General features: G+C 37.4%; 2 protein-coding genes and 3 long non-coding RNA genes across 5 annotated transcripts; all 5 read left to right on the top strand.

Annotated features, from left to right (window-relative positions):
* The first annotated feature begins 14,840 nt into the window (after nucleotides 1-14,840).
* LOC145105842 (uncharacterized) lies at nucleotides 14,841-17,363 on the top strand. Its single transcript, XR_013707425.1, has 2 exons — nucleotides 14,841-16,253; nucleotides 16,327-17,363. It is a non-coding gene; the product is annotated as an uncharacterized LOC145105842 (long non-coding RNA).
* A 2,155-nt stretch (nucleotides 17,364-19,518) lies between these two features.
* Nucleotides 19,519-23,824, top strand: LOC145105838 (uncharacterized). Its single transcript, XR_013707424.1, has 4 exons — nucleotides 19,519-20,714; nucleotides 21,924-21,962; nucleotides 22,066-22,155; nucleotides 23,480-23,824. It is a non-coding gene; the product is annotated as an uncharacterized LOC145105838 (long non-coding RNA).
* Nucleotides 23,825-25,048: 1,224 nt separating this feature from the next.
* On the top strand, nucleotides 25,049-28,545 carry LOC145105835 (uncharacterized). The gene is made up of 2 exons (XM_079042924.1): nucleotides 25,049-27,868; nucleotides 28,073-28,545. Exons 1-2 carry the CDS (start codon nucleotides 25,096-25,098, stop codon nucleotides 28,369-28,371), a joined length of 3,072 nt encoding a protein of 1,023 aa, XP_078899050.1. The 5' UTR covers nucleotides 25,049-25,095; the 3' UTR covers nucleotides 28,372-28,545.
* A 6,144-nt stretch (nucleotides 28,546-34,689) lies between these two features.
* LOC145105836 (uncharacterized) lies at nucleotides 34,690-36,812 on the top strand. Its single transcript, XR_013707423.1, has 2 exons — nucleotides 34,690-35,965; nucleotides 36,310-36,812. It is a non-coding gene; the product is annotated as an uncharacterized LOC145105836 (long non-coding RNA).
* A 558-nt stretch (nucleotides 36,813-37,370) lies between these two features.
* Nucleotides 37,371-40,725, top strand: LOC145105834 (uncharacterized). The gene is made up of 2 exons (XM_079042923.1): nucleotides 37,371-40,152; nucleotides 40,324-40,725. Exons 1-2 carry the CDS (start codon nucleotides 37,371-37,373, stop codon nucleotides 40,614-40,616), a joined length of 3,075 nt encoding a protein of 1,024 aa, XP_078899049.1. The 3' UTR covers nucleotides 40,617-40,725.
* Nucleotides 40,726-61,002: the final 20,277 nt, after the last annotated feature.

The following is a 61,002-nucleotide window of genomic DNA, read 5'->3' as shown; positions in this document are numbered from 1 at the left end:
TTAGCTCATAATTAAGGTTACAACATACATAGAAAACATATTGAGAATGTTAAACATGTCGATAAAACAAACCCGATGTAGTCCCTAATGCCACTGCAATCTTCAATTCCTTAGCTTTTTGACTCTTGAATCCCCAATTGTGGTTCAAAGGTTGGATGGAATTTGGTATAGTGGTGATATGGTAAGAAATTGTATGGAGAAATTTGTGTATCAAAGTGTATGATGGATCTTTTGTGGTGAAAAATGGTGGTATTTATAGTAAAAATTTGGAAAATTAAATACCAAAAAGAAATAAATTGAGATTGGATCTAATGAAAAAGAATTCAAAAGAAATAAAAAGATGGGAATAAATGGTTGGAAAGTTTAAAGGTGGTGAATTATTGAGTATTGGTTGGAAAGAAATGGGTTTAAAATAGGAAAAAGTGGGAAAAATTGGTTAAAAAACGTAAAGGAAATGAATTGGCAAATCTGGTAACCAAAACGACGTCGTTTAGAAGGATGAACAGTGCGAATCGGATTTTGGGTCGAAACCGGGTCAAGGCGCGGACCTTGATGTGAGACGAAACGGATCGGAGTTCGGGTCGGATCGGGCACGGATCTGGGCGTGGATCGGATCAGGTGACGTCACGGATGACGTCACATGCTAAAAAAAACGCGGATCTAAACCGGTTCGGATCTCTGGGTCGGGTCGGTAACATCGGATCTTTCTGTGAGGGAAAATAGAAGCGGGGCGGAGCGGTTCGCGGGTCGGATCGGGTACCGGATTGAGGTGGACGGATCAGGCCTTGTTTTTGTTGGGCTCCGGGTTTTAGGCTAAATCCTGATTTTTGGGCTCTTTTTCTTTTCCTTTTTATTTTTCTATTTTTTTACAAATTAAATTAAATTAAATTAATTTAATTAATATAAATTATTTAGAAATTAAATAATTAATTCCCAATAATTTATTTTAATTAAACCTCATTAATTAATTTAAATTCTTTTTATATTTATATTTTTATTTTTTACAAATTAAATTAAATTAAATTAATTTAATTAATATAAATTATTTAGAAATTAAATAAATAATTCCCAATAATTTATTTTAATTAAACCTCATTAATTAATTTAAATTTCTTTTTATATTTTTATTTTGTTTTCTCGTCTTTCCAACGCGGCTATCTTTGAATTCTTTGACTTTTTGATCTCGATTTTCTTCGTGTAATTTCTTTCACTTCTTTTTGCGGATTTTTGCACGTTTTCTTCTCCTTTTTCCTCAGAAATGCTTTTTAGCTGTAAAATGGAAATTCAAACTTTATAAGTACCTTTTATCTTAAATCATACCAAAATATAGCTAAAAATACATAAATATCGCTCGAAATATATGTATAATTATTGCGATATCAAAATACCCCACACTTGAACTTTGCTTGTCCTCAAGCAAAACTAACTTTAGCATGTCATCATATCAAAACCTTCATCGCCAACATTGTTTAAGACAATCCAACTTGAACCCAGCCATTACATCGAAACCTCAATGCATACATTTGTGTCTAATGATTCTTAAAACTTCCCCAATCCTAAATACTCACAATCTTCATAAACACTTGCCCACTTCTTTTGAACAACATTCATTTTATGCATCCCTCCGAATATATCCTCAGAAATCTTTCTTAACCTCAAAGTATTTTTACTAAGTCCCCAAGCATACATATGGAAAAATAACCTAGAAATAAAAATTACAATAACTAATAACTTGGCAAATTGCCTTTATTCTAGAGTCTTCATTGATTTTTGGAATTTTTCTTCATGATATTTCTTGATCTTCATAGCTTTGTAGACTTTTTTTTTTTTTTTTTTTTCTTTCTTTTTTTTTTTTTTTTTTTTTAACTAAAAATCCTAAAAAAAAAACATATGCTTAAGCAAGGGAACTTAACTTCAACCATTATTGGTTAGAGATATTAGTCTATAGTGCAATGACTACATAAGCTTTCCTGGATATATTTATGGTACACGATGCTAAACATATTATGGACCTCAAACTAAGCAAGGTTGTGTTTTTGTTCCATGATTTCACTAGGATAGGGAAAACACAAATGTACTATAACATACTATTGGTTCAATTAAACATTTGAGTTCGCATTGGATCATCCCACACAACGTTAGTAAATTGGTTTCCTTATTCGACCCCCTACCCCACACTTAAATCATACAATGTCCCCATTGTATGCAAAAGTAAAGAACATAAAGGTAAAAAAGGGAGAAAAAGGAACAGACTCCCCTGGGGTATTGTAGTGGCGAGGTCGAAATTCTGATCTGCGTGGGACAAGTGTTTGGTACACTTTTCTGTTTGTGTTGTTGAAGTGCATGTAACTCATTTCTTTTTGAACCAGCTGGATATTTAGGAAAAAGTGGCATCTGAGTCTTTTTTCGCACAATTTCTCTGAACAGGTGCATTTACGTGTCGCGTATAATATTTGAACACGTCGCGTAATGCAATTATTGGGATCCTCTACGCGTTTCTTGAATTTAACGTTGTGTATACTGGCCAAGTACACATTGCGTTATTAGAACAATTACTTCTTTTCGCTGAGTGAATTTGATTTGACTTGTGTCGGCCGAACACTTGCTTTATCCTTCGAATAAAACTCTCCCGTTGGTCAGTATCAGCTTCAATTCTTCATCCTGTTCTTTGTGGGGAATCACCCCACACTTATGTGATGCCACTTCTCCTATTGTAATTTGCATTTCAGAAATTTACTTTACACCATTCTGACCATCACCTGTTTCTAAGCTGAAAAGTAACTTTCACAGAAAAATAAAACCATTAAAAAGCACTTTTATTGAAAACACAAACTAAAAAGAAAATTCACACCAAACATACAGAAAATAAACACACCAAATTTAAAAATCAAAACAAACATCAGGTTGCCTCCCGCAAGCGCTTCTTTTTAACTGAGTCATGAGCCAGACTCTACCCCTCACTTAATTGTTTTCAGTGAGTTGGAGGGGTATATCCTCTTTCTCTTCTTCTTCTAACATTCCTTCCTGGTAATGCTTCACTCGATGTCCATTTACCTTAAAGCTTTCTCCATCTTTTCCAAATAAAACCGTTTCCCCGGCAACGGCGCCAAAAACTTGATGTGTTAAATTCACTCTAGTCTTAAATTTATAAGGTTGAAATTACTGATACTAGAATTTACTATCGACTTAGGCAAGTGTACCTAATTGAATTTGTAATATAGCAATGGTAAGAACGGATGTCGAACACTTGGGGAAACGAGTATGATTTAATATTAGACTATTTGTCGCTAATTAACTTAAAAGATAAGTAACTTGGGGGAATTTCTAGTAACAAGACAATAATGAGAATTTTAACAATTAAAGTGTAGAATAAATATAGAACAAGAATTGGTTTTTAAGAATCAAGAATGATAAGGATGCTTTCACTTAGATTTAATTCCACCTTTTAGTAATGAATGATTTATATTAAGTGCAATGGATATTATTAGTTATTTACCGATTTCTAAAATTGGTTAAAAATCATGATCTAAATTTTTTACCGTTTTGATAATAAAATTAATTAAAAACAATTGTCATGCAATTAACAATTTTATTAACAATAATTAATTCGTATCATGCAAACATTTGATCAAACTATTCATTTTAGTGGTAGTAAAACAAATAGGAATCGTAAGTTGGTCGTACGATATAAAATATACATGTTAAATTTTTAGTATTTTATTTTGCCCAATTCCTAGAATATTGTCCTTTACTAGTCATAAATATCAATGGTTATGAAAAATTTATGATTCAAGATAATATAATTAAAGTGATCTTTTAAAAATATTAACTTAGTTATGGGAAAATTAATTACAAAAACTTAACATATACAAATAAATGATCAAATATGCATGATAAAATAAATAACAATTAATATCCGAATAATATAAATCAAATCATATTTTCAAGGTTTCATTATCCAAGTGAAAGCAAAGAGAATTTAGCTCATAATTAAGGTTACAACATACATAGAAAACATATTGAGAATGTTAAACATGTCGATAAAACAAACCCGATGTAGTCCCTAATGCCACTGCAATCTTCAATTCCTTAGCTTTTTGACTCTTGAATCCCCAATTGTGGTTCAAAGGTTGGATGGAATTTGGTATAGTGGTGATATGGTAAGAAATTGTATGGAGAAATTTGTGTATCAAAGTGTATGATGGATCTTTTGTGGTGAAAAATGGTGGTATTTATAGTAAAAATTTGGAAAATTAAATACCAAAAAGAAATAAATTGAGATTGGATCTAATGAAAAAGAATTCAAAAGAAATAAAAAGATGGGAATAAATGGTTGGAAAGTTTAAAGGTGGTGAATTATTGAGTATTGGTTGGAAAGAAATGGGTTTAAAATAGGAAAAAGTGGGAAAAATTGGTTAAAAAACGTAAAGGAAATGAATTGGCAAATCTGGTAACCAAAACGACGTCGTTTAGAAGGATGAACAGTGCGAATCGGATTTTGGGTCGAAACCGGGTCAAGGCGCGGACCTTGATGTGAGACGAAACGGATCGGAGTTCGGGTCGGATCGGGCACGGATCTGGGCGTGGATCGGATCAGGTGACGTCACGGATGACGTCACATGCTAAAAAAAACGCGGATCTAAACCGGTTCGGATCTCTGGGTCGGGTCGGTAACATCGGATCTTTCTGTGAGGGAAAATGGAAGCGGGGCGGAGCGGTTCGCGGGTCGGATCGGGTACCGGATTGAGGTGGACGGATCAGGCCTTGTTTTTGTTGGGCTCCGGGTTTTGGGCTAAATCCTGATTTTTGGGCTCTTTTTCTTTTCCTTTTTATTTTTCTATTTTTTTACAAATTAAATTAAATTAAATTAATTTAATTAATATAAATTATTTAGAAATTAAATAATTAATTCCCAATAATTTATTTTAATTAAACCTCATTAATTAATTTAAATTCTTTTTATATTTATATTTTTATTTTTTACAAATTAAATTAAATTAAATTAATTTAATTAATATAAATTATTTAGAAATTAAATAAATAATTCCCAATAATTTATTTTAATTAAACCTCATTAATTAATTTAAATTTCTTTTTATATTTTTATTTTGTTTTCTCGTCTTTCCAACGCGGCTATCTTTGAATTCTTTGACTTTTTGATCTCGATTTTCTTCGTGTAATTTCTTTCACTTCTTTTTGCGGATTTTTGCACGTTTTCTTCTCCTTTTTCCTCAGAAATGCTTTTTAGCTGTAAAATGGAAATTCAAACTTTATAAGTACCTTTTATCTTAAATCATACCAAAATATAGCTAAAAATACATAAATATCGCTCGAAATATATGTATAATTATTGCGATATCAACTTCCATGGGCTTAGATATTATTGCGGCCCAATCGTTGTGCGAGGGATTCCAGTTCGATGAGGATTCTTCGGGCTTCTTTGTTTTGGATTCGAACATCTTCCTTTTGGTCAGACCAATGGTTGTCTCTTGTTGATTTTCCAAAGCAGACTTGAGCTTTACACTATATGATTGCTTGTAAATTTCGCATTGCTTTGATTGCTTCTTTTGCTGCTGATAATTCGATATCTTGGGCGACTGATCTCCATGCATCAGATTTATCCATTCTGATTGGGGTTTGATTGGCTCTAAGCTGGTATTGTCTGTACATTGCTCCTGGTTCTTCCAGTGTGAAGATTGTTTTAGTAAAGATTCTTGGGAGTGGTTGAAAGTCTTCATGATTTCTTCGCAAGTAATCTTCATATTCTTCTGAGAGGCAGAAGGGGATTGTAGAACTTCCTCCACTGAGTAAAGGGCTGCTGCTGCTAACCGTTTCATTTCTCCTGTGCATTCTGCAAAACAAAGGTTAACAAGTCTTGAGAGAGAATCAGCTAGTGTATTATGTTTCCCTTCTATATGCTCTATGTTAATCTTGACGCCTGTTCCTGTGACTGCATCTGCAAACTTTATCCACCTGACCCTTGAGGATTTGTTGCTATTAGCTTTGTTGTAAAAGCTAATAATGGCTTGGCAATCTGTCCTTAAAGTGATTTCTTGTTTATCAAGGTAGTAGATTTTTAGTTTCTCCAAAGTGTTAATGCAGGCATTGATTCCAGCATCAATTGTGGATTGGGTTGTTGAGAACTTGCCACTTGCATATGCACAAATCTTTTCTGAGCTTCTTGGTCCTTCCTTTTTGTTCTTCCATTTGACTATACCTCCCCATCCTTCCATACATCCGTCTGTTTCTAGGATGATATAAGCATCTTCAGGTGGTATCTCAAGGTCTGGGAGATTCTGAACTTGCATCTTGATCCTTTTGATTAACTCATAATCAGAAGGCTTCAATCTTTTGTCTCCATGAGCATTTGTTTTTTCGTAAAGTGGTCTTAATAGTATCCCAAGCTTTGGGATATGATTACGAGCATAGTTAAGGATTCCTAAGAATGACCTCAACCCCTTTTTTGTCTTCAATTCTTCTTCGTTGAAGTTGACAATCTTCTTTATGATATGCGGTTGCAACCTTATTGTTCCTTCTCCTACGACTACTCCCAGAAAATCTATTGTTGGGACTGTTATCTTCATCTTTGTTGGAGATAGGACAAAGATGAAGATAACAGTCCATGGAAGTTGATATCGCAAATATGTGAGGATAATGGCCTAGTCCTATCTCCAACAAAGATGAAGATAACAGTCCCAACAATAGATTTTCTGGGAGTAGTCGTAGGAGAAGGAACAATAAGGTTGCAACCGCATATCATAAAGAAGATTGTCAACTTCAACGAAGAAGAATTGAAGACAAAAAAGGGGTTGAGGTCATTCTTAGGAATCCTTAACTATGCTCGTAATCATATCCCAAAGCTTGGGATACTATTAAGACCACTTTACGAAAAAACAAATGCTCATGGAGACAAAAGATTGAAGCCTTCTGATTATGAGTTAATCAAAAGGATCAAGATGCAAGTTCAGAATCTCCCAGACCTTGAGATACCACCTGAAGATGCTTATATCATCCTAGAAACAGACGGATGTATGGAAGGATGGGGAGGTATAGTCAAATGGAAGAACAAAAAGGAAGGACCAAGAAGCTCAGAAAAGATTTGTGCATATGCAAGTGGCAAGTTCTCAACAACCCAATCCACAATTGATGCTGGAATCAATGCCTACATTAACACTTTGGAGAAACTAAAAATCTACTACCTTGATAAACAAGAAATCACTTTAAGGACAGATTGCCAAGCCATTATTAGCTTTTACAACAAAGCTAATAGCAACAAATCCTCAAGGGCTTAGATATTATTTGCGATATCAACTTCCATGGGCTTAGATATTATTGCGGCCCAATCGTTGCGAAACATAATACACTAGCTGATTCTCTCTCAAGACTTGTTAACCTTTGTTTTGCAGAATGCACAGGAGAAATGAAACGGTTAGCAGCAGCAGCCCTTTACTCAGTGGAGGAAGTTCTACAATCCCCTTCTGCCTCTCAGAAGAATATGAAGATTACTTGCGAAGAAATCATGAAGACTTTCAACCACTCCCAAGAATCTTTACTAAAACAATCTTCACACTGGAAGAACCAGGAGCAATGTACAGACAATACCAGCTTAGAGCCAATCAAACCCCAATCAGAATGGATAAATCTGATGCATGGAGATCAGTCGCCCAAGATATCGAATTATCAGCAGCAAAAGAAGCAATCAAAGCAATGCGAAATTTACAAGCAATCATATAGTGTAAAGCTCAAGTCTGCTTTGGAAAATCAACAAGAGACAACCATTGGTCTGACCAAAAGGAAGATGTTCGAATCCAAAACAAAGAAGCCCGAAGAATCCTCATCGAACTGGAATCCCTCGCATAACGATTGGGCCGCAATAATATCTAAGCCCATGGAAGTCCAAGACAATAACCAAAAAGAAAACAAATGCCGCTACAACAGCAAAGGATTTCTAGAAGATAGTGACATCAGTAATGACGATTCAATTTTTATTGTGGACCCCGGGTGGGATGATTATTGTCTAAAAACGATAAAATTGAATCGTCCCATGGATCCATACCTTTATCCAAAAGCTAGAAAGGCCCGTATGTGAAATTATTTCACATATCACGGGTTTTCAAAAGATGAGTTGTTTGGATGTTCACAAATCCTCAAGAAGTCCCCACCACTTGTTAAAAGTATCTTTATAATTATCAAGATTGTCGGCCACATGTAACAAATTAAATAATGGCCCTTGTTTAAACGTCATCGCTTACGTTTTTATTCTTGTCCAATAGTTTGTAAGCCCATCTATATAAGGGCATATGTTCTAAGTTTTGGGATCATCGAATCCATTCACCTACAATCATCACCACCACCATTGTAACAAAGCTTCCGCAATATTTTAATAAAAAGGTGTGTACTTTAAAGTTTTAGTTTTTTGAGCTTTAGTACAAAAAAAGAAAAAAAAATCCTGGCAACGTAATTTTTATTTATAATCAACTTAGTGGTTCTATTCCATCATCACTAGGAAATTCGAGCAACTAGAGTATCCTGTATCCATATTTTGATGAGAATAAACTGCCCAGTCCATTCTTATTAAACTTGAGAATTTCAAAGTCTTTCCACCTATCTTGAGATGGGCAACATTTAACTTAGGGGTTCTATTAGTAGTTCTAGTCTTTAGTCACTATAGTGTCTCATTCTTATCGAACCTGGGAAACTTGAAAATATAGTTGATTACTGAAAAACTACGTAAAGCAGAAAAGACAAACAAAGATGCAGATGCCAAGGGCCGACCCTAACAGATTCACAGCCTAAACCCTACACTCTTCCACCGCCATGGCAGATGCAACAGAGAAAACTTTTGCCTAAACCAGAACAACAAAACATACCTCTTAAGAAAGATTACAAAGACAAGCGTAACCTAATGATTAAACAATAAACAATCCCTAAGAAGGTTTACAGTGAGTAAAGTCTAAATCTAAGACAAAATAGCAGAGAATATTCATTATTTCAATTTTTCCGGGCATTCATCGAAGGGGATATGTACTTCGAATTTGACCAGTTATTGAGATTTGAGAGAGTCGCACAGTTGTACGTATGAGTATCTGAGAGCCATTTGAAGAAACGAAACCAATCCTTAAATACTATCCGCTCAAATGTTAGGTATTTGGTACTCCAAATATCGCCATACTTCATCCACTGCCCTCCAACATACAACCTCATACGCTTTCTTTCACGAAAAAGCCCATGTCCTCAAACCCGCTCCAAGTTAGCCCATTTAGCTCCTTTATCCCACGATCACTATAATGCAGCACAAAAAGAAAGTTACTTCCAACCAATCTAAAGCCAAGTTACCATCCTCATCTATATAAGTACCATTAATTGATGCGAATTTAAGATGGCATTAGATATGAATATTTCACTAGGTAATTTTAAGTTTCCAAGTTCCAACTTAACGTTTAAGAAAACCACAGTAAACTTAGGCTACTCCCATTGGTGACCAATTGTTTTAATTGGTTGGGATGAAAATTAAAAGAAAATTAAAAAAAAAACAAAGAAAAAGCTTAGAACATTGAGTGTAGGCGACTAGATGTAACACCAAATTGATATCACCTTACATGTCACATCACCAATGGTGTTATGATACCAAGCATTGACGGATCTTCATAAGGGCGAGGGGGGGGGGGGGCTGTGGCCCCCCCTGTTTTTTATAGAACAAGTCCATTAGTATTAAAAACTTTACATATTAGACCCAAAACAAAAAAATTTGACTATGGCCCCCCTTGTTCTTCAACTTTTATATATATATATATATATATATATATATATATATATATATATATATATATATATATATATATATATATATATATATATATATATATATATATATATATATATTACTTTCGCCCCCCCCCCAACTCATTTGTTCAAGCTCCGTCACTGATACCAAGTGGGTAAATGGTTTTCATGTTATAACAAAATGTAACACCAACTTTTTCCATGTCAGATTTTTTTTTTTTGAGTTTTTTTTTTTTTTACTTTTTTCATTTGTCTTTTTTTAATTAATAAAAGAAATACATTTTTATAAAATATAATATTTAAAAAAAATAGACATAATATTTAAAAACTAAAATTAAGATTACAAATTAAAAAAAAAGACATAATTTCAAAAGATAACATTTTTTTCCAAGTCCCAATTAACCAAAATAACATTTAAATTAAACCTAAAACCATAACATTTTACTACTAATCCTAATTAACCCAAATAATTCTTCATAATTTGATCATTCATTGCTTGTAGCATCGTTAGATCTTCAAGCGTCAAACCCTCCTCGCTAGTCCAAATAATTGACAACTGATGTGTCATTAGTTCTCTCTATTTTTGCTTCTGCTTCTCTCGTGCTTGCCTTTATAGAAACTCCAAGTGACGACGTTTCAAGCCATTTTTTTCTTTTATTAATAAATTGTGCTCATCGAATTTCGCTCTCATTTCCGTCGTATCTTTTGCTTTCGCCTCAACCTCCTCTGCATGCCTTACAACGCGTCTCTCTTTGTCGCGTCCGGGCGGTCGTTGTGGTGGGGATATCTCCTCAATATCATATAGGATGTCATCGGTGTTGGCGTTTAGGTCAATATGAGTCCGTGTATCCGACACGTCGACCTAGCTCGAATTGCGAGACCTTTTGGATTAAACCTCCGATGATGTAGGAGTTTTATTCCACTTTGGATCCGCTCGCAACAACTCCCATGATTTCTCAAACTCGAAAACATGTCCCATTTTCAAATAAATGTATTTTCATTTTGTGACATCCCCAATTTCACAGCCAGAAAAGACCGATTTGTTTATGCTTTATTTGAAAATTATAGTATCCTTTTGAAGAATATGTTGCGCAATTTGTTCCAAAAAATATGATAAGTAAATTATCAAAGCATTTCCAAATAAATGTATTTTCATTATATTAAAAACGTTGGGATGTCATTGTCAATACAATACATACACATAAACAGAAATAGTACATGCCTTACAACATCTATTATTCTAATGACCTATAATCTATTGATCTCTCATCAGATCATCACTTATGTGCTCTATTACCACTGCCTGTAATACAAGAAACTGAGTGGGTCAGGCTTGAGAGCCTGGTGAGCACATATGGTTTTCAACCCATAATAATTAAGTTTATTAATTTCATCAAATCAATCAACCCGATTACCTGTTCTCGTTATCCTCACTTTCTGTCCCTAAAGCATCTAAATTAAGGGACCTAGCCTAAGGATTTTCATCGGGATGGACAACACTGCTTAGGGGATTCCTTAGCAATATATGTCAATAAGGCAACCATGAGGGGGGTGGAGTACACTTGGTGAACACGTAGTTCAAAAACACCTACAGGTTGCGAGCCTGCCAGCGTTCCACTGGACTGTCTAGAATAGCCTATGGTTGTCATCTATACTCCGCTAGATGACTGATCATCTTAAACATCGAGGTCTCTCATCATTTATTTCATAATTTATATCATCTACCCATCTTTACCCATCATAATTATAAGTATAAAATACATATACAGTTTAAATCGAATAAAACATGTATAATTTGTTCATCCAACATAAATATCAAGAAAACACAGATAATATGCACACATAACACGTAATTTATATTAAATACTCACTTGTTAAAGTGATGACTCCAAACTCGGACAGCGCTTCGCTTCTAACAATTTTGTTTTCCTTCGACGAAACCTAGTATCATTATCACTAGATTTTAGTCTAATATTTATTGCGACTAATTATTAGTTTAGATTTATCATTAACTCAAGGTCTACGTCATGATCTATCAAGTAGGGATCAACCAGACGGGATAGTTGGGAGGCAGGACCATTTCGGCATATAGCTTTTCTAAAATCCAACAACCAAGCCCAACGTGACCATTCTAGACACCTCCCCCGTAGGTAGATCAATCAGTATAACGACTTTAAATTACTGATAAATATTGTTTATAGGTTCATAATAACGATAATGAACTTATACATAAGTTATACTTAAATCATGGTAAGCATAACTTACTTACAATGGGGTTTTAGCTAGGAGTCGGACTCTGTAGGGGCATAATTCTGAGCTGAAAGCTCTTCTTCTCGGAGCCTTTTGGCGCTCCGGGCATCGCCTCTAACACTTGGGAAGTGATAGGAAATGGGAGGGCCGAGGAGGGTATTTGAGAGAGATATAATGGTTTTGATGTGAAGAAAATGGAAGATTTGCGCCTCTATTTATAGGCTGGGAAAATGGATTACGTTAGGCATAATATCGACGTACGTTGGGCGTACTCGGTACGCGGGGCGTACCAAGCCTGGTACGTTGGGCGTACGGGACACATGTCGCGATCCGGTGGCAAGGTGTGGGGAGTAAGCAACGGTCCTGCTTCATCCACGTGTCACCTCCGAAGTTAATTAAGAAAATTACTTATTTCTAAAATCTGTAACTTTCGCATACGAGCGCCGTTTGTGACGTTTTTTATATCCACGCGTAGGTAGCGATGTGATCTACAACTTTCGTTTAGACTCCGTCGGCTAATTTTGAATTTATTTTTAAAGTTATATTTTAACAGGCTTAGACGGATAAAGTCCGTTAAAAATTCATAACTTTGTCATATGACGTCGGTTTTCATCTGTCTTTATATTGTTGAGCTCCTATTAACGAGATCTTCGATTCTCGCTTAGATTGTGTCGGCTAAAAGTCGATCGATCTAAAATTCGATTTCCGGGCTGCATACTGTTATGCCAAATCTTAGAAAAATCATAACTTCCTTTAACGAAGTCAGATTCCTTATAGTGAAGAGGATGACACCATTCTCGTTGGTTACACAACGAAACATTACCCTTGCATGTTTCACACTTCATAATTTATAACAAGAGAGAGACTACGTGATGAGTTTTTTGCACAATATGATGAACCAAATGTCTCAGTTCGGAATAACAATGCAGTCGTTGATGATGATGAAGATGAGATTACAACACATAGTATTGTAGCAGACCATGAATATATAACCCAGTTACGGGATGAAATTGCCGAATAATTAATGCAAAATATGGAATGAGAATTATTAAAGTTTGGTTGTATGAATTTTATTTCAAAATGTTAGTGTAATACTAATTTGGTTGTATGAATTTTATTTCATTGTTTTAAGACTACAATTATTAAATTTTCGGTATTGAAAAATTATTTTCGGTTTATTAAATCAGTTTATTTTTTTTTTAATATCTGCAGCAACCTGCAGATGTTAAAAATACAAACATGCTTCTTATTACAATCTGTAACCGTTTGGTCCACCTCTTATGCTGCAGAGGGTTGTAGATGTGGTCCGTAGATCTTATGAATTTTTGCTTCAAAAAACAAACAACACCTTAGTGTAACATTACTAATATACCCTTATTGATTCAATTAATAATTTAATTTTTACTAAATTGTGATTGGTTTCTACATTCGTACAATAGATGTCCATTAATATATATATATATATATATATATATATATATATATATATATATACACACACACACACCTTGCCCTCATGGTGAAGGCAAAGAAAAACAAAAAATGGTATTCCTGACCTCTATCAAAATCAAAATAAACTCGTTTGGGCAACGACAATTGACCACTATTGACTTCACCTGATTATCATTATATCTTATTTGCATCATCAATATTGTCTATTTGTTCTCAGTTTGAACAATGTTATCAATTTTTCCTGATTTAGTAAAGCTACTTGAATCTTGATTGTTGTTAAACTTTCTATCATCTTCCTCCACTATTTCCCGATTCCCGAACACCAAACAAGAATGGGATTTCAAAATTTTGTATTCCTTTACTAACAATTGAATCAATGAAATTCAATCCAGTGATAACTTTCTCTCTCCAAAAGTTGACCCGACCATGACCCTCCCCTCTAAAGTCATAACTTCTCTAAAAAGCATCATCAAGGATATGTTCATTTCTTCAAAAAATTGATTAAATTCGGCCAGACCTCTTATAATATGACGATCGCTTCCAATAACCACATAACGTCCATCTGTGATTGGAATTTCACTTTCAATGAGATGATCTCTAATTGCATAGATCTGATACTTGTTTCTCTTTCTTCTACTCGATTTACTACATGACATTCATCCATACGATTGGATGTTGAGTGTGTTGTTGTCATTTTCAGATCGTAGTTGCTCTAATACCAATTTGTTTATACTTTAGATCTAAAACACAAGAATTAGGGCTTAATTGTATTTGATTATAGCTAAAAAAACCGAACTTTATTGTTTGGTATCAACATATATCGATATAGATGTTTGTTTATAGAGAACAAAAACTTATAAATTTTGATATATTAATTTTTTTCGATAAACTATTACCCTATTTAAAAAAATACAAATAATTTCAGATCTAATATTTTTGAAAATATGAATATCTTTTTATAGAAAAAAAATACCGGCAAAACTGATATTTACACCTCATAATGACCCTGAAAGATTTTTTGTAAATATATATCTTTTAATATAAATTAAAATTAAATAATTATTACGAAAAAATTAAATTTTTTTTTGAATGGCAAATAAATATAAATATCTTCTGCCTAGGATTGAACCTAAGACTTCCTAATTAATAGTTAGATTAGAATTCCATATTACTAGCCCAACTTGTTAGAAAAATTAAATATAGTTCTTTTATTCAGACTAATAATAATAGTTAGATTAGAATTCCATATTAACCGCATTTACTAGCCCAACTTGTTAGAAAAATTAAATATAGTTCTTTTATCAGACTAATAATAATAATAATAATAATAGAAAATTAATAGGAAGATGCTCTCGCCCACCAAACCATTATCCTTTTCCAATATTTTCCCCTCTTTCGTTCACACAAAAGAGACGATGGTGCTTTCTACCTTCATCGCAACGATCCGTCGATGACCTCCTTCCAATTACCCCTCTTACCGTACGACGATCTTCTTCCGGCAACGACTCCTCTCCCAGATCTCTGTGCTTAGGGTTCATCTCTCCTTGATTCTCACCCCTCTAAGCAATGGGGCCATACGTGAATAAACCAAGTAAAACTGCCCGATAGTAGATTGCACACTTACAAGGATGAGCCTATGATGAAATATATCATTATTCTTGTCATAATTTGGTTTGCACTGTTACATTTCCATACAAAACCTGGATTACTTGTATGGACGCATCCACAAACTCTGTAGTTGACTTGAATTTACAACTCTAACGATTAGGTTAACTTGGAAATCTTAGTTATCTCAGAGTTTACTCACATGAGATGGTAGAAGTTCAAAGTTTGCAAAAAAAAAAAGGATCATTTTCAAAGTTCAAAAAGGATCGTTTCCTAGTGGGATTGATTGATTACAGTTACCTCATAAGGTCATTGGTTCTCCCTTGTGCTAACATTGTGTATGCATCTATACAAGGCAACCAGGTTTGTGTGGAAATTTTATAGGGTTAAAACTTTGTGCAGATCAAATTATGAAGATAAAAAGTGATCCCCTTCATCATAGGCTCTTCCTTGCAATTATGAACCCACTTATCGGGGTAGTTTTATTTGGTTTATTAACATATGACCTCATTACTTATCAACAACGAAAGATAGGAACCATTGGATGAAATAGATGATGATTATTTTTCTATGACAATTTGATTGATGGAAGAGTAGTCTATGATGATATCATGAAGACAACGAATGATTTTCGTGTTGTTTATGGTAATGTGTACAAAGCCACACTACAAACCAACAATGTAGTAGCTGTCAAGAAGTTCCACTCATCATCCGAGAATGTTGATCGATAAAGGTTTCCTTAATGAGGTACAATCATAAACAAACATAAGGTATCAAAACATAGCTAAACTCTATGAATATTGCTCCGATGCCTATAACTCATATTTAATTTACGAATACATGTAAAAAGAAAGCCTTGGATCAATCTTAAGTACCTTTTATCTTAGCTAAAGAATTGAATTGGTTGACAAGTTTCAATTTTGTAAAGGCTGTTGCTAATGATTTGGCTTTACATGCATCACGGTTGAGCAGCTTCTTGATTATGATTATGAGACACATATTTCTGATTTTGGGTTGCCCAAGCTGCCCAACATATTGATGTGTCTCCCGGGCAATCTATACATTCTTGGGGTTATTGGTAGAAGAAGTGTTTATGTCCATGGTTCCACTCGAGACAACCTTAGTGGGACCAAGATTCTAAATGTGCAAAAAGTTGCACTCTGGTATGGATATTTTAAATAACGTTTTTTATTTTAAATTTTGTGAATTACTCTTTTTCTATTTTATATATTTCAGAAACACCCTGCTGTGACCCCACAAAGCCAACCTCAAGTGCATGCTCTAATTGCTAATAATCCCGCCTCGTGCGCACGACTTGGATTGATAACATTGGAGCTCATATCTGTTTTTTCGTTTTATCATTAGTATTTATTTACGTATAGAGTAAATTACATCTTTGGCCCCTGAGTACATCTGATTTGTTCAGTTTTGTCCCTAAAAAGTTTTCTCTTGCAATTTGGTCCTTATTTTGAGGTTTTTGTAACGTTTTTAGTCTTTCTTCCAAATGTAATAACTACATTTTTGGGACCGAAACTGCAAAAATCGATATACTTAGGACCAAAAATAGGATTTTTACTTGGAAATGGGTCAAAAACGCTATAAGAACTTCAAATAAGGACCAAAGTTGCAGGAGAAAACATTTTTGGACCAAGATTGCAATAATCAGCTATTACTTAGGGATCAAATATGTAATTTACTTTCAATTTTTTTTTCTTGGTATGGCATTTTACTTCGAAAAATTTACTGAATTATAACATTGTACTTTCAATTGTTTTCTTAGTACGGCATTTTACCTAGAAAATTTAACCCAACTATAGCATCATACTTTTAATTGTTATCTTTTTAGGAAATTATATGCTTGAAACAATCTACCCATTTATAGCAGGGAATTTGATGCCTATGTTGTAACTTTATTTCTTTTGCAGGACTTGAAAGATTGTTGCATTTGAAGAACCTTTTTTAAGACCAATCTGCCCTCATTTAGTTTTTGGTAACTTTGAATGAAACATGGAAGTCATGGTGTCTTTCTTTGCCATAATTTTCCCACTAACCACTGTTTGTTATTCATCAGAAAATTCTCCAGGCTTGTCAATGTTAATTACATAGACGACTGGTCTAGGTACATTGAATTTCATTATAGAGCTATTAGAAATCATGAATTCCAAATAATAACAGTGTACTTTTTTTTAAAATTATTTTTTAATTTTTTTTACCTTTAATAGCAATGTAATTTCATTTGCATACCAATAATAGCAATGCACTTTTATTCCTTACTAGTAATAGCAACATACTTGGTTCTATACTAATAATAATAATAACACACTAAGATTTCCTTACCCATAATGACCATATATTTAAATTTCTTCAAACATTCACAAAATAGTGAAAGAAATGCCCAATTGACCCTCCACAGTCCACAGGCCTCATAACTTACCTACTGTGTGTGTATATATAAAAAGCGTAAAATAGTTATTTTATAGAGAAAAGTGATGAAAATCATAGCAAAACCTATCATGGGTTATTTGGGTAAGAAATATCTTTTTATTAAAAAATACCACATGAATTATGATTGTTGCACGTGTATTCCTTGTGGCTAACACTGTTAATAACTAACCTTTTAAGTTAGTATAGAATGACGTTTTTTTACCTCCATTTTGTCTTTTTCCAACTTTATTATGTTGCCCTTACACTAAATTAGTAAAAATATAAACTACATGGACAATTATGCAAATAAAAAGAAAATCAAGTCAGAGCCCTAACTCCCTAATTTTCTCGACACCCATTGTTCGCCCTCCCACAGCCTTCCACACTGCCAATGCTATTTACAACCCCACCGCCAACATCCTCTCTTGTTAACCAACACATCACATCGACTCCCCATCTCTGATCGACTTCATCCAATACAAAAATATTAGAACCCTTATGACAAACTTGATTCATTGTTTGAATTTTCATCAAGTACTGACTATTTGCATAAAAAACAATAAGAAACCAAAAAAGGTGTTGACTAGAAACCTACTTGGTAATCAATTTCCGCATTGAATATTCTTTTGTCGTTTTGATCCTCAGTAGGGTTGTCTTCACCATCTTGAAAATTTGAACAAACTAAGTAATCAACGGGGTTCTTCTTGACATTTGGGTTTGTTTTTGTTCTTGGGATCTAGGTTTGGCGGATTTTGGTTGTGTTCATGAATGCAAACGATAAATCGATGAGTTTGTTTTTTTTAAGATGTGATTTTGAATTAGATTTTGGTTGTCCATGGATACATACAATCCTAACCACAAGTAAGAATCATTTTTTCTCTTGAGATCTAGGTTTGTTCGAATTTGGAATCAAATTTGCTTCAATCTATATGTGTTTGTGTTTCAATTTATTAGACTATATGACTGCCAGAGTCAGAGTGAGCGGTGAAGGATGGGTTTCGTGGGTAGCTTGGAGGTAATTGAGAAGGAGATATCATGTTAGTATTGAGTTCAAGGTTTTTTTTTTTTTTTTTTTTTTTTTTTTTTTTTTTTATTTAGAAAAGCTCCTGTAGTTTATATTATTATATATACTAATTGAAAAATTAAATATCCTCCTATCTTTTGTTCATATTTATCTTTCTAAACAATAGTCCTCAAAACGCATTAAAGATTGTTGACGCACCTCAACTGCTATCTATGCTATCATTTAATTTTTTTTCACCAACTATTATATTTTCTATTGTTATGTACTCTTATTGTGTAACAACTTACATTTTTTGTTACCTACTATCATCTATGTATCAAATTCCTGTTTATGTAAGATAATTTTCGACGCGGGTAAACTTCTTCGAATAGCTGAGAGAGTAAATTTTTAGTTTTCACTAATTTGGTTTGATGGTAAAATGATAAAGTTGGAAAGAGACAAATAGGGATGAACAGTTTGTCCCAGATCCCAATCACGTACCGGTTCCGGTACGGAACCGGTACCGAACCGTACCGAATTTGAAAATATGGGACGGTATTTGGTACTCCAAAATATATGAAATTCGGGATTCGGTACCACCGGTACCGGTACTAGTACTGAAAACATGTACCATTCCCGGTACCGGTACCAATGATGTTAATTCGGTTCGGTACTCGTGATTGATTTTCGATAAAATTCGGTTTTCAGGAAATCGGGAACGGTACGGGTCGGTACCGGTTCCGTCCCACGCTCATCCCTAGAGACAAAACGGGGTAAAAATGTCTTTTAATAATGAAATTATTTAGGGTGTTTCACAAAAGAGCGAATTACGCCTCCTTTAAAAACCACAAGGACTGGAAGTGTAGTGTTTTTCAATATTGTTCTGAAAGTGAAACTTTTTAGAAAATACAAGGACCAATTATACAGTTTTGTGAAAATACCCAAAAGTGTCTCTCTTATCCCCGAACTCTATGTATTTACGACCACAAAACAATCGAAGCCTTCCGCACACCGTGAACGGATAGGGTTCTTGACAAGCGGTGGGTGGGGAAGATTTTTTATATAAGATTTGTGTCGGCGATTAGGGTTCATCTTCCCCTGAGTTTTGCGATTAGGGTTCATCTTCCCCTGAGTTTTGCGATTAGGGTTCATCTGCGATTAAGGTTCACCCCTGGTTTATCTTCGTCGTTCCTTTATAACATCAGTACATCTGTGGTTGCATACTATATCCTCCGGTCCCAATACAGTAAGTTTTTCAAAATTATTCGTTGCTTTCATGATTTCCATGGACTATTCTTCCATCAAAACTTGTTATGGAGAATAATCATCGCCTTATTGTAATTTGATTAGCACAAAGTTCTACTCATGAATCACTTGCGTAAACCTGGATTACCTTGTATGGAGTGAAGTCATTTTAAGACAGGTCGATATTAACCCACTAGGCAAACTTGTAAAAGCATTAAGGTTAATACCAAATCATCTACACAGATCCAACGTTCGCAAATCAAGTTTCATAAGTTAGCCTTGTTTACCAATCTCCGATTGGATTTATTCAAGGAGCTTGTATTACTGAGGTTCAAGTCATAGATGTGTGCACCATTCAATCTATGTGGACAGAGGAAAAAATGCAGCGATCCAAGTTCATTGTACCTGAAAGTTGGTTATAAATACAACATACTTCTAATCCTACCAAACTCCTTCGGATATCCCCAACCAAATGATTTGAAAAAAGATCAAGGCTTATTGGTTTTATTCCTAATGCTTTTACTAGTTTTTCTAGTATGATTAATATCAAACTGTCTGACAATGAGTTCACATGTTCGGTTCTCTTTGCCCCTATATTGTGTTACATGACTAAAACTTTGTGCAAATCAAATTGAAGAAGATTAATGACCTGTTTCATCATAGATTCATCCTTGTAAATTGTAATTATGCTCTCTCTTATGGGGTAGTTTCAAAAAAAAAAAAATCTCCACCGAAAAAAGTGATTTATTATTTCTCCATAACAAGTTTAGATGGAAGGTTAGTTTATGATGCAATCGTGAAGGCAATAAATGATTTTGATGATGCTTAATGTGTTTGGACCGGAGGATATTGTAATGTGTACAAAGCCACACTACAGAGTAACAATACAGTAGCTGTCAAGAAACTTCACCCATCATGTGAGATTTTTGATCTTAAGGGTTCTGTTAATGAGGTACAAGTGTTAACAGACTCTAGGCATTGAAACATAGTTAAACTCTATGGATATTGCTCCTATGCGCGCCACTAATTTTTTTATTTACAGATACCTTTGAAAAAAGGAAGCTTTTAAATCTGTTAAACTCTATGGATTGGGTTTGAATTGACATCTCTGGTTTACTGATAAATTTTACTTTCAATGTTGTTTACTTTTCTCAAGTTCCCTATGATGCATCCTGGTGATAATATGTATTCATTTGAATGCCTTCTAGTTAAATACATAAATTATATCAGTTACATGTGGAAGAATCTTAACACTAACATAAGAGCATGGTATTGGACAGGGCTATATACATTCATCTCCTAACTAGAATGCACAAATCTGTTTGAATTTTTAACCATGCTTTAAATTGAGAACCATAACCAGAAACTAGTAAAAAGAAAGCATGAAAGCTTAACAATGACCTGTTTCTTCAAATGTCTACACTATAGTCGGCTTATGTTATTGAGGTTGCATATATTCTGGTTGATATAATCTTGAATAGTGAGAGTACAAATTTATGCTCTTTCATGCTATAATAGTGATCATGGACTCTGCATAATGAATCCAAAAAAACCCTTATTTATATCCATGACTCCATTTTGTATGCTCATCCAGTTTGTAATGAGTTTTAGGATCAAGTTCTCGTAGGAAGTATGCATAACAATAGGAAAAAACACAAACTAATGGGTAATTGGGTATGTGGCCCAAACAAGGGTCAAGTTTTTGCTACCATGGTAGAACCATGAATACACCTTTAAACTGTTGAAAGCAAGCAGAATCCTTAACAGTTAGAGATAGGACATTAACCTAAGTGATATGCTTATCTATTCTTAATAAAAGATAAAAGAATCCCTAAATCGCCACATGTCACCATTTTATACCAGCTTCTTGCCACGTGTCATTACCACAGCTGTGTTTAGTCTGCTTTTCTCACCCATGAAGTCAAAACTCAGCTCTCCTATTAATCAGCAAATTAGTTTTAAGATTTTATTCGTGCTTTCAAATACTATCAATCTATCCCTGGTAACAAATTTCCTAATTTTTTGGGATTACTATCAATTGCACCCGAATATTATATGTAACAACTTTGTCAATTCAATGTATCTACTTTTGTTCATGAGACTCAATTTTGAAATCCCTAATTCTCGGCTCCCCAAATCTCACTTCTTTCTTTATATTTAGGGTTTTGATATTGATTTGGAGAAGTAATTGAACATACAGGTGGTTTCTTCTTTTCCCAATTTCATTATTGTGGTCTTTTTTTCCACCCCTAGATGTAATATTTGAACTGAATATTGTATGCTCCTTTTTTTCTTTGGCAAAGATTCGAGGACTTCAAATTTATACGAGAGGTTCTTTGATACATTTCTTCAACATCACACTCTTTCCACATTTCTCATGTTTTTCTCATCAGGTATTTCTTAGTTTTTTTTTTCTTTATAAGAAACGAAGTTGAATATGATCATTGTCAATACATTTTTTGGTTAGTTTTTTGTAGCTTTTATTAAAAAACTGATTTTAAGTTGATCAGTTATTTATTCACTGGTTTAATAACCATAAAGTTAAAATAGTTAAATTTTAGCGATCAATATTGAAGTTTGTGTGATCTTTTATGTTTTATTTGATTTTCATGCATGAAATGGTTGGAAAAAAATAGAATATATGGAACTTGATTATAAATCCAGGGGAAAGGTATAATCTAGACATATAATTCACAATTGGTTTCTGATTTCTGTTGAATAACTATAAGCAATAGTGATATTCTAACTCTGTAAACAACAAATGATGGAGCATCAAGAACTTTATAATGCTCAACTAATAACCGAAAAGTTAACTGAGAAGCTTTATTTTGCGTTCACCTTAAATTATGTTTCATTTGAGATGTTGAAATATGTTATTTTGTGTTTTATGTTAAACTTTTAACTTGTTATCTTTTATTGTCGATTCTAAATTTAAATGATGAAACTTAATATATTGCATTGAAATAGTAACAACATGTCCTACTTTTGTGTATGGTATTGATCATAAAATTTATGAATTTATTTATGTTATATCCAATCATTAACAGTACTACTTGATTAATTTTTTTATTTATCTGCCAAATGACTTTGGCTGCAATTTGGTCGCCACCAACAATATCAAATTGTCCGGTGTGAATGAGTTCCTTGAATTTTTTGGGTCCCGGCCTTATGGTATGTGTTCTATATACTACACTTGCAAGGATTATACATTGTAGGTGTAAATGCAAAAAAAACAACAATATAATTGTCAATTTGTCTGCGTTATATCATACTTTTATTTTTGCAATTTTTTACCTTAAGATAATCTACCCAATTATAGTAATGCCATCCAAATAAAAAAATTGTTGATCTTTTAAAGTGTAATGTCCTATGGAGAAAAAGGAATTGAAAGTACAATGCTATGATTGAATTGATTTTTAATAACACAATGCATTAATAAGGAAAAAATGAAAGTAGAATGATGTAATATGACGTAATGAAAGTATGATATGGGTATCGAATGTCGAAAGTATAAAATTGTTCATAAATATATAAAATTCTTCATAATGAAAGTATGATATGACTAAATGAAAGTACGATCTGATCTTTATAGAAGTCTAATCATGTGGTTGTAGTTGAACAATTTTATATTTAATACAATATTTGGGAGATTGTAAGAGAAAAACCAGGATAAATGGAAAATCTGACCATTGTTTGCCAATTTGTCAATTTGTGCAGGTGTATAAAGTTGTAATTGCAAGGGAAAGTGGACAGCTGCGACATTAGCCATGAACTACCATCTAGAGGTCTATTCATTAACAGTTTAGAAATTAGCCATGGACTACCAACTAAAAGCGTTGTACTTTTGAAAAGTTTATCCAATTTTCTTTCTCAACCACGGTGAGACATGTTTTTCGTCCATATACACGTAGTTCTTGAGGGAACTACACGTAGTTCTTGAGGGAACTACTATAAGGTACCGGTAGAAGTTGGTTTCTATATTATATGTTTTTTTGGGCAGGTGTTAGATATGGTAAATGTCCATCACTTTTCATCATTTTTATTATAATATTTTTGTTTGTATGTGTTATTTATTTAAAGGTATAACGAACTTTCAATATTTTTCAATACAACCAACCTTCAAAATTTTCTTCTATGGTTGTTCGTCTATTTATTTTTTCTCCTTTAAAAAAATCTATTGAATGCAGTATTCCCATTTATCATTAGTTATAATAAAAAATACCATCCAATTAGAACGATTGAAGACAATATGCCCATAGTATTAGTTATTAAAAATCATTTTGATTCTTGATTTTTAAATATGTACATTTATAACTTTGTAATTGTTTAATTGTCTTCATTTTGTTTGGGTTTTATATATTTTGATAAAAAAAAAGGAAGTAACATCGTCTTGATTATTAGATTATTCATTGATGTACAAATGCATATTGCTATCTAATGTTTATTTTGATTTTTTTTCCATCATGGGTTTTGTTAGTTTAGATTTGACATTAATGATGTATAAATACAAATTGCTATCTCTTTGTGCCGATTTGTGAGTATAAGAAATAATTAAAACTATTTGTGGTTGTGTAGTTTTCTTCCTATTCTATGTAAATTGACTACATGGAAAAGGCTTCTCAATTATAGCATTGTACATTCAAAGTACAATATTATCTAATAACAAAAGAATATTTTTAGAACACATACCCCTGTTTTTTTATTTTCCCACCTAAATATGCATAATGATTTGATTCATTTTGATAACCATAATGATTAAAAGGGTTTTGTTTCATAAACCAATTATACACAATTTCATACTAGTTTGATAGGTACATTCGCTTTCAAATTGAAACTCTTTTTAGATTTAACTGGAAATGCCTAACAAATCAAATACAGTTATATTGCACTATTAAATCCTTACCATTAATTTGGTAACTAACAATGTTTTCTCATAGATTGTCCTAGGAATACATTTGTAAGTGTAAATACACTTTTTGTGGAAAATTTTGGCATGGAAAAATACGACCTTGACTAATCACAGTGTACTAGACTTCTGAAAAAACGACCTTGACTAATCACAGTGTACTAGACTTCTGAAAAAACATGACATCGACTTCTAATAGCGTAACACATTTTTTGTGGAAAAATAAGGCATTGATTTCTCAGAGTGTGATACACTCCGTGGAAAATTATGGCATTGACTCCTCAAGTCTACTCTTGTGGAATAATATGAAACATCCACATTTTCCATTTTGAAAATAGGCAACTAAAAACAAAATAAAAAATGATAGTTCAAGTATAAATTACAACACACAAACCACAATTTTCATAATAACACACGAAAGCAAATAATGTCTGCTTCAAACTTTCTACTTTTTTCTTTAGCTCTATTAATCATTCCACTCTCCATTATACAAAATTTTGCTTCTGCATCAATAGAGGAAGCAAATGCTCTTCTTAAATGGAAAGCAAGCCTTCAGATCCCAAACAACTCATTGGTTTCTTCATGGCTCCCTATGAATTCCAGTGCATCGGCTCCATGCACTTCTTGGTTGGGAGTAATTTGCAATACTGATGGGAGCATTCACACGTTGAACCTCACATCATCAGGAATAAATGGTACACTTCACCAATTTCCATTCTCTTTGTTACAAAATCTTACAAAATTTGAGCTCAGTGTAAACAACTTCTTTGGCCCAATCCCACCAGAAATACGGCTCCTGTCCAAACTCGTATATCTTGATTTTTCAGCAAATAGATTTTCTGGAGTAATACCACCTGGGATAGGGATGTTAGCCAGTCTTGAAACCCTCCACCTGAATGAAAATAACTTGAGTGGTTCACTACCACAAGAGATCGGCCAATTAACCTCTCTCTATGAGCTTGCATTGTATGATAATTCTCTTGAAGGAGAATTACCTCCATCATTGGGAAATTTGAAAAACTTGGCTTATCTTTATCTCGATAACAATAAGCTTTCGGGTCCAATTCCTCAAGAGTTTGGACAACTTGTCAATCTTGTGGAAGTCTATATCACTCATAATTCACTTCATGGTCCCATCCCAAAAGAAATAGGAAATCTGAAAAAGCTAACTATCTTGTACCTTTTTCAAAACCATCTACATGGTTCAATCCCACAAGAAATAGGAAGCATGGTTTCACTTAAAAGCCTAAGCCTCTTCTCAAACAATCTGTCTGGCTCAATTCCCTCATCTTTGGGTAATTTGACATCTTTGAATCTTCTCCATTTGTACCAAAATCAACTCTCTGGTCATATTCCTGTCGAACTTGGGAATTTGAAGTCTCTCACTAATCTCGCGGTGAGTGAAAATAATCTTAGTGGCTCTATTCCTTCATCACTAGAAAACCTGAGCAGCCTACAATATCTTTCCATCCGTGACAATAAATTATCTGGGAATATACCACAAGGATTGGGAAGTCTAGATTTGGTTGAGCTAGAAATGGACACAAATCAATTGTCCGGTCATTTGCCCAAAGATTTCTGCGGGGGAAACCTTAGATTTTTATCACTAAGTGATAATCAGCTCACCGGTCCTATTCCAAGAGGCTTAAGGAATTGTCGTACCCTATTTAGAGCTGTTCTTCAAAACAATCAATTCACCGGAGATATATCGAATAGCTTTGGGGTCTATCCAAGCCTAGATTACCTTGATCTCAGTCACAATAAATTTCACGGGCAGCTTTCTGAAAACTGGAGTAAATGCAGGAATTTGACAGCCTTAGGGATCGGATATAACAACATCAGTGGTAGCATTCCACCCGAGTTTGGAAATTCAACTCAACTAAGCAGGCTTGATCTTACTTCAAATCATATTGTTGGGGAGATCCCTAAGGAGATTGGGAAGATGAAAAGTATGTTGTATTTGTCCTTGGCTGATAACCAACTTTCAGGTATTATACCTAATGAGCTCGGATCACTGCGTGATCTTATTGCTCTCGATCTGTCCACAAATAGATTGAATGGGTCGATACCAAGAAATATTGGTGACTGGACACACATGTATTACTTGAATCTTAGTAATAACAAGCTCAGTGAAAAAATCCCTTCCGAGATAGGTAAATTAAGTCAACTGACAACACTTGATTTATCTCATAATTTGCTCATGGGAGCGATACCATCTGAAGTTCAAAGTTTGCAAAATTTGGAGAAATTTCATCTTTCTCACAATAGACTATCGGGTTCTATTCCTGACGCTTTTGAAAAGTTCCTTAGTGGGATTGATATCGATTTGTCTTACAATGAGCTCACAGGTCCAGTTCCCCCTTATGCAATCTTTGTCAATGCATCGATACAAGTATTTCAAGGCAATCCAAGTTTGTGTGGAAATGTTATTGGATTAAAGCTTTGTCCACGTCAAAATATGATGAAGAAAAAAGACCCCTTTCATCATAAGCGCATCCTTATAATTGTGCTTCCTCTTTTCGGGGCACTTTTACTTGGTTTACTCATGTGTGGCCTCATAGCTTATCAACGACAAAAGAAAATTGTTCCACAACAATCATCGGACGTAGAAGGTGATGATTTCTTCTCAATATCAAGTTCTGATGGAAGAGTAGTGTATGATGAAGTCTTGAAAGCTACAAATGACTTTGATGATGCACACTGTATTGGGACAGGAGGTTATGGTATTGTATACAAAGCCAAGCTACAACCTAACAATGTAGTAGCTGTCAAGAAACTTCACTCATCATCTGGTAAGGTTGATCGTAAGGGATTCCTTAATGAGGTACGAGCATTAACAAATATAAGCCATCGAAACATAGTGAAACTCTATGGATATTTCTCCCATGCCCGTCACTCATTTTTGATTTACGAATACCTTGAAAAGGGAAGCGTTGGATCAATCTTAAGTAGTGATATCTTGGCAAAAGAATTGGATTGGTTGAAAAGGATCAAAATTGTAAAGGGTGTAGCTAATGGTTTGGCTTATATGCATCACGATTGTTCACCTCCTATAATTCATAGAGACATTTCCATTGCCAACATCCTTCTCGATTCTGATTATGAGGCACATATTTCTGATGTTGGCACATCCAAGATTTTAAAGCTAGACTCATCCAACTGGACCACAATTGCAGGCACCTATGGTTATATCCCGCCAGGTAACTTAAGTTTGGGCTGTTCTTTTTTACATCTACACATACACGTCTATACATGTATGTACGTATTTATGTATATGTATGTATGTATATATATATATATATATATATATATATATATATATATATATATATATATATATGTTAGAATGGTGTGGGGTTGATATAACTTTTTTAGTTTTTATCTCATTTTCTTTTTCGATCTAGAGCTTGCGTATACGATGGTGGCCAATGAGAAATGTGATGTGTATAGCTTTGGAGTTGTTGCACTGGAAGTGATGATGGGAAATCATCCTGGAGAACTCATAACATCTTTACCAACATTGGCTGCTGATTATCTATTGCCAGCAAATGTGGGAGATCGCCGTATATCGCCACCATCATCAATAGTTGAGAAACAAGTTAAATTAGTTCTGAGTCTTTCAAGAGCATGTTTGAACTCCAACCCACATGCAAGGCCAACAATGCGCCAAGTCTCAAATCTGCTCACGGAGGAGTGGCTATAAAATTCCATATCTGGTGTACCTTTTAATGATTTACTTTTCAAAAGTTTCCTATGATGCATCCTAATAATATGCATGTACTAAAAATGATGCCTTCTCGTGAATCAACTTTTCATAGGTTTTGTTATAGCATTATGTAATAATATACACAGTTCTAAATAACGTTAGATGTGACTTGACGACAATGTCAATGCTCAAGTTTTTACGAGTCATGACGAACCACGTCGTTTGTAAGGCGTGATTATATATATATATATATATATATATATAGAGAGAGAGAGAGAGAGAGAGATGTTCAAATGTTTCTAATAATTATTGTGTTCCTAAATGCACCAATCAGAAATTAACAAATAATTAAATAATTAATTAAATCAAAATGGGTATTTTCGGTTTTTTGCACTTGCAATTAATGGGATCATTTAATTAAATCCCTGCAATTAAGGAAACAAAATAAATTTGTTGACCTAATCTGTCTCTTTTATACCCATCGGCATTAATTTCTCCCATTCTTCGTCTAAACGTCAACCTCGACCCGATCCCCAAACCTTCAATCGCCGACCACAAAACCTCAATGGTCCTCTTTACTGCCGGTATTCCGCTAGTCGCTTCCATCATGTTTGATTTTGTGTCTTGTGAACAAAGAGATTGCTGCGTTTTCCACACTATCTCGACGGCATAATCATCAAAACAGGTATAATCATGCTTAATTGTTAATTATTATTTTGTCCTATATTGAATTAATTCTTTGAATTTTATAATAAATGTTTGACCGATACGTATGAATGTATTTAAATTCATTAAAATATATAGAGGTCCAATATTATGTCGTCCTCTTAGCTATGTCGTTCAATATTAACTTTTGCATCTCAACGAGTATACTGAGATACTTTCTAACTAATGGTTTAATAAAATAACAATTAAAATATCTTAGTTGAGGTAATGGTTTAAGGTATACAGCTATAGCCAATTGAGGTCAAATTTTTAACAATTTTTTTTATTCACAGTGAATTTTTTTATTCCAATAACATGATGATTTAATTTGCTTATGATTAGTTATTTCATACTCTTGATAATACAAATTCTTTAAGAATATTCAAAACCATTCTTGGAGAATTTTTACGGTATCATTCTTGCAGAATAAACATGTTTCTTGATAGCTATTAGACTCTAAGTAATATTCTGTTAGAATAAAGTATATGTGTTCTTATAGAATCTTTGTTTGCCATTTATTATATTTTTTGATAAATTTTAATTCTTTAATTTGGTGTATTTTATGTTTTTGGAGTCTTTTTTCGATTAAAAATTGGTGATTCGAGGATTACATTATATCAAAATGGTTGAACAAGTTCACACTTCTTCATACACTTTATTTTCTTATCTAGTGATTTGTGGATTACATTATATTAGAATAAATTAAAATTATTTAATATTAGAATTTATATTTATTCTCTAAGATTGCATTGGATTTTTTAAATATTTGAAAGTTAATTATGTTTTCTTTGTGAATTTAAGTTTTGAAGATGTTGCTATTGATGTGGAAAAGGAAGAAAACATGGAGAACGAGACTGTATTCTACCAGAATGTATTCTGCCAGAATGTATACAGTGTTACTTTGTCAATATTATTCTTTTAGAATGAATTAGTGTTTTTGTTATATTTTGATTTTTTTTTCTTTTTTAACCATTCTTAGTTTTAATCTTTAAGAATAATTGTAATTCTTGAACCAATACTAGTCATATATATATATATATATATATATATATATATATATATATATATATATTAAGAATGAATGTAGTAATTGTTTATAGTTTTATTCTTTACGAATTAATGTAATTAGTGATTCTTAAAGAATAAAATCTGTATTCTTTAGAAAATGTTATTCTTCATAATATGTTGTACAATTCTTTAAGCATGTTAATTATAAATAAAATACCTTGAATATAACCATATTCTACAAGAATAAAATCGAAAATATCTTTACTAGTTTATGGTTGACTTTATCATTCTGACATAATAAAATCGGTTATTTTAAAAACTATATTAGAATTAAATTTGAATTAATTTAAAAAAATCAGATTTAAAAAAAATAAAGATCTAATTATCCCTTAAAATCCGAAAATTTCCTTTTTTAATATAGGTCATTTGACAAAAATACCTTTATGCTGAAATATATGTGATTATATGGTACATGTTACCCTATTGTAATATCATATAATCTCAGATCATGACCTTTGATTTTATTCCATCCGGTGGTCCAGATCTGTGCATTCTGACACACAATAGTTAGTAAAAACACAATAACCTAAGCCTATATATATATATATATATATATATATATATATATATATATATATATATATATGTATGTATGTATGTATGCATGCATGTAAATAATGTACTCGTCGAGTCTCTCTTGGCCAATTCTCATTCAGTCGATTCTAAGCAGAAATAATGTCCCAAACTCTAGATCTAGCCTCCCAAGGCTGAGATACCACGTAAAGCTGCAAGCTTTACGTTCATGCATGACATTTATGGCTCAAAATGCCAAAACAAGACTCTATAGAAATTTTAGTGCATAGAAGCTTGCCAATAACTTGATAAAGCTTGGATCTTTGGACTCAAGGGACCTCATTAAGTCCAGATGTGATGTCTCAACCTCATGTCATGCTCAAATGACTCAATAACCAAAAGATGGATGGGTGAAAACCCTAAAACTCCCTAGAATGAGATCTAACAAAAGAAATTGTCAGGATGGTAGCTTTTTACCTCCAAATAGAAGCTAATCACTGAAGAACACTGGATCCAAAGTCACTCCTCGATCCAATTCGTGTTGCTCTCCAAATCTCCTTCCAAAAATGCACAAGAACACTCAAATTAGCCTTTCTCTATCTCTCACAACGAGTGGAACTGGTCTAGGGTTTCTTACAGAGCTCTAAGGTGACAAGGGTGGCGGAAATGAGGGCTTAAGGTCATTTAAATATGACACAAACCCTGGAAATTAGGGTTTTCTCACTCAACACCTACTCGTCGAGTCGGGGTCCTCCGACTCGTCGAGTTGACTCTAAAATCTCGTGGCTATCTCAAACTCTACTCGACGAGTTGTGTCCTCCAACTTGTCGAGTTCCTCTTTCAAAATGAATATAAAAATAATTAGATAATATACCCGGGACTCGGGATGTTACACATGGAATTAATGATAAATCTTATTTATAGATTCATAATAACGACTATGAATATAAATGTAAGTTACACTGGAATTAAAATAAGTGTAGCTTAACTTATAGAGAATTTCTAGCGAAAAGTCGGAAATTGCACTGGCAGAAGTCTGACTCGAGAGCTTCTACTTTCCGGGCTCTTAAATACTTCATAGCCTAGCTAAATACCCTAAATCCTAAGGAAATATCGATATTTTGGCTCTAGAGTTCAGAGAGAAATATTGTGGGTTGTAGAGAATGAATGAGGGGCTGCTGCTACTTATAAGCTGATTTTGCATATACGCATCACGCGCTAAAGACGACGTCTCCCCTGCCATTTCGTGCCACGTGTCTGCTTCTCTGTGGTCCGCATTGTCACCTATGCGTGCCGCCCAAAACATAGATTTTGTAGATTCTGTAACTTCTTCATACAAGCTCTGTTTTCGACGTTCTTTATTTCCACACATATCTATCAACGAGATCTACAAATTTCATTTAGACTCGATCAGCTAATTCTGACTTTATTTTTAAAGTTATATTTGTACAAACTTATATTGTTAAAGTCCATATAAAAATCATAATCCTTCAATAGGACATCCGTTCTCGACTGTCTTTATATTGTCGGAATTGTATCTACGAGATCTTCAACACTCGTTTAGATTGTTTCGGCTAACAATCAACCGATTTCTATTTCGGTTTTTGCTCGCGTATTGTTGCGCTGAAACTTCAAAAAATTATAACTTCCTCATATGAAGTCAGATCTGGACGTTCTCTATATGCATACACTCGGTTTTACAATTACTACAACTTTTTTTTTTAGATTATTTATCCTAAATAACCTTCTACCAAAAACATCTATTTATCACCATGACGAATAATTATCCTTTTATTCCTTAATCATCTAGCCCTATCTTGCGGGCGTTACAGTTTTTGAGGGTTCAAAGTAAGAAAACCTAAACCCACATATCAGATTCTATTTCACTACTAGAAGCCTATCCAGTTTCTAGGTTTTTACAACAATGTCATAAGGTACACCTAATTCTTTTGCGAATATGAAGACTTCATCTTCATCCATGTTTGTTAGAACCCTAGTTTTTTCCATTACTTCTCTCACATTTTAGACTGTGTCAACAATGTTTCCAGATCCAGATTGATCTCCTTATTCTCTTCTTCTTTCACCTCGTTTTGACCCGAATTAACAGGGTCGGATTCAGATTGGGATTCCTCAATAGTTAATGAAAACTCACCCTTTGAATTGTGGGCTCAACTACAATATCTCGAGAACTCTCTTTACTTCCAGATCCAAGAACAAGAACAAATGGCGAACGATAAGGGTTCATTATGCTCAGTGATTCCTGTTGGCAGTGGAAACGACAAATTGTTGTTGTATGCATCAAGGACCTCAAAAATTTGGAGGTTTGCATAATTCCATTCTAACCCACCATTAAATGCATTGTTTGATATGTTTAGAAACGGAAGAGATGTTAAATTGGAGAGATTGATTTTTCCGATGAAGTTATTGTCATCGAGGGAAAGCTTAGTAAGACTGTTAAGAGACGAGATATCATGTGAAACAAAGCCATGGATGCTCATGTTTGACAATCAAGTGAAGTAACTCTGTTTTCACACACACACACAGAGAGAGAGAGAGAGAGAGAGAGAGAGAGAGAGAGAGAGAGAGAGAGAGAGAGAGATGTGGGCACTCTTTTATTTTTTAATTATTAAAATATAAAAATAAAATCAAAAGGGTATAATATTTATTTTAATTTTTGGAGGGACCAAACCCACACACAAACATGGTCAAAAGGACCACAAATCCAAAAAAGTTGGGGTTTTGACAAAAACCCATAAAAAATGCAAACAATAGAGACCATTTTTGTAGTTTTTTCTAATTTAAAATTAAATTATTGGTATTTATAAGTTACGATTTTGTTCGCTTACTATAATTTAAAGTTACGTTTTTTGTCCTTTACATTATTTTTTTTATAGTTTTCGTTTTTATTAATGTTACTTTTTGTTTAAACATTATAAACTTTACGTTGTTTGGATCAAAATGATTTTTTTGATACTTTTGTGATCCACTTGATAATGTATAATCGTTACCCCGCTACATATGAATTCTTGACATTTGTAAATCATATTTTATATACGAATTGCAAAGGAGTTAGTCCGCTAAATAAATTTACGTTTTTGGTCCTTACATAACTCTTTGTAGTCTTTGTTTTTATTAATTCCAAAAGAGTTCTCCGTTGCAACACGCGAGGTGACTTAAATACTAGTTTCAATTAATTATTAATTTATTACAGAAATTATTAAATAAATAAGATAATATTTATAACACACTTTAAATAAATATTATACATGTATCTTATAGAAGTATTACACATACATTTGAAAAAATTAATACATATTTATGCATTGGAATAAATTTCTCATACATAATCATCTGACACAATTTGTAGACCGAAATGAGCTTCTTTATTTTTTATACATTTATATTGAACAATAAATTGTTGGATTTAATTGTCTTCATCCATTGTCGTTTTAACCTCTATCGATAACACTTCTTTTGTAACTTCAATTGGTACAACAAGATCATGTTTATCACCGATTATTATATTATGTAAAATAATGCATGTACTTAAGCTTTTATAAAATACACTACCGTGTTTTAATTTTTTAATATGTATTTAATTTATTATATGAACTCGATACATAAGTATTAAACTTCTTATTTATAATTAATTAATATAATTTAATATATAACAAAATATTATAAATATTAAATATTATATTTAAATAACTAATACATAAAAATAAAATAAAAATATGTAAAATATAAAAAAAACTCGATAACTAGATTTTTAACTTTATTTAAAAATATTAATTTAATATATTTTAAATATATAAAATTTAATATATAATAAAATATTACAAATATTCAATATTATATCTAAATACAAATCTACAAATAAAATAGAAGTATAAAAAAAAACTACAATGGAACTAGAATTTTAACATTATTAATTTTTTTTAAATAAATAGTATTATTTATTATTATTATTTTTTTTATATTTGAAGTAATCACTAAAAAGGATATAAATAAGATAGGGTTAGAAGAAACCCTAACCTCTCAAACTGAATCAAAGAAACTGACCAAACTCCAAAGAAACCGTAAACGCTAGTGGTTGCAGATGATAGGGTTCTTGACAAGCAAAGCGAGGTGGAATTCTATCCCCGGTTCTGCGATTAGGGTTCATCTTTCTCTTCGTCTTCCTCGTCCTGTAACAACATCAACGGCAGCATACAGTATCCTCCGGTCCCAATACAGTAAGTTTTTCAAAATCATTTGTTGCCTTCATGATTTCCATATACTACCCTTCCATCAAAACTTGTTATGGAGCAGATCATCACCTTCTTAGTAATTTGATTTGCGCAAAGTTCTAGTCCTAGAACATTTCGACAAACTTGGATTAAATTTTATCCCGAGGAGTACTGAATTTTATGATTAATTAATCTGCTAGGCAAACTTGTAAAAGCATTAATAATATCATAAAAAAGATCCAATTCTCGCAATCTTTGAGCTTCTATCTTTCTTTGAGCAAATTCTGGGTATATCAAGTTTCATAAGATAGGCTAGTTTACCAATCTCAGATGTGATTTGTTTTTTCACGGAGCTTGTTATTACCTGAAAGTTGTTTATAAGTGCAAAATACTTTTAATCTTCCCAAACTCTTCCGAGCCTTTTTACTTGAGTTGAAATTACCAAACTATGGTGGTTTAGTCAACAAACGAAATTTGATTTATCTATGAATTTGCTCACGGAAGAGGTGTCATTTGAAGTTCTGAGTTTGCAAAGTTTGAAAAAATGGATCTTTTTCACAATAGACTATTTGATTTTATTCCTAATGCTTTAACAAGTTTGCTTAACATGATTAATATCGACTTTTCTTATAATGCGCTCATATGTCTGGTTCCCCTTGCCCTAATTTTGTGAATGCTTCCATCAATGTAATCCAGGTTTGTGTTGAAATGTTACACGACTAAAACTTTGTGCAAATCAAAATTTGAAGATAAATTCATCCTTGTAATTATGCTCTCTTATGGGGTTAGTTTCACTTGATTTCTTCACATATGGCTTCATTGCTTACTGACAAAAAAACATCTCCACCGAAACCAATGAGTTATTACTTCTCCATAACAAGTTTAGATGGAAGATTAGTTTATGATGCAATCGTGAAGGCAATAAATGATTTTGATGATGCTTAATGTGTTTGGACCGGAGGATATTGTAATGTGTACAAAACCACAATACAAAGTAACAAACTAACAATATAGTAGCTGTCAAGAAACTTCACTCATCATCTGAGAGTGTTGATCTTAAGTGTTTCGTTAATGAGGTATAAGTGTTAACGGACTCTAGGCATTGAGATAAGTCAATGCAAATTGCCATGTTTATAAAAATTGACAACATTTCATCTGTTGCATTTTTAAATGAAAATTAGCAAAAACTTTTTCCATCCATTGGTATTTTGGGGTACAACTAGTAACAAAATAACATTATTTGATTATCTACACCTTAATTGTCCTATGCTATTGAGGTTGCATATAGTATGGGTGGTATAATCCTGAATAGTATGTAATATATGCACTTCCATGCTATAATAGTGATCCTGGACTCTGCATAATGAATCCGAAAACCATTATTGACATTAATAACTCCATTTTTTGTATGCTCATTCAGATGGTATATACACCTTGATATGTGTTTATGACCAAGAATAGGTGCAGTTTGTAAAACTGTATCACAATTCACAACCAATAGGTTGAGGGTTGAAGTATTGCTAGGACCCCTTTTGAAGATCAAAGGCCAGGCATTTCTATTCCATGTCTTTCAACATTGCTTCCATAAATCAAACAAGGGTTCTGCTACCATGGTAGAACCATGGATGCACTCTTCTTACTGTAGAAAGCAAGCTGAATCTTCAACAATTAAAGATAGGATATGAACCAAAATGATATGTTTACAACCTTGTAAAAAACAAAGAAAGAAAAGATGGAATATCACAAGGGTTCAAAACAAAGAGAAAGTTGAGAAGACATGGAGTTTAAAACTCCTATGTGGTTTGAAAATTTTAACGTTGTATAATGGTGGTCATTATTGCATTTTGTTACAATGTTGCCATATTGTGATTGCTATTTAATGAATGTTGTCGTTTTAATGATTATCTTTTAATTATTTTGTAAGTTAACGTTTTACCAAGTTAATTTTTTTTTTATTTTTAGAAATTAGCATGGTCAATTTGAAACAATAATGATTAAAAGGGATTTGTTTTCAAAACCAATTATACACAATTTCACAGTTATTAGTTTGACAGGTACATTTGCTTTCAAATTGAATTTCTTTTTAGATTTAACCGGAATTGCATAACAGATCAAATAAAGTTATATTGCACTATTAAATCCTTATTGCACTATTAAATCCTTACCGTTGTTAGTTTGGTAACTAACTAACAATGTTTTTTCATAGTTTGTCATGAGGTGTACATTTGTGGACAAATATGACACTGACTTTTCAGTGTAATACATTTTTTGTGGAAAAATATAGCGTTTACTTTTCAGTGTAATACACTCCTTCGTTGAAAATTATGGCATTGACTTCTCAAGTCTACTCTTGTGGAATAGTATGAAACATCCAAATTTTCCATTTGAAAATAGGTACCTAAAAACAAAAAGAACAGGATAGTTCAAGTATAAATTACTACACACAAACCACAATTTTCTAAAAACACAGCAAAGCAAATAATGCTTTCTTCAAAGTTTTTACTTTTCTCTCTAGCTCTACTAATCATTACACTTTCTTCAATACTAAAATTTGCTTCTGCATCTTTAGAGGAAGCAAATTCTCTTCTTAAATGGAAAGAAAGCCTTCAGATCCCAAACAACTCCTTGGTTTCTTCATGGCTTCCTAAGAATTCCAGTACATCGGTTTCATGCACTTCTTGGTTGGGAGTAATTTGCAATGCTGATGGGAGCATTCACACGTTGAACCTACTAACATCATCAGGAATAAACGGTACACTTCACCAATTTCCATTCTCTATGCTACACAATCTTACACATTTTGAGCTCGGTGTAAACAACTTCTTTGGCCCAATCCCACCAGAAATACGGCTCCTGTCCAAACTCGTTTATCTTGACTTTTCAGAAAATAGATTTTCTGGAGTAATCCCACCTGAAATAGGGATGTTAGCCACTCTTGAAACCCTCTACCTCAATGGAAATAACTTGAGTGGTTCAATACCACAAGAGATCGGTCAATTAACGTTTCTTTATGAGCTTGCATTGTATAATAATTCTCTTGAAGGAGAATTATCTCCATCATTGGGAAATTTGAAGAATTTGGCTTATCTTTATCTCGATAACAATAAACTTTCGGGTCAAATTCCTCAAGAGTTTGGACAGCTTGTCAATCTTGTTGAAGTCTATATCACTCAAAATTCACTTCATGGTCCCATTCCACCTAGCATAGGAAATCTGAGAAAACTAACCATCTTGTACCTTTTTAAAAACCATCTAAATGGTTCAATCCCACAAGAAATAGGAAGCATGGTTTCACTTGAGCGCCTAAGCCTCTTCTCAAACAATCTGTCTGGCTCAATCCCCTCATCATTGGGTGAATTGGCATCTTTGAAACTCCTCCATTTGTACCAAAATCAACTCTCTGGTTCTATTCCTGTTGAAATTGGGAATTTGAAATCTCTCACTAAACTTGCGGTGAGTGGAAATAATCTTAGTGGCCCTATCCCTTCATCACTAGAAAACCTGAGCAGCCTACAATATCTTTCCATCCGTGACAACAAATTATCTGGGAATATACCACAAGGATTGGGAAGTCTAGATTTGGTTGAGCTAGAAATGGACACAAATCAATTGTCTGGTCATTTGCCCAAAGATTTGTGCCACAGGGGAAACCTTATATATTTATCACTACGTGGTAATCAGCTCACTGGTCCTATTCCAAGAGGCTTAAGGAATTGTCGTAGCCTAATTAGAGCTTTCTTTGATGACAATCAATTCACTGGAGATATATCGAAAAGCTTTGGGGTCTATCCAAGCTTAGTTTACCTTGATCTCAGTCACAATAAGTTTCATGGGCAGCTTTCTGAAAACTGGAGTAAATGCAAGAATTTGACAGCCTTAAGGATAGGATATAACAACATTAGTGGTAGCATTCCACCCGAGTTTGGAAACTCAACTCAACTAGGCAAGCTTGATCTTACTTCAAATCATATTGTTGGGGAGATCCCTAAGGAGATTGGGAAGATGAAAAGTATGCTGTATTTGTCCTTGGCTGATAACCAACTTTCAGGTATTATACCTAATGAGCTCGGATCACTGCATGATCTTATTGCTCTTGATCTGTCCACAAATAGACTGAATGGTATGATACCAAGAAATATTGGTGACTGGACACACATGTATTACTTGAATCTTAGTAATAACAAACTCAGTGAAAAAATCCCGTCTGAGATAGGTAAAGTAAGTCAACTGACAACACTTGATTTATCTCATAATTTGCTCAAGGAAGAGATACCATCTGAAGTTCAAAGTTTGCAAAATTTGGTGAAATTGGATCTTTCTCACAATAGACTATCGGGGTCTATTCCTGATGCTTTTGAAAAGTTCCTTAGTGGGATTGATATCAATTTTTCTTACAATGAGCTTACAGGTCCAGTTCCCCCTTATGCAATCTTTGCCAATGCATCATTACATGTATTTCAAGGCAATCCAGGTTTGTGTGGAAATGTTACTGGATTAAAGCTTTGTTCAAGTCAAAATATAATGAAGAAAAAAGATCCCTTTCATCATAAGCTCGTCCTTGTAATTGTGCTTCCTATTTTCGGGGCATTTTTACTTGGTTTACTCATGTGTGGCCTCATAGCTTATCGACGACAAAAGAAAATTTTGCCACATGAACAACCATCAGATGAGGAAGGTGATGATTTCTTCTCAATATCAAGTTTTGATGGAAGAGTAGTGTATGATGAAGTCTTGAAGGCAACAAATGGCTTTGACGATGCATATTGTATTGGGATAGGAGGATATGGTATTGTATACAAAGCTGAACTACAACCTAACAACGTAGTAGCTGTCAAGAAACTTCACTCATCAACAGGTAAGGTTGATCGTAAGGGTTTCCTTAATGAGGTACGAGCATTAACGAACATAAGGCATCGGAACATAGTGAAACTCTATGGATATTGCTCCCATGCTCGCCACTCATTTTTGATTTATGAATACCTTGAAAAGGGTAGTGTCGGATCAATCTTAAGTAGCGATATCTTGGCAAAAGAATTGGATTGGTTGAAACGGATCAAAATTGTAAAGGGTGTAGCTAATGCCTTGGCTTATATGCATCATGACTGTTCACCTCCTATCATTCATAGAGACATTTCCATAGCCAACATCCTTCTTGATTCTGATTATGAGGCACATATTTCTGATTTTGGCACATCCAAGCTTTTAAAGCTAGACTCATCCAACTGGACCACAATTGCAGGCACCTACGGTTATATCTCGCCAGGTAACGTAGTTTTGTGATGTTTCTTCTACATCTTCTTAAGTTATACACACATACACGTCTATATATGTATGGGCGTATTTATGTATATTTATATATGGGTATCTATGCTTAGAATGTTGTGGGGTTAATATAGATTTTATAGTTTTTATCTCATGTTCTTTATCGATGTAGAGCTTGCTTATACAATGGTGGCCACTGAGAAATGCGATGTGTATAGCTTTGGAGTTGTTGCACTGGAAGTGATGATGGGAAAGCATCCTGGAGAACTCATAACATCTTTACCGACATTGGCTGTTGATTATCTATTGCTAGCAACTGTGGGAGATCGTCGTATACCGCCTCCATCATCAGTAGTTGAGAAACAAGTAAAGTTAGTTCTGAGTCTCTCAAGAGCATGTTTGAACTCCAACCCACATGCAAGGCCAACAATGCGGCAAGTTTCAAATCTGCTAATGGAGGATTAGCTTTAAATTTCCATATCTGTTGTACTACTTTCAATGTTTCCTTTTAAGAAGTTTCCTCTGATGCATCCTAATAATATGTACTCAATAAATGCCTTACCTAGTATGACATGATGCTACACATCAGATGCCTTACCTAGTATGACATGATGCTACACATCAGATTATTTATTAATCCTTAACTAAGGATATGGCAAGCATACATGTTCACAACAACACCGATCAACATGACACCAAAACAAGCAAAACATGAAAGCAAACAAAAATCATACTATTTGTGAAAGAATTTTCTACATAATCGCCAAGAAAATAGGCAAATCAAGATGCAACAAAACACGTCAGGAATATGCTGACAAGTTAGACTATCAACTATATTTAGGCTAAGTTTTGGGTACTTAAGTGTAAGAGAATCAATTACAATCTTCTATATCTATACTCCGATATTTGGTTCTATATGGTATCAGAGCCCGATCACCACTAACCCTAGCAGCTGTCAACTTTTCTGCCCTAAATCTATCTGTCGGCTACTCCAATTAACCATGGCCATTGTTACAGCCTTCGCCTCTACATAAAAGATAGCCCATAATTCTCACAAATTTGCCTTCACCTTATCACCCACAAATTACGGGTACCAGAAGGTAATGATCCAACCATTCTTGATAACCACCAACCTTTTCGGCTATGTAGATGGCACAGTTCAGTGTCCAACCCAAAAGATTCAAGCAGTCCGTTCTTATTGATAAACCTAGTTATCTCAATTAGATCTCCAACGATGCACACGTCAGAATGGTAATCATCTCAACAATTTCTGAAGCTTCCTTTCAACATGTTCAAGGTACAACATCTAGAGAACTTTGACTTGCATTAGAATGAGCATATGCACGCAACAACTCATCGAGAGAGTACATTCTGAAGACTCAACTTCTCAAGATTGAGATGAAAGGTGATGAGTCTTCAATCACCTATCTTACCCGTGCACATGAATACGCCACTGCCCTGGCCAACATTGGAGAAGAGGTAAAAGATAAAGATCTTGTTATGCTAGTCATCTCAGGACTTAGAGATGAATATAACGGTCATCTGGATCCTCTGCCCAGTCAGCATCATCAGAGTAGGCTTCAACAAGAGAAACCACATTTTTCCAAGATGCATCGGTGAAAGCTTGAAGCGAGGATCCGGAGTTACGACAAATAAAGAGACCAAAATTTAACGTTTCAAATACCATAGAATCCGTTTTACCGCAGACCATTGAGTATCTGTTGGTGCATGCACGAACTGAAATACTTTGTTCACAGCAAAGGTGATATCTGGTCTAGAAAGAGTGACATATTGAAGAGCTCCAACGGTTTGGCGGTATGGTGCTAGATTAGAGAGTAAGGGGCTGTCGGCAAGGCTCAGTGGTTAAGAGGTGCTCATGGGAGAATACTCGGCGAGTCAGGTCAACATGGATAGTTGACTCGAGTGTTGACTTTAGGGATTGGTCAAACATGAGTAACGGAGACCATGTAGGGGTAGAATGGTCTTTTACCCTTCCCCAGAGTTAGAGAGGGGCTAGCATAAGTTTATTTAGAGTTGTGATTTTAAGTGTTAATTAGAGATGCTTGTTACTTGTAGGCGGGGACTAGACGGTTCATGGGTACACGTTTTCCTAGCTTACTTGCAAGGTGAGTCTTCTCACTATACTTACCATGAGTGGTATCTATGTGTGACCGGAGGGTCTTTTGTGCTTATTTGAGTTATGTCATATTATGCATTTTGTCTGTGTGATATATATATATATATATATATATATATATATATATATATATATATATATATATATATATGCTATATTTTGTGTTTTACTGAGATAGGACCGGAGGGTCCAACCCGAGTTGTGGAACCGGAGGGTTTCCACTGAGACAAGACCAAAGGGTCCAAACCGAGCTATGAGACCGGAGGGTCCTCACTGAGACACATGACCAGAGGGTCCACACCGAGACGCATGAGACCGGAGGGTCCATGCCTAGTTATAGCCATGAGAGGCTTATTATTTGTGTATGAGGTATTTTGGGGAACTCACTAAGCTTCGTGCTTACCGTGTTATGTGATATGTGTTTCAGGTATTTCTCAGGAATGCGGGAAGGCACCAGCTTGATTTTACACCCGAGATGGAGTTATATTTTTGGAGGATCCTGGATTTTTATTCAACAATTATGAAAATGTGTTTTCGATAATTTGACAATTGGGGATTTTGTGAAATGTGTTGATGAGATTTATGTGATTTAAAAATCGAAAAAACAATTGTCTGAAAATTTACAGTGTTACAAGTTGGTATCAGAGCCTTGGTTTGAGGGATTCGGATGTATCTTCGGGTGTGTCTAGACTCAAACTGAGGATTTGAGAAAAAAATTTCAAAGAAATGTTTTTTCTAAAATGAGAAAGCGTTTTAAGAGAAAACGAGTTGGAGCAGTGTGTACAATCGGCCAGAGCCCGAACGGTGATTTCCCAAAATACCCTTACTTATTTGTGTTATGAGATATTTATGAGATATTAGTGATGCATGCTAGAGGATATGCTAGGTATTTCATATTTTAGGGCTAGAGTTGCCTGATTTATGCTGCCTTAGCCTAGGAGTTGTTTGTGCCTTGATTATGTGCTGAGTAGGAGTATCTAGCAGGAATCTTTTAGAGAGAGCTTTGAATAGTGGAGTAATCTAGGAGGGATACCTAGATGTGCTTTTGGAGGAATCTACTGAGAGGGTAGTTAGATGCCACGAGGGGTGGGGTTGCCTGAGTCGGCGATGCCCTTTGAGTTGTGGATAGAGCGAGAGGAGTTATATGCCAGTGGTTTTACGTGCTTGGGGAGGTTATTCGATGCCCGAATGCTGCTTGCTTTTTGCTTTGTGGAACTGTTGATGATGGGAGTTAGCTACCAAGTGAATATGACGATATTCAGGAGGTAGATGGCTGACATCATGATGAGTTCTTTAGTAGCTAATGGCAGAGAAGTGTGAGAACCTAGGAAGATCCTGGGGAGTGACTTTAGTAAGATGAGTACGCTGATAGAGGAGAGTATTCACTGGAGAGCGACCATGTGTAATGAGATTGGTGATCAAAAGGTTGAGCAACTACTTAGGAAATCTGGGACGATCCGTGTGAAAAGTATGGGTAGATGTGGCAGGTAGTATGGGCCCGTACTACTGAAAGCAGAGGACCCATACTCGAAACAGGGAGAATCCCAGAGGTTCTAAATAGCAGGTTAAGGGGAGATAACATGGTTCGGGTACCATGGTTCGTTGCAGAGGATATTTTCATCTTTATAGTTATCCGACGATGGGTGTTCGGATTGAGAGAGGATATGATAAACTGTGGGGCCGGGGGGCCATGTCGATGAGCTTCGATGGAGTGTACCTTGTGAGGGAATTGAGTTTAGATCCCGAGGAGTTGATTGGTAGGCTGCCAGTTGGAGTCGCAGGACTTGAGGAAGAGTGGAGGTGATACACTAAGGAGGATTTCGGTCTGGGTTGAGTGATCGACCGATGGTTGAGATGTCACATCCTTTGACGAAGATTACACTATTTCCGCTTCTCGTGAGGAGCGAACGAGATAACGAGCTTCCGGTTTCAGAGTTTGGAGATAATTATGTGGGGTATCATATAGTTGCGATGTTTTCATCAGAGTGATTGTGATATGTTGCTGCGAGGTATTTCTTATACCGTGAAAGAGTCATTGGTGGGGACTGAGATGGATGAGGACAAGGAGATTCCTTGGTCGAGTAAGGCATACTTTTTAGCAGCAGATTCAGGGGATCAAGAGGAGTATACCGGGGAGGCGGCCCTCGTTGCCTACGTTTTGTATCGACTGTGAGAGTGGGGTCTCTTGTTTCTATGATGATCCACGCGATGGAATGTTGGTTGAGGGATCGTAGACACGGTGTGTGATAGTGCATTACTTCCAGATTGAGAGTCGTGACTAGTTCAGGACAGTTGGGATATCTGGCGATGTGTCGGTATGAGATTTTGGGATGACTAGAGGCAGTCACGTTGGGAAGGTTCTGAGGATTTCATCTGAGATTCGGGATATTTGGAGTTGCTTGGTCTCTATCGGGAAGATCATCGAGTGTTACGTTGTACGATTCCAAGAGTCAAGTGTGATGTATCTGGTGAAACAGTCTATGGAATAGACTGTTGGTATGCCAATTGGTGATGGTTCAAACCCTGAGTGGGGGAGAACTGGGTATTCTATTGATAGGATCAACAAGCTGTTCAAGAGCGGTTAGAGAACTGGTTATGGAGATCTGCGGATCGGACTCATGAGAATTTGGTTATTGGTGGATGAGGCGAGGGCAGAGCGAGATGATGCATGTTGCACGTGTTCAGGAAAGGAGGAGGGTATCCACAACGAGTAGCAGTTGGCCAGGGACCTTTTATGGTTAGGAACTCTTCGTGTTCAGTTTGTAGTGGTTGAGTTTGAGACGGTTGGCTCGTTGAGGTCCAGTTTCGACTGTTGAGAATTCTGGTTCGATGTATGGGTTGTTATATGCACTCCAGGAAGGGCAGCTGTTGTTTTGGCAACCAACTCTAGAGTCGGTATGAGTATTCTCACATGGTTTTGAGCAGTAGAGGATGGGGTTTTAGATTTTCATCAACGTGTTCTTAGTCATTGACGATTCCTCCGTGTTTCAAGTCGTGAGTTAAAGCATTTCGAGGTCACGAGTTGTGCGAGTAGAAGATCATTGGTTGAGGCAAGACATTGTGAGATTCTGAGAGGGTGTATTGCGGTATCCGAGTATGATGCCCTAAATATTTTTGTATTATTTTGAGACTTGAGTTTGTGAGATGGCAAGTGGAGTACTGAGTGACCATTGTTCCAGTGGGATCCCTTCAGCTAATTGTCATCGGATGGGATTATCCAAGAATGTGAATTGTGGCAGGAGAAAGTGTCTTGTTGTGGCGATTGTCTTCAGGAGTAGAGATGCTTAATCTGGGTGGGTGTTTGTACCTATCTATGATTGGACTACGGAGCATGAGCTAGTGGGCTCAGTGGGGTGATGACTCGAGGATGAGATTGTGGGGTGATAAGAGAGCGAGTTGATCCGAGTGGGAGTAATCACTTGGGCCTGTCAGGGAAAAAAACCGTGGGGTGAGCCCACGACGAGTGAGAGAGTGTCGTGATGCTGCGAGGAGCCGTAGTATTCACTAGTCAGCGAGAGATTGTCGTGATACTGCGGGGAGCCGTAGTATTCACTAGTCAGCGAGAGGGTGTTGTGATATTGTGGGTAGCCGTAGTATTCACTAGTCAGCAAGACAGTATCGTAATGCTGTGGGGAGCCGTATTATTCACTAGTCAGAGCATGAAGCAGAGGAGTTCTTAGGCTTGGGTAGCCTTATAATTGAGTCTTCGGGAACCTGGTGGCCGGACTAGGGGCGAGACTGGGGGTCTCCGTGATGGCCGGGAATCGTTATATCTTGAATTAAGGGAGGGTTATCGCAATCGGAAGGATTGAAGAAATGGGGTACGCATGAATCTGCGGGTCTCGAGTCACGAGTTAAGTATCTGATTGGAAATGAGTGGTTCCAATTCTGCGGTCGAATCAGACTCTCGAGCTTGAGTTCGGATCAATTTGTATATTGAGTAGGCGGGATGAGATTTCGGATTATTAGATAGGATACATTAGGAGAAGTATTGGTTTTCATCTGATGTCTGAGACCAGAGTGGGTCAGTTCGTTGGTATGGGAAGGGCCACGAGGTGCATGGAAGTAGTAAGTAGTTGATGACAGAGGTCGGATGAGGCGACATCCGATGAGGTTGTAGTGTCCGCTTGAGGAAAAGAGAACTTCGTGATTTTGTGTGCCACAGGATGGGCTGAGATAGCTATTGTGAGAGAGCAGTTATAAAGTTGTCTTATTGGGTGTGCAATGAGTAGCCTTTGGAGGTTTAACTGTTGGGTCGGGAGTTGACCTGGTGCTCAGTGTCGGGAGGATCATTTGAGATAAATCTGGGGCTCATGATTATAGATGTCAGGGGATTGCTCCGAGCAAGTATGGTCGTTTTCTTGTGTTTGAGGACATATTTTTGAGGTTCATTCTTTCAGATGAGCTCTGATAGCTATTCAGGTGGTGGGTCGCAGATGGGATGTGACCCTTCCGTTCCTTCTGAGCTACGATCTGGATCGATTAGTATATCGGGTATGCGTGATCGGTAGCCAATTATTGGTCAACGACTTGTTTCCTTTAGTCGCAACAAGAGAATCAGGGTTGGTAGTGGTATCAGGGCCTGTTATTCGATGAGCGGTTAACACGATGATATCTTGCAAGGGTGGTCTGACAGGGAGACAGACCACTAGAGTTTTCAGGTTCTAGAGAGCCAGAACGGGAATCGCAATTTATGGCGATAAACTTAGCACAAACCTTCGCACAAACCTCTCCTCTGACGAAACCCTCGTAATTTATGGCGATAAACTTAGCACAAACCTTCGCATCATTTCGTGCATCAAAGCCCAGAAACTCATGCGAAAGGAATGTCATGCATTCCTAGCCCATGTTGTTAACGAAAAACAGGAAGTTAAAGACCTTGAGAGCATTCCCGAAGTCTGCAACTTTCCTGATGTCTTTCCCGAAGAGCTTCCGGGAATCCCTCCTGAACGCCAAGTCGAGTTTCGTATCGACTTAGTCCCCGGAGCTACCCCCGTAGCTAAACCTCCATATCGCCTAGCGCCAGCAGAAATGCAGGAGCTATCTAGTAAGCTCAATGAGCTGCTCAGCAAAGGATTCATCAGACCGAGTTCCTCACCCTGGAGAGCCCCGATCTTATTCGTGAAAAAGAAGGATGGATCCTTTCAGATGTGTATCGATTATCGGGAGCTAAACAAGCTCACAGTCAAAAACCGTTACCCTCTTCCTCGAATCGACGACCTCTTCGATCAACTTCAAGGAGCCAGCTACTTCTCTAAAATAGATCTAAGATCAGGGTACCATCAGTTGCAAGTTCACGAGGATGATATTCCCAAAACGGCATTCCGAACTCGCTATGGACACTACGAATTTGTAGTAATGCCCTTTGGTCTAACCAACACGCCGGCAGTATTCATGGATATGATGAATCGAGTGTGCCGCCCTTTCCTAGACAAGTTCGTGATCGTGTTCATCAACGATATACTTGTCTATTCTCGGAGTGAAGACGATCATAAACAGCACTTGAGACAGGTGCTGGAAACATTAAGGGCGGAGAAGCTATATGCGAAATTCTCCAAGTGTGAATTCTGGATTCGAAAAGTAACCTTCCTAGGACACGTGGTAATCAAGGAAGGCATACACGTGGACCCCTCCAAAATCAAAGCGATAGAGAACTGGTCAGCACCGAAGACGCCCACAGAAATTCGTCAATTCTTGGGTCTCGCTGGATATTATCTCAGATTTATTCAAAATTTCTCCAGAATTGCCAAACCCATAACCACTCTGACTCAGAAAGGTGTACCTTTCTGCTGGAGTGAAAAGCAAGACGCTGCGTTCCGAACATTGAAGCAGGCCCTATGCAGCGCACCTATCATGTCTCTGCCCGAAGGGACGGAGGACTTCGTTGTCTACTGTGATGCATCCAATCAGGGCCTAGGCTGTGTGCTCATGCAACGGGGAAAAGTCATTGCTTATGCCTCAAGACAGCTGAAAGCACACGAAGTCAACTACACAACGCACGACCTGGAATTAGGAGCAGTGGTCTTCGCATTAAAGATATGGAGACATTATCTCTACGGAACCAAGTGCACTATCTTCACTGACCATAAAAGTCTGCAGCATATCTTCGACCAGAAGGAGCTGAACATGAGACAACGACGATGGGTTGAGCTACTCAGCGATTACGAGTGCGAAATCCGCTACCATCCCGGCAAGGCCAATGTGGTGGCAGATGCCCTCAGCCGGAAGGAGTACTCAGGTCGTAGAGTGAAGGCACTGACCATGACTATCCATTCCCATTTATCCGCACAAATCAGAGAGGCTCAGGTGGACGCCCTAAAACCAGAAAACGTCAAGGATGAGGCCTTGAGAGGAATGGATAAGAACCTAGAGATCAAGGGTGACAGAGTCTATTATTTCATGAACCGAATCTGGACCCCAAAGTTCGGTGGTTACAGAGAGGTTGTAATGAATGAAGCTCACAAGACCAGATACTCTGTTCACCCAGGATCGGACAAGATGTACCTCGATCTCAAGAAACTATATTGGTGGCCAAACATGAAAGCAGAGATCGCTACGTTTGTGGGCAAGTGTCTGACTTGCGCCAAGGTAAAAATCGAATATCAGAAACCCTCAGGTCTACTCCAACAACCAGAAATACCCGAATGGAAGTGGGAGAGGATCACTATGGATTTCATCACCAAATTACCCAAGTCTCCGAGTGGGCACGACGTCATCTGGGCAGTAGTTGACCGCCTAACTAAATCCGCTCACTTCCTACCAATCAAGGAAAACTTCAAAATGGAGAGGCTCACGAGAATCTACATCCGAGAGATAGTTCGACTGCGTGGTGTGCCTGTGTCCATTATCTCCGATCGAGATAGCAGGTTCACTTCGAGGTTCTGGCAGTCACTACAGAAGGCTCTTGGAACTAAGCTGGATATGAGCACAGCTTACCATCCTCAGACAGATGGACAGAGTGAGAGAACCATCCAAACCTTGGAAGACATGTTAAGAGCCTGCGTCATCGATTTCGGCGCGTCATGGGACACTCATATTCCTTTGGTTGAATTTTCCTACAACAACAGTTACCATACTAGCATCAAGGCTGCGCCTTTCGAAGCTCTCTATGGCCGCAAGTGCAGATCCCCTCTGTGCTGGGCTGAGGTGGGCGACACGCAGCTAGCCAAGGGGCAACTCCCAGATAGCACTCTCACTGGTCCAGAAATCATCCGTGAAACCACATAAAAGATCGTATAAATCCGAGAACGACTTAAGGCCTCTCGACATAGACAAAAGAGCTACGCCGATAAACGACGAAAACCCTTGGAATTCCAGGTTGGAGACCGTGTCCTGCTAAAAGTCTCACCCTGGAAAGGCATGATACGCTTCGGAAAGCGTGGAAAGCTAAACCCAAGGTACATAGGACCGTTCGAGATCTTCGCCAGGATCGGTCCTGTAGCCTACAAATTCCGATTACCTCAAGAGCTTGGTAACATTCATCCCGTCTTCCACGTCTCGAACCTGAAGAAGTGCTTATCCGACGAGACTCTTGCTATCCCTCTCGATGAGATCGAAATCAACGAGAATCTAAACTTTGTGGAAGAACCAATCAAAATCATGGATAGGGAGATCAAGCGAACAAAACAAAGTCGCATCCCGATAGTGAAGGTTCGCTGGAATGCCAAGCGGGGACCGGAATTCATTTGGGAGCGCGAAGATCAGATGAAACTGAAGTATCCGCATCTCTTTCCCTAAATTCAAGATTTGTATTCTATGTTCAAATTTCGGGACGAAATTCCCTCTAACGGGGGGGATGATGTGACAACCCGAAACTTTTATCCTGTGCAATTGATCTGTATATCAATATTAAACTCGATTTTATCATCTTTTAACACCGTTTAAGAGTTAGTTTAAGTGTTCTAAGCTTGAGTACAGTCGGGAATGAGTTTAGAAATGAGTCAACAAGTCGTATAGAGACAAAACCGGGCCTTACACCCTCCTCAGAGGTGTGTAAGGCCGCACACATGGGTGTGCGGCCGCACACCTACACTCCAGCCGCACACTCCCCCTTATATATATAAGGAGACCCCCTTCACTCATTTCTTTCCTTTGGCTGCACTCTACTTTCTCTCACTACTTTCTCTATCTAAAAACTTCATCCAAGAACACTCTATAGGCCTCAAAAACGTGAACTACTTCATCATTCAGCTTGTTATATTGGTAAGACACCTGAATATAGGCCTAAAACGCATAGTGTTCTTCGTGTTCTTCATCCTTTGAAGGTGTACGACCGCACACCTTCATAAGGTGGCCGCACACACCTTAAAGCTCTCAAAAGTGAAGAGTTTGGCCTTCATTCACTAGTAGGACTTGGTATTAGCACAAGAACACCTCAAAATCGACATTTTGGGCACAAATGAGGAGTGTACGGCTGCACACTCCTATGTACGGCCGCACACACCCTCTGTACGGCCGCACACTCATGTGTGCACCCGCACATACAGCCTGGCCGCACACCCACTCAAATGGTCGTACACCTCCCTTATTTGATCATATAGGGTCCCGACAAGCATTTCCAAGTCCTTAGGGTGGTTTCCCGTCATGTTTAGCCATGAAACACGCTAATTCTAACACACATGTGTGTTATCACATGTTAATAGGATCCTCTTGCGTACGAAACATCGGTTGACACTCAACACTCGTAACCAATTGTGCTTTCGGATCCTACGATAATCTATGAGTTCATACCCCTACGCTTTTTCCGAGTTTTTCATGTTTTCAGGGGGGAATACAAGCAAAAGTACAAGGAAATTGTGCTCAAATTATCTCATTTTGCATAGAATGATTTTATGTTCAGTATGTTTTTAACTCAGAAAACCGTTTTACCAATCGATTAAGAAATCAACTCGTAGAAACAGTTTTCAAATCTAAAGCAAGAAACTTGTGAATCATGTTATAAAATGTATTATCTTATAAAGGATTCATGTAAATCATAAGCAGGATTTTCGTACTATTACTTGTAAATTTGTTAGGCTAAGTTTGAGACATGTCCTTGGTAACACTCCATCGGATTCATGAGTGGAGGACTACGACTTATAACCAGAATCTCTTGGAGGGAGAACGTGACTATTGTGTATAGATCTATATGGGACTGACTATCCCGCACCCTCGCTGCTAGCTACAGCGGAACCATTAGGTTCGTGGGGTGACAAAGTCATAAAAGATATTGGCCCCCGTTTCGTGCCTTATCCAGTATAAGTACGGTTATGGCACTCACAACTTAGGTAACGAGAATTTACTTTTGTAATAATGAAACGAGTGAACTAACCTCAAAGTAATATCTGATTTGATTACTAGAGGGCATCAGTAACGCCCTTAGGATCTAGTTCACTACCTATTTTATTAGTTTTATTTATGTAATAAGGTTAATACATCTCACAACGAATAACCAGGGTTTTTCAAGGAAACTACATCTATCGATACAAGTATGGTAGATACTTGTACACCTCATATCAGAATCAAAAATCGACTATCAACTCTTAAGGAAAATATAGGATTTTCCTGGGATAACTTAACCTTTCATATACAGGCTGTTTAACGTGTAACTAATGGATAATCAAACCTCTTTCATAAGAAAATATAGGATTTTCTTGGGAAATAACTTTTCAAAGAATCAAAGAAACATTTCTTTCACCAGAATTAAACGCTTATGAACTCACCAGCTTTATGCTGATATTTTAAAACTGCTTGTATTCTCAGGGCATCAATAGACAGGTACTCTTGCCAACTTTTGGAGAAGACGGAACATTCTGAAGTCACGTCTTTTTTTATTTTTGCTATATACTGTTATGCATAAACCATGCTTTCGAACAATGTAAATATTCATATTATAATGTAATGGTTGTGTTTACTTCGCTTACTATGATACAACTGTTGTGATACTGCGCATGACGTCCTCCGCCCCGGAACGTTTCCGCCATCGGTTTCGGGGTGCGACAGATTGGTATTAGAGCTATTGTTTATAGTGAACTAAGTATACCGAACCTTACATGGTATACAACTATAAACATAAAGGGGCTGAAGTGCTTTGAACTAAAAGTATACTTCTAAAATATAAGTATTTTTACAAAAAGTATACAAGTATTGTAACACCCATAAAATTTGAGCCAAATTAAAACATTTTAAATCATTCAAAAACCATTACGTTCATACAACTCGTTTTCAAAATAGATTAAACATCAGAGTATCCCCCAGAACCATATCATATAAATCATAAAACATGAGGAGCGGTACGATCACGCCTTCGCCTTGCCACGATCTCCTGAAGTACCTGAAACAATACACTGAAACTGTAAGCCCGAAAGCTTAGTGAGTTACCCCCAAAATACCAACCACACATATCATACTCATAACATATCATAAATAGAACAACCATGCACATCGGGTCTACTGTGTAACTGGTCCGCCCGCACCGGGCCTTCAGTCCACCTGGTCCACTCTCCGAGTCTAGCCATGTACGTCGAGTCTACAGTGTGATTGGTCCGCCCGCACCGAGCCTTCAATCCACCTGGTCCACTCTCCGAGTCTACAGTATGACTAGTCCGCCCGCATCGGGCCTTTAGTCGGCCTGGTCCACTCTCCGAGCCTCGGCATGTCTGGTCCGCCCTCTTGGGGCCATCAGCCTATCCGGACCGCTCGCTGGGCCTTCGGAACATCCGGTCCGCCCTGGGTATGTTGGCCTACAGCACAAAGCAGGACCCGCCTCAACCCAACCCCCGTCAAACAACCATGTGCACATACAACAATTAATCACATAACAATCCTCAACCAGACAAACAGTCTAACAGATCACATAGCATATCAACATCCTAACCAGGATTCCGACCTAACCGGTCACTAGCATAACATTACCCTATATCCCGGGTACCGACCTTAACCAGGTCACTAACATAACACCATCCTAAATACCAGGATGCAGATTTAGCAAAACAATAACATAACAAACAATACCCGGATTTCCATCCGATAAAGGGCCGGCCTTGGTGCCGTAGACCCTGTCGATATAGTGAGGATAACTCACCTTGCAACTGCCGAAATCCTGCAAATCTCTGACCGCTGACTCACCGGGACTCCCAACTATCACATGATAATCACCAAGTTAGAATCCAACATGACTTTCTAGGCCAAGGGCCCACAACACTCATTAAGTCCATTATCCTCTTATTGGGCCAAGACCCAAAACCAAATCCTCATGCAAAGCCCAATATTGGCCCAATTTACTAAATTGGGCCCACCTCACCAAATGGGCCTAGATCCAAGGTCCATAATAATTATTGGGTCTAAATTACTCCATCCATAATGTTTAGTCACGGCCCAAGCCCCACTAGCCCATAAACAGCCCAATCACTTAAGGTCCAAAATCAAAAACCCAACAGAGGGAGAACGCTGGGCGTACCCCTCTTGGTACGCTGGGCGTACTTCGATTCTCGCGGACTGGGAACGGGACACTGACCCACTACGCTGGGCGTACATCAGCTTACGCGGGGCGTAATCTCGCTGAACTAAAATTCCACATAAGTTCTTAATGGCTTAAGCTCTTACCCCAAACTTCAGATCCATCGACCAAACATTCCTAGGATTCATAAAGTCTCAAACTTTATTACTTGGGACGTCCATAAAGCTCTTAACTCAAGGTCTTAATCCATTAAGACCCACCTACATCACACATGAGACAATCAAAGCCTTTGGGACCTCATTTTTCTCACTCAAGACCTCTCCTAAGGTCTGAAAGGACAGCTAATCTCAACCAACTCGCATCATGCATCACTTTGGGGTTTTTGGGACAAGAAATGGTGTCAAAACCTCATAACACCTAGATCTACACAAAATAGATGTCAAGCAAGAGACTTTATACCTCAAAAGGGCTCCAGAAGATGATGCCTTCCCAGATCTACGAGCTCCAGCCACCCAACTCCTTCCTTGACAACTTCTTCTTTCTTCTCCTAGGCTCTCCTTTGCCAAACCAAGCTCCCCAAGGTCAAATATCCACAATCATGGAAGAAAACGGCTACTTAGGGTTTCTGAGAGTAAGAGAGCAGATATGGAGGCTAGGGTTGGAACCATAATGTTCCTTATATAGTGGCTGACCCTAAAATTAGGGTTTCTGGACACTGGACGTACGTTGGGCGTACGCCCCCAACACCCGCGTTCATTTAACCGCTCTACGCTGGGCGTACCCAACCAATTAAACGCATGCACTCCATGCATGCCTAGGACCCCTTTGCCAAATATTTCCTTTAGGGACCATTATTGACACTATCTTCAAAGTGTCATAACTCCTTTATTCTAAGCCCGTTTCCGACGAACTTTATATCCACGAAAAGGTGGCGAGAAGCCCTACGCTTCTAGCAACACACCCCGACATGAAACCTTCTCGAATAAAACCCATTGCCCATAAAAGACCGAAACGCCCTTACTCTTGATCTCGGGGATCCATGAATAATTACTCTTAGAACGGGGCGTTACAAGTATACCCGAGTACCAGAATCCGTGTCATGAGTAGAACAAAACAAAAGTATTTTGGATGTTGAACACTGCGGTTGAACCTGGGCAGTTATGTAATCATGTCTAGGGTCAATATAGCCTGATCAACTATATTCATTCGAGACATGACCAACATGTGCTTGGGAGTGACTGTGGTGTTGCAACAGGCCTAAAACTTACCCAGTATCCATACAACTTAAAATACTATAGGAGTATTTCAGTCAGAGCCAAATACATTGTAGAAATTCAATCCTAGTGTTGCTAGAATAAGACGCCTCCCCGAAAAAGACCTATCAAAAGGAATGACAACGCTCCACCATCACCACCGCCCCCTCAGTTCGATCCCGTTATGGTCCAAGCAGCTGTTACTGCTGCTGTGGTTGCCGCGATGGCACAAGTTAATTCTGGCGGATCTAGTGGGCAAGGAAGTGGTACTCATCCCCAAAATCAAGAAGGTGGTCAAGGACACCAGAAGGAGTGTTCTTATAAGGACTTTATGAACGCGAAACCCACATCCTTCGACGGCACTGGAGGTGTTATTGCCCTGACTAGATGGTTCGAAAAGATTGAGTCAATCTTCGAAATTTGCTCTTGTTATGAAGCTAACAAGGTGAAATTCGCCGCTTGCACTTTCGCCAACAAAGCATTGACCTGGTGGAATGGCCGGGTCAAGTCCCTAACCCTGCCAATAGCAAATGCTATGGGTTGGGAGAACTTGAAAGAGCTCATGCTTGCTGAATACTGCCCACGGGACGAAATGCAGAAACTGGAGCACGAACTCTGGAACCAAAAGATGAAGGGTTCCGACATTGCCGCCTACACATCTAGGTTTGAAGACCTAGCGCTTCTCTGCCCGGGGATGGTCACCCCGGAAAGCAAAAAGGTTCAAAGATACATTTGGGGGCTGACCCCGCCGACCAAAGGAAATGTCTTGGCTGCTAGGCCAAACACCTTCGAGCGCTAAGTGCCTGGCGCAGACTCTGATCGATCATGGAGTCGATCTCGATGAAGTGACCGCCACTCCTGAACCGGCTAAAGGGAGTGGTGAGAAGAGAAAATTCTGGAAGCAGAAAAAGGGTCAATCTTTGCAAGAGCCCTCAAAGAGACAGCAAACGGTGGCAGTACACGCTGCTACTACCCCTGTCGCTGCTCCTGCAACTCAAGCACCTACCAGTAGGTATACTGGTACCCTCCCCTGGTGCAATAAGTGCAGTTATCATCACCGCATCCCTGGTCCATGTCGTGAGATGCTCTGCAACAATCGTGGTAAAAAGGGCCACCTGGCTCGAGGCTGCAAAAACCCAGTCCAACCAACCGATCAGGCCTCTGGAGCAGGTGTTGGTCAAGCCTGTTACGGCTGTGGGGAAATCGGGCATTACAAGAGGAACTGCCCCAAAGCAGCAACACCTGGCAACACTAGGAGAGTACTAACTATGGGGCAAGAGGAAGCCGTGGCTGACCCTACCGTTGTGACGGGTACGTTCCTCCTCGATAACTCTTATGCATGCATTCTTTTCGATTCTGGTGCTGAAAGAAGTTTTGTTAGTCATGCATTCAAGCATTTTCTTAAACATAAATCCCAACCATTAACCGAAACGTTTACCGTCGAAATGGCTAACGGTGAGAAAGAGAGCACTAATGACATATTCGTGGGTTGTACCCTTACTCTGAACGACCATTCATTTCCCATCGATCTTATGCCAGTCTCTATAAAAAGCTTTGATGTCATCATCGACATGGATTGGTTGAGCCCCAATCATGCTGATATCCTTTGTTTCGAAAAAGCCATCCATCTCAACCTCTCCTCTGACGAAACCCTCGTAATTTATGGCGATAAACTTAGCACAAACCTTCGCATCATTTCGTGCATCAAAGCCCAGAAACTCCTGCGAAAGGAATATCATGCATTCCTAGCCCATGTTGTTAACGAAAAACAGGAAGTTAAAGACCTTGAGAGCATTCCCGAAGTCTGCAACTTTCCTGATGTCTTTCCCGAAGAGCTTCCGGGAATCCCTCCTGAACGCCAAGTCGAGTTTCGTATCGACTTAGTCCCCGGAGCTACCCCCGTAGCTAAACCTCCATATCGCCTAGCGCCAGCAGAAATGCAGGAGCTATCTAGTAAGCTCAATGAGCTGCTCAGCAAAGGATTCATCAGACCGAGTTCCTCACCCTGGGGAGCCCCGATCTTATTCGTGAAAAAGAAGGATGGATCCTTTCGGATGTGTATCGATTATCGGGAGCTGAACAAGCTCACAGTCAAAAACCGTTACCCTCTTCCTCGAATCGACGACCTCTTCGATCAACTTCAAGGAGCCAGCTACTTCTCTAAAATAGACCTAAGATCAGGGTACCATCAGTTGCGAGTTCACGAGGATGATATTCCTAAAACGGCATTCCGAACTCGCTATGGACACTACGAATTTGTAGTAATGCCCTTTGGTCTAACCAACACGCCGGCAGTATTCATGGATCTGATGAATCGAGTGTGCCGCCCTTTCCTAGACAAGTTCGTGATCGTGTTCATCGACGATATACTTGTCTATTCTTTGAGTGAAGACGATCATAAACAGCACTTGAGACAGGTGCTGGAAACATTAAGGGCGGAGAAGCTATATGCGAAATTCTCCAAGTGTGAATTATGGATTCGAAAAGTAACATTCCCAGGACACGTGGTAAGCAAGGAAGGCATACACGTGGACCCCACCAAAATCAAAGCGATAGAGAACTGGTCAGCACCGAAGACGCCCACAGAAATTCGTCAATTCTTGGGTCTCGCTGGCTATTATCGCAGATTTATTCAAAATTTCTCAAGAATTGCCAAACCCATAACCACTCTGACTCAGAAAGGTGTACCTTTCTGCTGGAGTGAAAAGCAAGACGCTGCGTTCCGAACATTGAAGCAGGCCCTGTGCAGCGCACCTATCATGTCTCTGCCCGAAGGGACGGAGGACTTCGTTGTCTACTGTGATGCATCCAATCAGGGCCTAGGCTGTGTGCTCATGCAACGGGGAAAAGTCATTGCTTATGCTTCAAGACAGCTGAAAGCACACGAAGTCAACTACACAACGCACGACCTGGAATTAGGAGCAGTGGTCTTCGCATTAAAGATATGGAGACATTATCTCTACGGAACCAAGTGCACTATCTTCACTGACCATAAAAGTCTGCAGCATATCTTCGACCAGAAGGAGCTGAACATGAGACAACGGCGATGGGTTGAGCTACTCAGCGATTACGAGTGCGAAATCCGCTACCATCCCGACAAGGCCAATGTGGTGGCAGATGCCCTCAGCCGGAAGGAGTACTCAGGTCGTAGAGTGAAGGCACTGACCATGACTATCCATTCCCATTTATCCGCACAAATCAGAGAGGCTCAGCTCGAAGCCCTAAAACCAGAAAACGTCAAGGGTGAGGCCTTGAGAGGAATGGATAAGAACCTAGAGATCAAGGGTGACGGAGTCTATTATTTCATGAACCGAATATGGACCCCAAAATTCAGTGGTTACAGAGAGGTTGTAATGAATGAAGCTCACAACACCAGATACTCTGTTCACCCAGGATGGAACAAGATGTACCTCGATCTCAAGAAACTATATTGGTGGCCAAACATGAAAGCAGAGATCGCTACGTTTGTGGGCAAGTGTCTGACTTGCGCCAAGGTAAAAATCGAATATCAGAAACCCTCAGGTCTACTCCAACAACCAGAAATACCCGAATGGAAGTGGGAGAGGATCACTATGGATTTCATCACCAAATTACCCAAGTCTCCGAGTGGGCACGACGCCATCTGGGTAGTAGTTGACCGCCTAACTAAATCCGCTCACTTCCTACCAATCAAGGAAAACTTCAAAATGGAGAGGCTCACGAGAATCTACATCCGAGAGATAGTTCGACTGCATGGTGTGCCTGTGTCCATTATCTCCGATCGAGATAGCAGGTTCACTTCGAGGTTCTGGCAGTCACTACAGAAGGCTCTTGGAACTAAGCTGGATATGAGCACAGCTTACCATCCTCAGACAGATGGACAGAGTGAGAGAACCATCCAAACCTTGGAAGACATGTTAAGAGCCTGCGTCATCGATTTCGGCGCGTCATGGGACACTCATATTCCTTTGGTTGAATTTTCCTACAATAACAGTTACCATACTAGCATCAAGGCTGCGCCTTTCGAAGCTCTCTATGGCCGCAAGTGCAGATCCCCTCTGTGCTGGGCTGAGGTGGGCGACACGCAGCTAGCCAAGGGGCAAATCCCAGATAGCACTCTCACTGGTCCAGAAATCATCCATGAAACCACAGAAAAGATCGTACAAATCCGAGAACGACTTAAGGCCTCTCGAGATAGACAAAAGAGCTACGCCGATAAACGACGAAAACCCTTGGAATTCCAGGTTGGAGACCGTGTCCTGCTAAAAGTCTCACCCTGGAAAGGCATGATACGCTTCAGAAAGTGTGGAAAGCTAAACCCGAGGTACATAGGACCATTCGAGATCCTCTCCAGGATCGGTCCTGTAGCCTACAAACTCCGATTACCTCAAGAGCTTGGTAACATTCATCCCGTCTTCCACGTCTCGAACCTGAAGAAGTGCTTATCCGACGAGACTCTTGCTATCCCTCTCGATGAGATTGAAATCAACGAGAATCTAAACTTTGTGGAAGAACCAATCAAAATCATGGATAGGGAGATCAAGCGAACAAAACAAAGTCGCATCCCGATAGTGAAGGTTCGCTGGAATGCCAAGCGGGGACCGGAATTCACTTGGGAGCGCGAAGAACAGATGAAACTGAAGTATCCGCATCTCTTTCCCTAAATTCATGATTTGTATTCTATGTTCAAATTTCGGGACGAAATTCCCCCTAACGGGGGGGGGGGATGATGTGACAACCCGAAACTTTTATCCTGTGCAATTGATCTGTATATCAATATTAAACTCGATTTTATCATCTTTTAACACCATTTAAGAGTTAGTTTAAGTGTTCTAAGCTTGAGTACAGTCGGGAATGAGATTAGAAATGAGTCAACAAGTCGTATAGAGACAAAACCGGGCCTTACACCCTCCTGAGAGGTGTGCACGGCCGCACACCCACCCTCCAGCCGCACACTCCCCCTTATATATATAAGGAGACCCCCTTCACTCATTTCTTTCCTTTGGCTGCACTCTACTTTCTCTCTCTAAAAACTTCATCCAAGAACACTCTATAGGCCTCAAAAACGTGAACTACTTCATCATTCAGCTTGTTATATTGGTAAGACACCTGAATCTAGGCCTAAAATGCATAGTGTTCTTCGTGTTCTTTATCCTTTGAAGGTGTACGGCCGCACACCTTCATAAGGTGGCCACATACACCTTAAAGCTCTCCAAAGTGAAGAGTTTGGCCTTCATTCACTAGTAGGACTTGGTATTAGCACAAGAACACCTCAAAATCGACATTTCGGGCACAAATGAGGAGTGTACGGCTGCACACTCCTGTGTACGGCCGCACACACCCTCTGTATGGCCGCACACTCCTGTGTGCACCCACACACACAGCCTGGCCGCACACCCACTCAAATGGTCGTACACCTCCCTTATTTGATCATATAGGGTCCCGACAAGCATTTCCAAGTCCTTAGGGTGGTTTCTCGTCATGTTTAGCCATGAAACACGCTAATTCTAACACACATATGTGTTATCACATGTTAATAGGATCCTCTTGCGTACGAAACATCGGTTGACACTCAACACTCGTAACCAATTGTGCTTTCGGATCCTACGATAATCTATGAGTTCATACCCCTACGCTTTTTCCGAGTTTTTCATGTTTTCAGGGGGGAATACAAGCAAAAGTACAAGGAAATTGTGCTCAAATTATCTCATTTTGCATAGAATGATTTTATGTTCAGTATGTTTTTAACTCAGAAAACCGTTTTACCAATCGATTAAGAAATCAACTCGTAGAAACAGTTTTCAAATCTAAAGCAAGAAACTTGTGAATCATGTTATAAAATGTATTATCTTATAAAGGATTCATGTAAATCATAAGCAGGATTTTCGTACTATTACTTGTAAATTTGTTAGGCTAAGTTTGAGACATGTCCTTGGTAACACTCCATCGGATTCGTGAGTGGAGGACTACGACTTATAACCAGAATCTCTTGGAGGGAGAACGTGACTATTGTGTATAGATCTATATGGGACTGACTATCCCGCA

Source organism: Lactuca virosa, chromosome 4 (assembly GCF_052849685.1).
Source record: "Lactuca virosa cultivar CGN04683 chromosome 4, Lactuca_virosa_CGN04683_v6, whole genome shotgun sequence".
Classification (NCBI taxonomy): Eukaryota; Viridiplantae; Streptophyta; class Magnoliopsida; order Asterales; family Asteraceae; genus Lactuca; species Lactuca virosa.
The sequence above is the reverse complement of the archived record's forward strand: the minus strand, read 5'-3'. Positions and strand labels throughout refer to the sequence as shown.

Excerpts from the sequence above, each read along its gene's own strand:
- LOC145105834 (XM_079042923.1), top strand. The coding sequence starts at position 37,371 with ATGCTTTCTTCAAAGTTTTTACTTTTCTCTCTAGCTCTACTAATCATT. Across the intron at positions 40,153-40,323 it reads CTACGGTTATATCTCGCCAG|AGCTTGCTTATACAATGGTG; the intron begins GTAACGTAGTTT and ends TTATCGATGTAG.
- LOC145105835 (XM_079042924.1), top strand. The coding sequence starts at position 25,096 with ATGTCTGCTTCAAACTTTCTACTTTTTTCTTTAGCTCTATTAATCATT. Across the intron at positions 27,869-28,072 it reads CTATGGTTATATCCCGCCAG|AGCTTGCGTATACGATGGTG; the intron begins GTAACTTAAGTT and ends TTTTCGATCTAG.